The sequence below is a fragment of the Poecilia mexicana genome, unplaced genomic scaffold (assembly GCF_051168715.1).
Source record: "Poecilia mexicana isolate PSO_F unplaced genomic scaffold, ASM5116871v1 scaffold_9, whole genome shotgun sequence".
Taxonomy (NCBI): Eukaryota; Metazoa; Chordata; class Actinopteri; order Cyprinodontiformes; family Poeciliidae; genus Poecilia; species Poecilia mexicana.
Genome location: NW_028263378.1, coordinates 25,914,576 through 25,986,664, shown reverse-complemented (window position 1 = coordinate 25,986,664; position 72,089 = coordinate 25,914,576). Strand labels below are relative to the sequence as shown.

The 72,089-nt window shown below is 39.9% G+C and overlaps 1 protein-coding gene across 1 annotated transcript; it reads right to left on the bottom strand.

The window, feature by feature from the left end:
• Nucleotides 1-35,159: 35,159 nt before the first annotated feature.
• htr7c (5-hydroxytryptamine (serotonin) receptor 7c) lies at nucleotides 35,160-71,813 on the bottom strand. Its single transcript, XM_015005987.2, has 2 exons — nucleotides 69,617-71,813; nucleotides 35,160-37,297 (listed from the first exon to the last, which is right to left on the bottom strand). Exons 1-2 carry the CDS (start codon nucleotides 70,090-70,092, stop codon nucleotides 36,559-36,561), a joined length of 1,215 nt encoding a protein of 404 aa, XP_014861473.2. The 5' UTR covers nucleotides 70,093-71,813; the 3' UTR covers nucleotides 35,160-36,558.
• Nucleotides 71,814-72,089: the final 276 nt, after the last annotated feature.

Below are 72,089 nucleotides of genomic sequence, written 5' to 3'. Positions count from 1 at the left end.
CCAGGGGAAGAGCCAATACTTTCCCCCGCTAACAATAATAAATTCCTTCATAAAAGTCAAGAAGTTTTCCAATTTGAAAAACATAAAGGAAAAGTCACTTAATAAAACTTAAAGCTGCTATCATATTTTGCTTGGTGTGTCTGAAAACATGTTTGCATGGATCTAAATGTAAAACAAACAAAAAAAAAATCTCACTTGATGAAACTTCAAGTTGGCTTGAGCTGCTAAATGAATTCATCCTCCTCGTAGATTCACCTTTAAACTAATCTCTTAATTTTACCAAGGTTTACGAAAGACTAAGTTACATTTGTGGTGATGGTGCCACTTCATTTTGTTGAACGTATCGATGCCCTGACAATCTGGGGGTTACCACACAACGCTCCAAACAGTCTGCAAATCCCCCAACAAAGTCAAATAATCACTTTCCACGTTTATAGGAAATTTGGAGAAAAATATTCATCAGTGCAGACAGAGCACCTGCATGTTGGTACGTGAGATTAAATAATGTTATCATGCCACTGTTGCAACATTCACGTAAAACAATTGTGCAACTCCCACTGTAGAGGTTCGTCAGCAAACGCAACCTCTGGAAATGCCTGAAAAGGTTTGAGTTCAGGGTTGCTGTTATTTTTAGCAAGCATGCACTGACTTGCAAACATCTTCACCCTTACAATTTTCAATCTATTCCTTTCTTTCGATATACAATTGATGAAACTCAGAGTGGATGAAAAGCATTAAAATTTTAAATCTTGCAACAGATTGCCACAACCCTGTGCTTTGACTGGGCCATTGTAAACCATTATCTCTTTGACCTAAGCCATCCCGTTGTAGCTTTGGCTGCACGTTTAGGGCGGTTCTCCTGCTAGCTACCTCTGTGCAGTATAAACTGTGTCTCTAAGGTGTTTAAGCCATTGATTTCTTCTTTTTTTTTTTTTGACATGACGAAAATATGTTGAAATGCCGCAACCTTCAATTTGAGATGCTTTAAAAGAGAATGCTGGAACATTAATCACTTAAAGTTGCCATAAGTCACCAAATGGAGCCCAGACAAACAGTGGGGACATTAGCCTGTTTCAAAAAAAAAAAAAATCTGATTTGGTCCCACTTCAAGTAAACGTCAAATAAAATTTTATTTTAGCAACAATAAAATCACTTAAAATAAATCTGTTTTCACCCTCTCCACAAAAGTGGTTTGGTCTCATACCTGTCTCCTCATCTGAGGGCGGTGAAGTCGAAACCGAAGCCTGCATGTAAACAAATGCAAACCGTTATTTCTCCCCATTTCCAATTACAATGTTCTGCAGGCATTTTAATGCCCTTCACTAAGAGCGGCTGCATAAAAGAAGCCGTACGAACCGCACTGTCTGTGTGATGCAAACGATACACAAACCCACCGCCCACATTCATCGCTCGTACTCTCGAAAGAAAAGAAGCTAAGGGCAAAAGCAGCTGGACTTCTGTTATTTCCTTTCATGTTGACGGACCGCTGCAAGATAAAATAGGAGAATAAAGCTCCACAGCTGAAAGTTGGCCATTGTGCAGCTCTTTTGCACACAAGGGGAAAATAAATGGAAGTCTGATTACTGTAGAGGTTGGGCATTCAATAGTGGGGCCCCCAGGAAACAACAGCTGCAAATAATACCGTATGAAAGGGCACAAATAAATGGGGGCATTAGTGTCATAACAGGTTGCTTTTAAATTACCATACAGTCACTGAGCTGCTCTCTGATAAATCAGACCCTTGTCGTTCTCAGAATTGCATGAATAAAGGAAACCTGCATGCTGAGCTGGCAGGAAGACCTTTTGAACAAATTGGCTGCAGCCAGTTTTCTTTGCACAGCCTGCCCTGACAGTAATTACAGCCCTGCGAGTAGTGTGTGATCGTGCTTGTTTGTACAGTAAGTGCGTAGAGAGCGAGGCTGGCTGCTGAGATAAAGTATGAGGCAGAGCCCCCCCCCCTCCGGGTGAGAGTTGTGGGTGCGGGATCATGCCACTGCTGAGATGACCTTTGGAGTAAAAGCCAGCTCCCTGACAAAAGTCTAGGCGAGCACACGGATTCTGGTGCATGGCGATGAGCTCAAACGGCACGACTGCACAGCCGAGATTTGAAACCAGATTTAATGCCACTGGAGGACGACTGAACCCACCGCTGAGGAGAACACGTAGAGACAAACACGTAGGAATGAATAATAGCTCGAAAATATTCCAAGAAGACATTTGAGCTGATCTGTGGGGGTCCGAGGTGTTGCACTAATGTCACAAATAAATTTGCTTAATGGAAATTTCGCAAAAAAAACTCGTTTTCGATTAAAAAAAAAAAGTTTTGCTGAAGCGGTTTCTCAGCTGAATCAAATTTGGTTTATTTTTGCAAAGCTGCAATGGAAAGACTTTTTTTCACATGAAACAAGTCACATGATCAACAGCGAGATGTTGCTCCTGGATCAAACCATGAAAAAGAAGACAACGACAGGAGGATAATAGAGCGGCATGTTTTTTAATGGTTTATCGGGACCTATTGATATTTGTAATGCTAACTCAGCTACAGAGTGCCCTGCAGGCTCCGCCCACATTTTCAGCCCCATGACCTTCATATGTCAGATGTGTCTGCGCTCCAACACACCTGATTCAAATGGTTGCCTTACCTCCTCTGCGTGCCGTCAAGTGCTAATCGCCCAATCATTTCGCAGGTGATCATTACACCTAAACCCTGCTGAACCCTGAGGACTGGGGTTGAGCTCCATTTACTCCCTGTGTGCGTTGATACTTTAACAATTTAACCTAGTGGTCAACTGTGATTATTAATCAGCGTTCAACGTTCTCTGGAGTGCAAAAGTTATCACCCTTGGCTCAAACGTGAAGTGGCCTCGAGTCTGAAATTGATTAGAAACAATTACATTTTGAGAGAATCTACAAAACTGGACATAAATGGCGACACGTGGATTTTAATTGCTGCTGTCAAACAGCTCTAACAAGTTAAAGTTTGATCATCGTTTGTACAGTAAGTGTGCAAACGATGCAGTGTTTTCACCGCTTTGTGAAAACACTGCATCCTCACTCACTAATGGTGTGAAGTGAAATTTGATTCTATATTTTAAAATATTATAAAACTACAGTGAATGAAGGTTGTAGATATTATCTGAACCTTATAAAATTTAATGTTTTTTTTAGTAGCAGTAGGACTTCATTATTGCTCTTCTCTATTAAATAAAAACGATTAGATTTTATATTCGTTTTAAATCTCTGTTAATACCACGATGAAGTGTTTTTATTCAATATTTTCATGTGGTGAGAATCTAACGCTGGCCCCTTTCCCACTCGAGACATCTGTTCTCTCCTTTCTATGGTTTGTTGTCTGGCGTGAAGAAACTGCGAACCGGCAGACATCAGCGGTTCAGAGGAGCCGACCTGGAGCAAATGCACCAAATAAAAGCATTCCTCTTCTTGTTCCATTTGAAGTGTTTGTGCAAAGTTCGACCAATGCGGTCGTTGCAGTGAGGCTTTCTGCGTGATGCCTCGTGCTTACTGAGCAGTAATCATAACGCACAGGTAGGTATTTTATCCAAACCTTCCATAATTCTGTAAAATAAAAATAATAATAATAATAATAAAACTAAAGCATTAATGCATCGTTAATCGTTACACCGTTGTGCAGCCATCATGACAGATTTTATGTGCAGGAACAACACAAGAGGTCATTTCTTTGTAGAAAACCTGACATGATCTGCAACAGAAAACTAGGCAAGAAAACATTTTTCATAGTTTTGGTCAACAAAATACATCACTTAATGCAACATCCAATGGCAGAAAGTCTGCAGTATTTATGCAGAATCTCCATTTACTTCAAGATTTCCCAACTGATGACATTCAACGCTTAAATGTGAACACTTAGGATCATCCCACAGCTATTTTTTCTCTCCACCGCTATTCAGTCAAACACTGAGGTTATTCTTTTTTTTCATGGTCAATGAGAGTTTCTCTAAAAGCCTTTAATTCTCTTCTCAGAATGCTGAGTCACTGCATTCTGCCACTCCTTGGCTTGTTTTTTGATCACGTCACACGTTTTGCCCTGCAACATCTCCAGGTCTGCAGAGCACGACCTCGGTCTGGTTGATGTCGTAAAGTGATGGCAACCGCACAGAGCTGGATGTGAAAAGTTTGTCACTTATGTAGAGAACAGAAGCACAAGATTCTAAAACTGTGAGGTTTCCAAGTTAGTCCATAAATCTGTTGTGTTTTTGTAATCAATTATTTGAGTCAGGATCTTGTTTTTTTTTTTTAAGGTTTTTTTCTGGGTATTGTTGATTGGCTTGTGGTGTTTTACTGATTTTGCACATTTTTCAGTTTTATTATTAAAAGAACCTTTAACATGAACATCTAACATGAACGTTTAAGATGCAGGAGTTTTCATGTATTGCCAGGGGTCAAAGTTCGCCTATTCGCCATGAAACACTAAACTCTTATACCTCCTACAGAAAACCTCAACAGAGCCACCAAACTTCCAGTGATTGATCATCATCGATTGCCCTACAATGCCCAACGGTCAGATGATGACATCACTCAGGCTACGCTCCCTGAGAACAGGACGTGTCATATTTTACTTTCAGTGGTCTCTATCTGACCCCTTTGACCTAATCAACATGAAACTGTGACCAGAGACAGAAGACATGTTGGTGTGATGTGGATTCCAACCCCGACCGGTTTCGGTAGAGCAGGTGGGCGTGGCGAAGTGACCTGTAATGCTGTTGCCATACGTTTGGTTCTGAATTCTGGCGGTCGCCTTGAGGCCGGAGCGGCGCTGAGCTGCGGGGGCCGTTCAAGGCTGCTTGCAGCTTTCATTTTCTTCTTCTTTTTTTATCCCTCGGGCTGTTTCTTTTCTTTATCCGTGGCCTCAAACACATTGTTTTTTACGACTTCTGCTTCAGACGTGTAATAAATGTTTAACCATGAGTTTGTGACACAGACATCACTGAGATAGCTGCACCTGTGATACTGACCCTCTTAGCTTGGAGAGGAGACTTCCTCCAGTTGCTGAAGATTTGAGAGTCAAATTGTAGAGAGGAGAAAATTAGAGTGTGAAAGGAGACCCTATAGTTTGAGATCAACCTTGGAAAAAAAAAAAAAAAAAAAATTCTGAGTAAAACAGATCCACACCAGTTCAGAATGCATACACAAACACACATAAGGCCTACAAAACAGACTCAGCCCCTGTGTATGCTCTATTTTTTAGTACTTTTTTGACAAGAGTTTTATAATGAAGACAGTGTACATACTGCTGTTCCCCACCAGTGGTGTCTGGGACAGTCTCAGGAAATATTTATTTAAAATTTTTCCTAGAATTTTCCATTATGGCAACTCCAGAAATACAATAAAAGCTATTTGGAAGTGGTTCAAAAACAACATCTCATATATTCTGGAAGTGGCCAAATCAAAGCCCAAATCGTAGCTCTACACACAATTTGGAGCTCGACTTGAAAGTATCTGTTTTCACACAGTTCCTAAGCAACATGCCAGAGCTGTTGTTGCTGTATTGTAAGAAAAAAGGTAGAAAAGTACCAACAGTCACAGGTGCATTAACTAAACACTGACCTGAAGGTAGTGATTGTGTACACAGTCCTTTTGTTATTGTTTTCTTTTTGAGGAAAATTTTTGTTTGATTGGTTAGTTTTGCAAATTCAGTCCCAAAATTCCAAATAAGACTCACCATAAATCCATAAAGAAACTTTTAGGGCAACACATTTCATTTGTTTATATTCTGATGAAAACACTCGAGCTAATTATAACCACGTTGGAAGCTGCTCTAACAGAGAACCCGAAATATCTTTTGATTATTTCCAACCTGGAGCAAAGCGCTGAACTGGATAATGTGCGAGCTCATATTCGGTTTTTTCTCTTTCTCTTTCTATTATTATAGACAAAAATAAACATAACAGATGCTTAGAACGTTAACAAAACTGCCAGAAAGAAAGAAAATTACTTTGTATAATTTGGAAAGAACAGTTTTTTTTTTGTGGGGCTTTTTTTTTCCGCCTTTGGTTTGGCAAAGAAGCCACACGCATGAATGTCAAGCAGAACATCGAAATCCTGTCCTGCTTTTCACAGCCTGTTCTTTATTTCAGCTTGGTCCCGTTTGAAAATTACGCTCTACATGCTAAGATTTAACAATTTTTCATAATTAAATGGAAAATGGAAACGCATCAGACCAGGAGGCATCTGTTGACCACAAAAGGACAATTTTAACTGGATCAACGCTGACCCTGTAGCCTCCCGGAAAGAAATTACAATATAAAATCTTATTCACCAAACTCAAGAGTGAGTCGGTCATGCTAACAAGAGCAGTCTTTGGTGTGAGAGTTGTTACTAGGACGGTCAAAGTATTTAAAAATTCAGTCAAAAGAAGGTGTAAGAAGCAACTAAAAGAGATTAATGGAGACATTTGAGCTGCCATACTGAGAATTAAACTTCTTAGACTGCATTTCACTCATTTTACTCTTTTACTGTTTCATACTTTTCCAGTTTGGTTTGTTTCATCCACCAACATTTTCAGGTCTCGATCCTCGGGTCGGTTTTGCTAACCATGCTAACTATGCTAACACAGATGTTAAAGATACTTTTTAATTTGAACTCCAGCTCACTTTCCATTTTATTTCTAATTAGTAAAACCCTATTTTGCACACTGTGTGATTTCATTTTAAATCTTCACATAAATAGCGCTGGCTCAGTAATTATCTCAACAACATAAAACAGAGAAACTGGAATTGTTTCACAAGCTTTACAAAAACCAAGGATTGGAAATCGGTCATGATAACATGACACAAAAACGAATCATTTGTCAAACGTTACTTTGAAATCCATGTCCAAGGGTTCATGAAGAATACACATAAAGTACCCAGAAGCATAAACACAAAAGTTTTTTGTTATTTTTTCTTCCCAGATTTCCACAGGATCTCCAGCTGGTTGAGACGTAACTGTGTAAACACTCAGTCATCATAATGGCCTGTCCAGATTATACTCAGTCCACCGCCCACTGAAATCAGATTATTTTATTTGACTTGAGTGAACATGCAGACCAAAAAAATTGAATTACAATCCAATATGCTGGAAAGAGAATTTAATCACTTGTGTGGCCTTTCTTGTAGTTTCAGCAATCATTCTTTAAATAGCAAAACATTTTGGGGAGAATTTTTTTTTTCTTTTTATAAAATGAACCTGAGCAGCTGAAACATAAAGTATTTAAAACAACATATGTTGGTTAAAAAATATAGGACAGAACTGCTGACTGAGAATCCAGATCGGACAGTAATTTCTTGTTTCAAACGTTTCGGACTTAAAAAGTAACATTTGTGGATTAAGCCACGTTTAATTTTTGCTTTGGGAACTGACACAGTCGGAGAACGGATTTGCAGTTTATTTTATTTTATTTTTTACCTGAAAGATGTTAACGTGATCAAGTGAGGAAAAACTGCAACAAAATCCGTCTGAACTTGAAATAAAGTATATCCTCAGCATAAGATAATGCCTTCTCAACACAAGAATATCGCCATCGCTTTTCACCAAAGCTTTGAAATAAAAAAAAAAGTTTTTTCACCCATTGTAATTACCATTGTAATTACAGTACAGTGGTTAAAAGCCACCTTGCATGACAGTTTTTCCAAAATGACTAAGATGTAAATGCGAATTAACATCAGGATTAAAGATGAAGAGGAAAGTTCCAAAGCAGGTAGTGAACGTCTCCGGGAAAGTGAACTGACATGTTCGTGTCCGATCCGATTTGGCGACTGAGGCTCAGTGAGGCTCCGTCTGAAAGAAAAGGTCTCTCAGCAGCTCGTAAAGATCGCCCGTGTTTTTTTTTCTTCTTTTGTTTTTACTGTTCTGTCAGGAAGCCTGTTTTCAGAGCAGTTTTCATTTCATCACCAAATCAGCGCAGTGTGCAAAAGCATTGCTGGAAATGTGAAGCGTGTCAAGCAGATCGAGGTGGCCACTTGCTCTCAGCAGCAGCCCACAACGAGTGTCTGAATCCCACACTTCTTGTTAACACACTGTCAACAAAACAAAGGGTGGCTTTTGTGTTCCTGGAGAGGAGTAGAATGCCGAGGCTATTAAAGGAAACGGCGCTGGTCATGGAATTGCATTGATGGACCGAGGAATTATGTTCCCTTTTGGTGCTTTTGTGACACAAACACAACCGGATTTAGGTCAAAGTGGACCCTGGGGGCCAGAGCCGGCGTTGGTGCCCGACCCACACAAGTTTCTTTTACGCATGCTAATCACAATAGACTGATAGTTCGGCATTTGACTCTTCTGCAGATTTCTTCTGTTGTGCTAAAAAAAAAAAACCCTGAGGACATGTAAATTTCTGTTTCCATTTTTTTGTTGTTTGTTTTGCTAAAAGAAAAAAAGAAGTGATTTAACCCATGTGTGAAAAATGAAAAAGTTCCCTCAACACAATAAACACCACTGAGGGTTTGACTACTAGTGACTCTTTTGACTTTGCTCTGGAGGAATTGACAGATTGGTTTGTTTGGGAATGTGCTGCATAATCTACTAAATAAAATAAAAATAAACGCAAACTTTGAGAAGGACACCCAAAGATCTTTGTTCTACATTTGTTTTAAGATTCTGACCAGTGATTTCTTCCATGCAGAGATGTGACGAGTCAACGAGTTGTTGATGTATTCTTGGGGCAATTGGAAAAGTTCAACGCGGTTGGTCCATTTGCCTATGAAGGCTGGAGATCCAAACAATTAGAAATGGTTCTGTAAACCTTTCAGTCATAATTCGATGGCTTTATTTTTCCTTTTCTTTCAAATTTCTTTAGACCTGCTTGTTTTTTCAGATCTTTAGCCTGCTTCATGTCGCCAGGCAGGTTCTGCTCACAGCAAGATAGAGCTTCTGTATTTCAATTCATGGTGCAAAATAATGGAACAAGTTAAATAAGGAGTTAAAACAAAGTCAAAATTTAATACAATTTAAAAGGAAATAGAAGGTCATTTTTGACAAGATATAGAAATATGGGTAAGAGTTTATATGTAGATTGAGGCTAACCCATATGAGTGTGTGGGTATGGATGCTTATATTGAGACATATGTAAACCCAGATAAAATGGAAAATTAATAACCTATTTTTTTTCATTTAATAAAATAATGAGGGTCCATCTGAAAATATGGTATGAGTTTATGGGGTTGGAGTTCATAAGTTTCCTACTTCTTCCTTCTCCGTTTTGAGGGTGTTAAGATTATTGTCGTACATAAATATGTTTTTTGCATTCCTTGTTCATGTGTCTCATTTTATACTTCTATCATGTTCGAAATAAATAAAATAAAGAGGCATTTCTTCAGCATATTGGTCAAGCAGCTACCAGATCAGGATGTTATCATTGAAATTGAACCTGCTGTATTTACCAAAATGTACCAAAAACAAACAAAAAAGGAAGCATGGAACACGTTCTTTTAGTCTACTGTTGTTTATTAATTCAATTAATTCTGCATTGTTATTCCGCTGACAAAAACTAAAACCACTCATTGTGATATGCACTTAGCCAGAGTTATTACTGTTTTTTACTTATGAAATACCATGTTTCTAAATCAACCATTTGTTTCAAAAAGTAAATAAATATCTTGGCCCACACTTTGAAGCTCCTCTGAACACAATAAAAAAATATAAATAAATGTCTTCAGAGTAACTAAAAAAACAAAAAACAAAGTGGTTCACAAGCATACAAACAAAAAATAAAATCTTTTGTTCAGTCAGATTTCAACCTTGTGATTTTGGGCTTTTTGTCGCGTTTCACTTCCTAACGTGACATTTTTTATTTTTTAAAACATGTTTACAGTAAAATAAGCTTTTCCTCTAGCTGACCTAATCTATCTGACCAAAAGGCGTCTGCTTGCTGACGACCGGTTTTGCCTGCCACGATCTTTTGTTGCTTCACCTGCTTCCTCACCTGCCCCGGGGCGCCGTCGTCGCCTCTGACACCACGGACTGTCATGACGGACCTGAAAAGGGAGCAACAATTGACGCACATGAGGGGAAGCTAACTGAGAGAATTCTCTTGTTCTTCTTTCCAAAGTGTGAAAACTGAGGGTGTTCGAACAGAGAAGTGTTATTTTTCTTTCATGCAAATGCCTTAGTCATGCTGTTTATTATTTTTTATTTATTTTTTTTTGCAATTTGCTCTACATCAGTGGTCAGTTTGTAGTGACAGATCAGGTTTGTAGCACATTCCTTTGAAGTGACAATTGGAAGTTGTTTTTTTCCCTGCCCCCCAGCGCACTCAGTAAATGTTTGATTTTCTGTCTTGTTTTCCACTTTGTAGGGTTTTTTAAAATTATTTTTAAACTGTACGAACTTGTTCCTACCTGAATGTGGTACATTATTCTGAAGTAGAAAAAAAGTTGAATACTTTCTATCGTCACGTTTTTACCTGAAGGGTTTGTTTGGAGCATCAGGTAGACTGTGACACAGTGACTAGCTTAAAATACAACCATGCACCAAAGTATAGCATAGCTTCACCCTCTGTTTTTATTTAGATGATTAGTGTTGACAAGTTTAGATAATTTCTAAATTCATATTTTGGGTAGTAGCATAATCTGTGTCCAAATTCAGGAGCGACATTCATCTGAAGTCGCATTTTAAGGTTGCGGTGTGACATAGGCTGTCCAAATTCACATGTTTCTTGAACAAAGGTTTTACTTCAGTTTGAAGGACTGCTCTGGTCTTGTGTATCCTTCGCTATTTACTCTTTCCCAAGATGCATTGCAGGCCAAAAGCGAGATCTTTGTCATCGTGACAAAGGCGGAAAAAGCGGAATAGGAATTGAGCTTTAAATGCAAGTATATTAAAATCTGGCAGGACAAAAGTTAAAAACTTAAAGAGGTTGTGTTGTTAGGTTTTTGTCATTTGCACATATGCTTTTTAAATGTATTTATTCAATTAATGAAAAAGTATTAAGTAAATAAAAGAAGCTCAGCAGGATTTTGAGCTCTTTTCTTACTAGCTTGCGTTTAGCATCGTCACGGTTGCTATGTGACATTAATTACTAACTAGCAGTTCCAAGAAGGTCAGAAAAATCTAGAAATACAATACATAATCCTTAAAAATGTTTTGATGATAAGTTAAGCAAATCGTAAATGACACCAGCTAGTTTTCTCACACGTAAAGTAAAAAGATTTGTCTTCAGACTTTCTATGCATCTTTTTTACCAGTATTGAGTCCAACCTAACAGCATTTTTATTGGAGTAAAAACAAAACAAGAAGTAGCATGAAGTGAGTCACTCTATAAAATCCTATTTGACAGCAATGTTAAAGATATTCCAGGCACTGATGGCAACAACAACCCAAAATGACTGAGCGATTCATTTTTAGGTCCACTGCTGCTCAAGTGCTCGGCAACCTGTACCAGTGTTGTCGTTTTGCATTGCATAAGTCGATCACATACCAAAATATCTAAACCTAAACGCTTCCAAAGAGGCTGGTGCTGTTTTGCCATGACGTTACAGTAGGCCACTGCTTTACAGGTCAAGTCAGTGAGCTCAAGCGATTCACATGAAGCCTGACTTACAAAACACACTTAGGCCTTGTGAGGGACCAGACTCAAACAAGGACAAAAAAATGTTCAAAGTAGAAAAAAGGTTTCCATTTAATTATTCAAAAAATCATTAATAAAGCATAAAGATTTAAAGCAAAAATAAATCAAAGGATAAATAACAAATTTGGATCCAAATTAACTGAGGTCAACTGAACTCTAACTAAACACAAACAAACTGACCTCCTAAACAAAGAACAAAGGCTGCTTAAATAGGGGTGGAGTAACCCAAATCTACCACAGGAGGGATGTCTAACCAAACAAAAGAACAAATAAATACAAAATTAACTAAAGCATTCTATAAACAAATAAAGCAAAATAACTTTAACTTAGCACAAACAATAAGTGAATATTTTAAGTGACAAAATTAAATAATCTTGGCATCTCCCCCTTCAGTCTCAGTAGTTTGTGGATGGTTTGCCCCAGGATCCTCCACCAGCTGGTTCCTATCAGCAGCACCTCAAAACAACACAAATATAAATAAACCATTCAGACAGACATTAACTAAAGTGTGCACCCATTAGAATATATGTCTAAATGAAATAACTTAAACTATACTAATAAAGAAATCAATACTAACACTATGTGGTGGTGGTAGGAGCATCCACCACACACTCCCCCTCCTCTGAAGGCTCGCTGGTACAGCGGGACAAGTAGTCAGCAGTGATGTTCTGTCTGCCAGGGATGTGCTGCACCTCAAACTTGTAGGGCTGCATGGCCAGGTACCAGCGGGTTATTCGGCTATTGGTGTCCTTCATCTTCTGTAGCCATTTTAAAGCTTTGTGGTCAGTTTCCAAAATGAATTGTCTCCCCAAGAGATAATAGCGGAGCGAATCCAAAGCCCACTTTATAGCCAGACATTCCTTCTCTATTGTGGAATAACGGGTTTCTCTAGGATACAGCTTACGGCTGATGAAGGCGATTGGATGCCGATCATTTGGAGAACCCTGAAGCAGCACAGCGCCAAGGCCCTTATCTGATGCATCCGTTTGTAAAATAAACTCCTGCTGGAAGTCAGGGCAGTGGAGGACAGGATCTTTACTTAAGGCCTGCTGAATATCTCTGAATGCTTGCTTAGCTTCTTCAGACCACTGTAGAATATTTGGGCCCCGAAGACTGGTCATGTCTGTGAGAAGAGAAGCTCTAGCAGAGTAATTAGGGATAAATTTGTGATACCAACCAGACATACCCAAGAAGGATTTAAGCCGTTTTCTCGTCTGGGGAAGGGGGCAGGACTGGATGGCTTCAATTTTTTTAATTTGTGGCTTCACCAATCCTCCTCCGATGACAAAACCCAGGTACTCCGTTTCCTTCTTTGCTATGGCACACTTGGCTGGGTTCACTGTCAATCCTGCTTTCTGGAGACACCCAAAGACCACTTGTAGATGTTGCATGTGTTCATCCCAGGAGCTGCTGTAAACAATGATGTCATCTACATATGCAGAGGCAAAATGAGAGAGGTCATTGAGTACCTTATCCATTAGGCGTTGAAATGTGGCAGGAGCCCCATGCAGTCCAAACGGCATCACTCTAAAGTGGTAAAGGCCCCATGGTGTTCTGAAGGCCGTCAGCTCTTTGGACCTGGGGGAGAGTGGTACTTGCCAATATCCTTTGGAAAGGTCAATGGTGGTGAGATACTTTGCTTTGCCTAGTTTTCCAATAAGATCGTCGATTCGTGGTGTTGGATAAGAATCAAACTTTGAGACTGAATTTAGATAGCGGAAATCAATGCAAAACCTTATTGTTCCATCTTTCTTAGGGACAAGAACAATTGGATTGCACCACTCGCTCTGTGATGCCTCAATGATCCCAAGGGAAAGCATTAACTCAACTTCTCTTTAATGGTTCAAGAAGTCTCTCAGGTATACGATAACTAAGTCGTCTTGGAACAACATCCGCTTTTAAGATAATGTCATGAGTTATCACCTCAGTATAACCTGGATTCTCCTGGAACACAGTCGACGGACAAACAGTCCTCACTTCCGACTGTTGTTTTTCTGACAGATGAGCCAAACTGGGCTTAGAGGCTGATGGAACAGGCAAATATTGCTCCTCAGATTCTTCATCATCCACGCTCCGGATGTAAAAGGAGGCAGGTTTCTCTTGGCCCCGGGACACCCATTGTTTTAGCAGGTTCACATGGAGAATGCGAGTAGAGCTCCTTTTACCTGGAACAGAGATTTTATATGTTGTTGGTCCCATTTTCTCCAGTACCTCATAAGGTCCTTGCCACTTGGCCAGTAGCTTGCTGTCCTCTGAAGGGAGCATAATCAGCACTTTCTGGCCTGGCTCGAACCCTCTCTCCCATGCTGCAGAGTCATACCAGGTCTTCTGTTTGTGCTGAGAAGTCTTCATGTGCTCCTGAGCCAGGTTGGTCATCTTCTCCAGCTTCTCCCTCATCTGGAGCACATAAGACACAACATTTAAAGGTTCTTTGTTAGTTCGTCCCCCCTCCCACAGCTCCTTTAGAACCGTCAGGGGTCCCCTCACTTCATGGCCAAACAACAGCTCAAAGGGAGAAAACCCAGTGGAGGCCTGGGGAACTTCTCTGTATGCAAACAGAATATATGGAAGCCATTGGTCCCAGTCAGAGCCCGTTTCACTCACAAATTTCCGTAACATTTGTTTAAGTGTTTGATTAAACCGCTCGGTGAGACCATCTGTTTGTGGATGATAAGGTGTTGTTCTCAGACCTTTAATTCCTAGCAACTGGTACACATCTTTGAGCAGCTTGGACATAAAATTGGTGCCCTGGTCAGTCAGTATTTCCTGAGGAAAGCCAACTCTAGAAAAAAATTGCACCAAACAGAATGCAACACTCTTTGCTTTGACAACTTTCAAAGGGAAAACTTCTGGATATTTAGTTGCATAATCCACAAGCACCAGCATAAACCGGTTACCGGCTTTACTCCTTTCAACCGGGCCCACTATGTCCATACCCAATCGTTGGAATGGTGTACTCAGAATTGGAAGAGGTTGGAGAGGAGCTTTATTAGGGAATCTAGCAGATGTCATTTGGCATTCTGGACAGCTCCTGCAAAACTGCATCACGTCTTTATGCAAGCCAGGCCAAAAAAAACAGCGCTTTATGCGGGCTAAGGTCTTATGCTTCCCCAGGTGGCCAGCCCAGGGAATTGAATGGCCCAGTTTCAAAACAGTTTCTCTAACTGCTTTGGGAACCACAAGCTGTTGAATTGGCCCATTTTGCCTGTAAAGAAGGTCATTTTGAATGGCAAAACCATTTTTATTGACTTTGGCTTCTTTAAAGTATCTCACAAGACCTGAATCCTGGTGCTGCAGCTCTAATATATTACCAGGGATTTTGAAATCTTTGAGTACCTCAGGATCTGGTGCATCAGAAGGAACCACCACCGTCCCTTGAAACTTTTCTCTTCTCCGTAGTCTTTTGGACTTCCTGTCCTTAGTTTCCTCTGAAAACCTCCACATTGTGAAATGGTAACGTACTGAGGTCTGAAACAATTTCCTCAGTCTGCTTTGCTTGGGCCCGAGTTAGAGCCACATTACACTGAGGAGACTTCAACAGGTCAATAAGCACTGGCAGGTCATTGCCAAGAATTATTGGAAATGGCAAGTTATCCACAACCCCAGCATTAAGCAGGTAAGTTTGTCCTTTTATAGTCACATAAACATCTGCTGTTGGATACTCCATTTTATCACCATGGACACAGCATATTGGAATGGTCTCCTTGGTGCAAACAAGCTGGGGTGAGACATACCTGCGCTGGACCAAAGTCTGTGTACTCCCTGTATCAATCAGGGCCTTCAGTGCATGACCGTTGAGCTCCACAGAAACCTCCATTAATTGGTTCAGTGTTCCAGCATTTGGAGTCTCTTTCCTAGGCACAAAACACATCTGGGACAACTTCACAGCATTTTGGGGGCACATTGGTTTAGTATGACCCTCTTGTCCACATAACAAATGGGCTTTTTCCCTTGAAATTTTGAACCAAATCTCTCTTTAACAGGTAGCTTACCCACAGCTGAAACTGGTTGGGCTGGAGATTGATGGCGGCCATCCTTTTTCCAGCTTTGAAAAGCCCAAGAGTTCCTCCTCCTTGCAGCCACAAACACGTCAGCCAGTTCAGCAGCCTCCATTGCAGTCTTGGGATTATGTTCTTTTATCCACACCTGAAGTTCTGGTGACAACATTCTTAGATACTGTTCAAGAATAATTATTTCATTGATTTGTCCAACTGTTTTGCCCTTAGGTTGCACCCATTTGACATATAACTCCTTCAGTCTGATGTAGAGCTCTTTGGGAGTTTCTTCTAGCTCCACCTGAAGCGAGCGGAATCTTTGCCTGTAGGTTTCACTGTTAATGTCATACTTCTGCAAAACAGCTAGTTTAACTTGATCATAATTCATTGACAAATCAACATCCATGTGCACAAAGGCACTTCTGGCTTTGCCTGTTAGCAGTGGTATTAAATGAAAAGCCCAGTCAGTCCTTGGCCACCTGCAGGCAGAGGCTATTCTTTCAAAAGTAATGAGAAAATGTTCAATATCATCTTCTTCACTCAATTTTTGCAATTTAGGTGTATAAGAAACAGACGACTGTGCAGGAGGGTCACCTGATTGACTGTGCTGGGGTGAAGCTGCTACTCCAGGGTCTGGTGGTTGTGCAGGCCTCACGGGTGAGGTTGACTGAAGAGCAGAGGGCGTGGTCTGGGACTGGCTCTCCCTTTTAAACAATCTGAACTGTTGTTGTAGCTCCTCAAATTTCTCTTGTTGTTTAAAAGTTTCTCTGGTCCAGTAGTCCTCTTTGGCCTTCTGATGTCCGATATGGGCTCGGAGAAGGTTAGCCAGATCTGCCAGTGTTGGTTCACTCTCCTCCTCATCCAGGTCACACAATCCACCAACCGCTCCATGTTCCTCTGCCGCCTCTCTTTCATCATGTTCAGAACTGGGTTCTCCTCTTGTTCGTCCTTTTCCCCTTCCAGGCATTTTGGAAACCTCTCAGCAACGACGACCCCACTTCTGACACCAACTGTGAGGGACCAGACTCAAACAAGGACAAAAAAATGTTCAAAGTAGAAAAAAGGTTTCCATTTAATTATTCAAAAAATCATTAATAAAGCATAAAGATTTAAAGCAAAAATAAATCAAAGGATAAATAACAAATTTGGATCCAAATTAACTGAGGTCAACTGAACTCTAACTAAACACAAACAAACTGACCTCCTAAACAAAGAACAAAGGCTGCTTAAATAGGGGTGGAGTAACCCAAATCTACCACAGGAGGGATGTCTAACCAAACAAAAGAACAAATAAATACAAAATTAACTAAAGCATTCTATAAACAAATAAAGCAAAATAACTTTAACTTAGCACAAACAATAAGTGAATATTTTAAGTGACAAAATTAAATAATAATCTTGGCATCTCCCCCTTCAGTCTCAGTAGTTTGTGGATGGTTTGCCCCAGGATCCTCCACCAGCTGGTTCCTATCAGCAGCACCTCAAAACAACACAAATATAAATAAACCATTCAGACAGACATTAACTAAAGTGTGCACCCATTAGAATATATGTCTAAATGAAATAACTTAAACTATACTAATAAAGAAATCAATACTAACACTATGTGGTGGTGGTAGGAGCATCCACCACAGGCCTGAAGCATCTCTTCATGATGTAATCCAAACATGTCCAAACATTTTAGCTCAGCCGTTGTCGATCTTCTCGGAGCCGGTGACCCCCTCGCTGAGCTGCTACTGGTGTATTGTTGCTGCTCTCAGAGAAGAGGTGGAAAGCAGCAAGCAAAATGTCCTGAATGCACAGAAATCGACGGTCTGTTTGAGACGGAGAGCCATCAAGCTTGTTTCTCTGAGACCGCTGCCATTTGCCCAGCCATTCGCCCCACTGTATGGATTTATAGAAGACGAGGCGGACAGAGAAGGAGACGGACATCTGCTGAAGCCTTTCAGACGTTTTTCACTGCTAAAGGAAAAGGGGAAACGACAAAAATGGACTGAAAACCACTTAAATCTCTGAAAGTCGCAGTGGCCTATATGTAAACTTTATTTTAGAAACCTTTAAACTTTTGTCACGTTTGTGTAGGTCAGTTTTTTTCGTTTGTTTTTTTTACAAACAAGATGATGATAAAATAATGGTAGGAAGCATTGCACCACTAGAGATCTGCCTCTGGGAAACTGCTGAGAACCAAACACTTAGGGTATTTCTGCTCAGATTAACCATCTGATACGAAAAGTAAAGCAGAACAAATATATTAATTTAAATGAACGTATTGTAGTTCACTGTACACTAGCTTTCAAGATTTAAAACCCTTTATATATTGTTCCTTTCTCAACATGTGTTTCACGCAGGGCGATCATTTGTGGCGCTCTGTTTCCTATAACCTGCATTTCTGATAAGACAGAAATTTTTTACAGGTAATGTAATAACAGCTGGTAAACTCTTAAAACAGCTACATAATAAGAAAAACATGTACCATTACTTTAATATCTGAATATGACACTGAGTTAATGTTGATTCTTTTTCATAAAGCATTGATCTTAGTTCATTCATCCTGTCGCAACTAAAAAAAAAAAAAAAACACCGTAAAGCAGCTTCATGAATGTTCTGAGCAGGAGAACTTGGCTCAGACTCAGGATTTAAATGTCTTCCCACATGTTTGGCTGAGCCAGTCGTCCATGTGGGTTAGTGTTAGCACAAACATGTGAAGACAGCCTCAGAAATTCACACATTCTTTGAAGCACTCTCCACATCTAATTTCTTGCTGCTTCTGCACTCAGGGCTTATTATCCTTTTTGGAAATAGGCTGACAAACATATTCAGTGTACATACCAGGTATTTGCTGTTTGTGCTATTTAAGTAATAAAGTAATGCATTTAAAGAAATCTGTGGGCACTTTGTATGTAAAAATATATATATTTAAGATGATGGCTGTATATCATTTTTGTTCAGTGGGTTCAGTGAATATTGTGTTTGATATTTTTCCCCAAAACATCAAAACACTTTTCAGTCAACTTACTTATATAAAATATTTCTAATAAAGTTTGTTCCTTTTTTTTTTTAGTTGTATAAACTCAGAGGAGGAAAAAAAGCAATCCCCGAGCCATCAGTGACTGATCTCAGTTTCTAAAACTCCTCTACTCCTGCCAGCAGGGTCACAAATGGAAATGACTCCATCCTAAATAAATCCAGATGGATATCGCTCAGTTTTGTTCAAACCTTTAACCTTGACCCCATCTGACTCAGTCAGGTGCAGCTTTCACTCTGGATATCATACGAAACGGATGGGGAAAATCCCATCACACACCTATTTTACCTATTCTGCAAGTTATAATAACAATAGAATAGAAATGAAAATGTCAATTTAGCTCAGAATTAGTATATTTACAAAATGCTAGCGGTCACTGTTTAGCTTTATGGCTGTGGGGATGAAGGACTTCCTGAATGAAATGTGAAGGAGGGAATACAAAGCAGATTTAATACTTTTGTAATATTTTATGTCACAAAAGTATAAAATGTTTTAGCTTTTTTTGAAGAATAACAAAATAAGGGAGACACAGAATGGTACATAATTATAATATCTAGCAAGAGAGAGGTTTTCCCTGCATGTTTGTTAAATAGGGAGCGCTCTATTAGCCTTCATGGTGCAGCTGTGCAATGTTGCCCTCAAAATGGTTAGATTCTGAAATTGTGTCTCTTTATTTATTCTAAAAAGCAAAAAAAGAAAAAACACACACAAAAAAAACCATTAGCAGTGTAATCAGCATGCACTGAACAAACTCTGTTTTGCAGATGACCTAATTAAGGTTATTCAGTCTGAGGCAAAGACTTAATTATGCTTACCAGTGAGTTCTACAGTAAATTAAAAAATATGTTACAGAAGACTGATTATTTTTCTTCTCTTCATCTCTCACTTTTTTTTTTAGCTTTCATCCACAAATTCATTTTTTATAAGTTGGAATAAAAAGTACATATTTTAAAGACAGCATAGAATAATATCTGTAGCAACTGGCATTTCTAAAAACTGTTACCAATATATTGGTCCAGAGGCTGGAAAAAATGAAATAAGTTCTTTTAATTTTTTTTCTCTCTCATACTAAAATGTTTCAGATCTCTGGAAAAAAAAAAATTAAATATGAGATAAAGTTAATGTAAGAATGGCCCTGAGTCTTTGATAAAGCTTGAGGCTTCAGGCAGAGATAAGGTCCAGTGGTTATTTATTTACCAGCATCAAAACAGGGACACAAACAGAACCATGTTCAGCAGGTCACCAAAGGTTTTAGCAGCAATAGTTTTAACAGGCAGGCTTTTATAGCCTGCTACATCCTACAATTAACAGAGCCATCTTGAAACACGTTGAACAAAACATAAACATTAACAAACATCTAGAAAATGGCTGAAATGTATTCAACAACCATTACCTACTGCTTGATGCATATCTAAAAACATGTTTTCAATCCCAGATTTAAATGTGCAACATTTAAATCTGACCATTTATGGATTCACAATCCATAAACGGTCTATTGTAATTGAAAGAATTTCTCTTACGTCCAACAAAAAAGTACATTTGGTGGCCTAAATATATTCAAGAACTCACTATAAGGGGGACATTGTGAATCATAGATCAATTTTTTTTTTCTCCCATTTTTCACATTTACTCGACTCAAACGTTAACAGCTATTGGCTTCATCTTAGGTCAGTATGCAGTTGAGCGATGGGGGATTAAAAGTTATAAAAAATGTTGAATCTTTGAGAAAACTTGGCACTCGAAACACTGCAACGTTCACATGCACAGGCCAAATTGCACCAAGCTCTATATGACTCATCCATGTTGGATGCCCAATGATGCTGTGTAGTTATATGCTGACATCATTAAAACTCTCAAAACAGGAAGAAGTCACTTTTTTGTTGGGAAACTCCATCTCTGACCCTATGTACTTAATCAACATACTACTGTGTCAGAAAGAGATAACTGGCTTTAAAGCACAAAAACTTTTCACCGGAGGCTGTGGCTGTGGCTGCAGGGCGAAGACAGACATTGCTCCGTTTTCAGACGTTTTGCTTCAAATTCCATATATTTCAGTCAATCTGCAGTGAATTTGCTACATCATCTATTTCATATTAATGCGGATGCTCAGTTGTCAGTTGTGATTGCCTGCTTGTATTTGTGTAGTTGTGTGATTTGGCAAAACAGACAACATAAAATGTGGAAGTAGGACTCAAAAACCAAACAGGACAAAGAAGAAGTGCCTCCTATCCATTGTAAGGAGAAAATAATAAACCCTATTGAAAAAGTGACCTAATAGCTCAGGTATAAATGTCACTATTTGATATATTGTACAATAGCATAAGCTAATTTGCATCTGAAGTCACTTGACAGGTTACAAATATACAAAACAACAATGAGACTAATAAAAGTGTTTGTTTGTCATGTTAGGAACTCTCTCAAGGCCTAAAGTGCTACTTTCAGTCTTTGGATTCTTTGTGAAGACGGGCACTGATCTTTTTTTTCTGGTTCATCTCCTCTATAAATGGTTTTGAAGAGTGGACAGGCAGGTGACAGATCAGTGGGAAGCTGCTAACTGAGCCGTTTGTCCCACAAGGGCAGCAAGGAAATTCAAGGGGAATGTTATTAGAGCAAGAAGCTATGGCAGGAAAATGAATGAATGAGTGGGAATGAACTGCTGAAGACCAGGAATTGTGCATCGGTGTGAGGATGATTGATTTTCAGTCAGAGAAAACGACAACACCAGGTAACCGTCTGAACACAGGCAGATATAAAGACAAACAAGGAGCAAGAGGAGTCTGATTATCGCTCATGTGAGCGAAACGATCTGGCGTCTGCCTCGGGGAAAAGCGACGATCTTTAAGCTCCTCCACAGGAGCCTCGATGAGTTCCAGCAACGCCGACCTCACCTGTCACACACACCCTGCAAAGGAGAGAGAGAGAGAGGAAAAACATCCACACAGCCCCACAGATATGACCCAGGCTGATAACATTAAAATGGAAACATAAATAAAAAGAAAGAAAGGTCATTTTCTGTTTGGAAAACCCATTTGTAAATTAAGCCGCAGAGGTGAGTATGAAGGTTGGACCCATAAAAACCTGCCAAAGTTTCACATGCGCTGCAAAGAGAAACACTCATCTGGACTATTTTTTTTTTATCACTATTTTTATTTAACCTTTATTTTACCAGGATAAAACACTATTGAGATTACAAACCTCTTTTCCAAGGGAGTCCTGACCAAGAGACAGCAACAATACAACTAACGTAGTAATGTAGCCGTTTATTATACACTAAAGCTCAGTGACGAGGTAAACACAGGCGATCGTTCGTTCCTCTATAACTTGCGAAAATCACCTCTTGATTACTTCTGTATTTGCAACTCATTCGCCATCGGTCGCCAGAGTTTCTAGGCATTCGGCTAACTGGGTTACATCTATAAAACGTGTCACACATCAGATTAGAATTAGGTCTAATCAAAAATAAGTTAGAGAAATCATTTCAGATGTCTTTATTTTGGGATTTAATCCTTTAGAATAGCCAAAGACTTGTTGGTGAGTTTTTAACATCATGAAAATGCCCGACTGTAAAACCGTTGAACTGCATGTGTTTCCTTTTAACCTAATAACATCTCACACTCCATCATTTAAAAAAGAAATAAAAAATAAATAAATAAAACAGGAAAATGCCGTGTTATTTTGGAAATGAAGCCCCTGTTGTTTGGTGAGGTTTTATCGACTGGCTTTTGAGTGAAAAGCGGATGTTGTCGCTGCGCCGCGACGCTCAGGCTCAGTTTAACCTTTTGATTTCACCAAAACTCAGAGTCCACCTTCCACATGACACCTTAATGAAACAAAAACTGTGTGTAAGTAAAGCGCTTCATGCAAAGCAGAAAATGGAACTTGCGAGTCTTATGAATTCTGATATGAGCCTTAAGTGCACAGACATTTACGTGCGTCTCCCGACTTACTTTAGTGGATTTTTATTATAAATTATGCTCTTTTTTTTCCTTTTAAAGAACCGCGGGGATAAAAGCCTTCATGGTGAGAACAGAAACCGGCTCACCCTGTATTACTGATAATAAGCTGCCGTTCTATTGATTTTGAGAAAGACAAGACTCCCTGCACCTGTCACCTCGCAGATTGCGTGATGCACTTAAACGAGGAGGTGGTGGGTTATTTTTGTCAGCTTATGTGAGTCAACAGGCTTGTGCGAGATCTTACAAAAGATGAACAATATTGCTACTGATGTGTTTTGGAGGCATATATGGACTTTTAATTTTCCATCAGCGGGCGTAGTGTGTTCTGGAAAATTCCAGCTCGTTTTTCCTGATCGTATCCGCTCCTTCGTGCTTTCGGATCAATACGAAGCGCAGACCAGCTGAGCTCCAGTGTCTGGGAGCACCGGAACCTCACGAAGGGAGCGGTAACCAGCGCGAAGGTGACGCGGGTCGCACGCATCAGCCTCTGCAGAACGCCGCTGCCCACGAAAAGGTCATGAACGCTTTAGAAACGTCACAAAGACGGCGTTTCATCACTCGGTAGCAAAGCTGGGAGCAGGACTACGTGGTGAAATGTCAACGCAGAGAAAGGAATGTGTTAAGCAGCACATCTGATCAGGCACAGGGAATAGTAGAGTAGCGCTCTGTAATATTTTGTTGCGTTGACATGCGGTAACTAGCTTCCAGCTTCATGGTGATGACGCCACCTGTTTAGCCTTCTGTTTGTCGTTGAAGACAAATCAGGCTAATAATAAGACTGATGACGTTCTCTGAATTTACCGCACGGGAGCCAAACGCTAATTTGATAAACAGAAGGTTCTTTTCAAGACAGTGGTCTCCAGCCACCGGGCCCCACACACAGCCTGCTCCGGCCCCTAATGTCAGGGACTCCAGTTCGAAAGTGTAAATCTCATCAAGAGCAAGAAAACCTAAAAATGTTGACATTATGAAATGGCCTTTCCATTGATTTTCAATGCCGATGAAACAAAAATAAAAGAACATGTTTTTTTGTTTTGTTTTTGTTTTGTTAAGTGTCATCTGGGACTCCGCAAATGTCTGTTGTTGGTATGTTGGTAACAGAAAATAAATTGTTTTCCTACAAAATACAGGTACATGCTGAATGGATTTATGATGGCATATATATGTATATATATATATATATATATAGCAGGTTGAGTTCTTATAAGGACTTCTCGTTTGCTAAAATATTTCTCTGTTTTGTTTCAGGATTTATCAGAACAGATATTTTTTGAAATCATATAGTTTGAGGGGTAAGAAAATGTTTGGTTTTGCCAAACAACATATCATGGATTATTTCTTGTACTACTTCAAACCCTTGAACTACGTCTATAAACACAATAAATAACAGCACCACTTATTTGTTTTTTCTCAGTGTCTGAGCCAAATGAAGGACTGCATTTAACAGCATCTGGAATATAATGGCATGACAATATTTTGATTTCTTCCATCTTCTATGCCGTCATCTTCTTAAATTAATGGCCTATAAGTAATTTTTTTGCAAATAGTAACAACAAAAAAAGTCACCACCTCTTTCTTTACAAAAGATGTTTAGGCAAAAAATAATAATAATAATTTTTGGCTAAAAATGACTTAGGCCATTAAGGTGGCAAGACGTAACATTAACTTGAAGTGACTTTTAGCAGTCAAACATATTTTGAGAAAACTAACAGCAGGGAGAGTTTTTGAATTTGAATGAGATTTCATTAGTACTATTAAACCTTGAAGCAATTTGTTTCAAAAGTGAGACAAAAACTCGCTCCGAGACTTGCTCATGTAAAGAAGAATATTCTAATTACACAGTTGATGGGAGAAAATATGCTAATGCACACCCATGTGGATCAAAGCTTCCTTGTCAGAACAGGAGCAGAATTGACAAAGTTTGCTTAAACGCTGCCGTAATTTTAGTTTAGTTTTTTTTTTTTTTTTTGGCAATTTTTGTCACAAGCATTCATGCACCGCTGGAGTAAAAGTCCAGTCTCACAGGAAGAAGGCCTCTTGGCTCTGTAACCCGTTCCTCAAATCGTTACGTAAATTTTCACTCTTTGAACTCAAACTGAATATTGACATTTTCCATTTCATTTTTGGATTCTTGCGCCTTTTGCCCGTTTTCTTTCTTTCACTTTCTCCTTTTGTAGTTGACATGAAAAAGAAGTTAGCTCTCACAAGCCACAGTGGTAAAAATGATCAAACATGTCTTCCTGTTTGTGTGGTCTTATTCCTGCTACCCACCATTGACAGCGAATCTGAGCAAGTCGTCCGCTGCGAAAACCCGCATTGTTGAGCGGAGCGGCGATTTAAGACAAGGACAAGGTGTCGACAAGGAGAAATCCTTGCGTTGGCTCGACCTCGCAGCTCAGCGGCAATGTGTGGTGACAAGAGGCAGGTGGTTGACGCCTGCTGTAACCGGTTCGGACAGCGCAGGAACACCTGAGTGTGCTTGAATTTCCGTGCTCTCAGACCAACTGCTGTCAGTCTTCATTTGGCATCTCGCTGCACCGCCAGAGTCCTAACAAACTGACAAAGGCAAGCTGTGCAGTTTAGTTACCACCTCACCCACACTTCATGACTTCACTCAGCTCTCGCGCTTCTGCCGCACGCCCTCACACAAGGCGACTTTTATCCCACTTAGTGACTGAATAAAGATTAATCGAAATCCTCATACCAATTGAGAGGTTTGCCGTCACCATATTTCATTAGAGTTGGTTTCTTTGCATTTGCTTTTATACAAATGCCATGTTTAATCATCATTAAAAAAAATATACAGTTGAAATCTAATGTTTAAGGAAACCGCATAACCCTGTTTTTGTCACTCTGACATAGGTCAGAATGTGCTAAAAAAACAAAAAAAAAACACTGATTTTGTTTTCCTTAAGCCCTAACTTGCACCAGACTGCACAAGCAGTCTCCAAAAATTAAGATCTTTGTCCCTGAGAGTACAATGAAACCAAAATCTGTTTTTATATTGCTTTTGGAGTGATGGCTTATTGCTCTTTAAGTGGCTTTTTGGTTCATGTCAGTCGGGGACTCATTTCTATGTGAATAATGACACTCTCTCACCAGCTTTATCCAGCAGCTACACAAGGTCTTTTGCTTTTATTTTCGTTCATGGGTGTTTATACTTGCACACAATTGCTTCAACGGATGAACGTGGCACTTTAAGACTTTTGGAAATTGCATTCAAGGCTCATAAAGACTCGTGGAGGCCCACAGATCTCTTCCTAATTTGTTTGAAATTTGCATTTCACACAAGAAAACAGCATGGCTGAGGCGTTACTTTGACAGTTTAAATTAACATTACGGAAGCTTGCTAAGGCCAGACATCAACATTTGTTGTTTTCTTTAGGTAGTGTATGCAAATGGTTTTAACTAAGCATATGCAGGAACCAGAGCGTAAAATAATGCACACTGATTAAACAAATCTGCTAAGAAATGTGCATTTGAGAAAAGTCTTCATCAAGTTCACAATGCAAAAAAAGTAGGTAAAGATGTAAGATCTTAGTCATGTGACATATTGTCAAACAGGAATCTAATTTAAGGACATTTCAATCTCACTACTATTATTCAATAACTTGCCACAAAAATAACTTAACATCCTACAGATTTTAACAAGAAATTATTTTTGCTGAAACCCAGCTAAAAGTTACTGAAAACAATTAGACTAAATGATCTTCTGCTTAGTTGCCACAGCTGGACTTTAAGGCCGTCCTTTTGCTCAGACGTGTATTTTTCTGTTTCTCAGGCACAATCTTTGTTTTAGAAATAGCTTCCACAATGAAATTCATCTAGTTGTTTACAAGCAAAGAAAAAAGAGAAAATCAAGATTCAGGATATGATTCTAAATGTTCTTTTATTTTTAATGTGGCAATTGAGAAAATCATTACAAAAAGGAGAGGTTGTTTCTTTCCAGGGTGCTGCATTTTAGATTTTATCTTACAATTAAAAACGTCGAAGAATTTATATTTTTAATTACTTGATCAAAATTTAAAAAAAAAAAAGATTTTATTGACAATTATGGCTTTGAGATGGTTTGAAAGTCTTCATAGATTTGTTTTATGTTCTTTATTTTTTCTATTCCTGCACAGTTCACTTTAAGACGAGATGTAGGAGCTCCAGTCAAATTGCCAAATGACTGCTATTATTCTCTATTGTCACATTACACCCATGGAGTCAAAATACTTTTGGTACTGTGAGAACGGTACACTAAATGATCACGTCAGACGACCACTAAGGCTGCTATGTTTTATTTTACACAACTTTAGAGCAGAATAGATGCACATATTCCTTTGTTCCTTTATTTTACCACTGTGGCTTGTGATGGCTTTAACAAAACGAGTGCTTTGGGCTTTATCTTGCATAAAATGTCTACTTCAACAAGACAATCGCATCACATAAAAGACGATCTGTGGCACACAATTACTGGCAAAGAATTAATGTTATTTTTGTTCTTTTTTATAGGTCAAGCTGTTTACGTGTCATTTCAGATCATGCGGCATATCACAACAGCTGGGGGCAGAGGGCAGCCTATTATCCACAATCTCAGCCGACTGCTGTTTTCTTTCACTCCTCTCAAAAGGCAGAGAGAATGCAATCAAGGCAGTTGTGCAGATAACAAGCAGCTGACTGGCCCTGATGACTGTGTACAAGAAAAATTATGAATAACTAATGGCTGCTGAGCAGGTTTGACGCAGGCTGGGGAAGAAAAAAATAAATCAAAAATCAGCACACGTTATCGGTTTGTTAGTAGTTAAACGGATTTACTTTGTGCCGCTTTCTGATGTTTGTCTAAACTGAATTGACTGCTTTTTTCGCTTTTTACGACTTGCAGATGTTTTTAAAATTCAGGGGTTTCGTGTAAAGTTCCCGTGTAAAGCATATGTTCAGAACCAGCTTCATTTGTCAAGTTTGTGCACACAAACAAGGGATTTGAGTTTGGTTTGGCTTTGCTTTCAGTAAAGACATTTAAATGTAAATATACAGAAAAGGTAAAAAAAAATAATACATTTTGTTTTCATGTAAATATGTACAAGCAATCAGATTACCCTGCATCCAGTAACTTCCATTGAGCTACTGAGGGACTTTATGGTCCAACTGAGCAATGATGGAGTTCCCATGAGGGGTGTTATTGGGATGAATAGCCCACCAAATGTGAACAAGTGGTGTTTTGTTGGTGGACCTCAGTGCTAAGCATGGTCTATCCATACACCATGTTCATATTCATATTTATGAATCATGTTCAGGTGATTCATAAATATTTGGTAGAAGGTCAACTTGGGTCAAAGTTGCCCTGGTAGATGACAGATTCTGGAGTCTTAATATCAGGCCTGCAGCTACATGTCTTGGACTCTCATGGGAAGAGACTTCTGGCATCAGTAGAGCTGTCAACTTATCACAATCTGGTTCTGAGTAAGATCCGGTGAGGGATGTAGTCTGTTGGACATACTGGAAATATGCCAGTTCCCCCACTCAGAAGTTCCTTTAATGTTCTGTGTTAGTTTGGAGACGTCCAATCAGATTGGACGATTTTCACAGCCTCCACTGCAGATGGAGGAAGTTTTGTCACTGGTTCCTAGAGGAAGCAACCAGTGGCCTGATTGGTGGATGACAGCACCGGAAGCTGCTATGCTGAATAAAAAACACCATTGAAGCTTGGTTGTCTATGATGATTTCTTAAACGTTGGAGAGATACCAGGTTTCCAGAAGGACTGCCGTTTACCCAAGCATGGCAATAGTTCTGAAAGGCTCAAAGAAGATGTGGAAACCACAACAGGAAAGGAAGACCAATGAGTTTGTTTTGGGAGCTTTTGGTTGGGGAAGGCTGCTGACTCAAACAGGATGTTGACTGGCTGGAGGATCTCCATCTACGTCAATTAAAGGGCTACATAATGCATTCTGAACTGGCAATCAACTAAATCCTAACATGGCAGACTGGCTTCAGTTATAGCCTTCCTTAGAATATAATGAAAAGCACTGTTTTGGGGTTGTTGTTTTTTTGAGGGAAAGGGAGCAAAAATAAGTTAACTTGATTTTACCACCTGAAAAAACTTGAGCAGAGGCCGTCACGACGACACTGAATTCAAACATTAAAAATGACAGCTAAGATGTGATGCTGTCTCTCAAAACCCTGCACATTCCAAGCAAAGTGTCACAGTGTGATGACACGGAAGTGACACCACGATTGTGGATGTGTATGACAGCATTTCCATCCATACACACACACACACACACACACACACGGGCGCGCACACAGGGAAACACTGATAAAATGCCAAATAACGGACAGATTCAGTTGATAAACGCTGCGTAGGAGGACTTCTTGGCAGCCTACATTCTGAACATGTGTGCAAAAGAGGACGAGGAGCCAACACTCGGAGACTTCAGAGCCTCCAGTAGCTAATACACAAAATACGTGACAGCAAAATCCACACAGAGCATGCGGAGAGAAGGCTTTGAAGTGCACAGGGGTGGGTGCCCTCTATTCCTCTGATGCTGGAAATCCTAAAAAGCATTTTTTTTCCTTCTTCTTCTTCTTCCAGCGACACGACAACGTGATTACTTAACACTGCCTCTAGATAATACGAGGAGAAATGAACTATTTTGGCTGTCGCTTTTGACACAGAGCGGATAAGTTCCTTGCGCGTTCTCCTCTCTTCGGGGCCCATTCCCACAGGAAATGGTGCAGACTTCCAGCAGACTGGAGTCGCCGTGATTGGCCGATGGTGGTGACCGTGGGAGGAAGTTGATTTTTCAGGACACCCAACATAAATCGGATTATCATATAATTGACATGTTTACTGGTGTATTTATAGCTTCCACTTGGCTTGAAAGTGGGGAGCATGGCTACAGTCACAGCACAATTACATTTGAGGATAAGACTGCTGGGTACACATGCCCACACCAGCACACAAATCTGATTTAAGTCACTACTGGCCTCAACAAATTCAGCATGGTTGCAAATTGTTGCCATTTAGTGAATGAGCCCTTTTTATTGTAAATGCAGAGGCTCGATTTGAGTGTTATCCTTAAATAAAAGTCCTAATATTCCACAGTGAAGCTACGTAAGTGGATCTTTTGTTGAAGTGCACCTAAGATATTGAATGGTGCGAGATGAAAACGGCTTGGTGGACTTGTAATTACCATGAGATCATGAGTTCTGCTACGCTGCTGAAACATAAAACTGTTTTTGTTTAGTTTGAGTTGATAGACAGTCACTGCTTGAGAGTGTCTCCATTCATTCCAGAATAAACATCAGATTATTTTTAATGACGACACAAATAAAATAACATAACTTCTCGGAGAAAACAGCAATGTCTGAGTTTTCCCGTTAGCTTTTTGCACTTTCAAAGTGTTTGGAGCAATCTCACTTCCATCATCTGCATAGAAGTGGAAGAAAACTGGTGTTGATCCGATAATATCGCCAATACCAGTACTGATACAATACTTTTGTTTTTTAATAAAAAATTTGATGTTTCAACTTCGTTTAGTTGATTTTGACTGTGATGAAATAAAAGACAAAGATTTTAGGCAAATAAAAAATTTTTTATCAACTACATACAATATAAAAGAATGTAGCATTATAGAAATAAAATAATAAAATATTTCTCAAATTGCCTTTTCCAACACACAATCATTTTCCAGGATAACTGAGTCTGTAACTTGGATAGGAAAAATATTTTTCCATTCAATAGTTAACACAAGGGTTTTTATATTAACCATATTTAAATTTCACATCTGAGATATATAGCTATACACAAGTATAGACTTTTGAGTTCCTATAAAAAAGACGTTTTTGTTGTCTGAATAAAAAATATTAGGTTAATCGGTCTGCTCAAATTGCATATCTGTTCACAGATTACACTGTAAAATCATTTCTTTATGATGGAGATTGCTTCAATATTCCATTTTTTTTTTTTTGGATAATGAAGTTTGTGGATTAAACGTCATTATTGCTAAGGTAAATTGTATGAAATATATATTAAACAGAATGGCTGAATGTCATGTTGCATATTTTCTAAGTTTATGTAAGAAAAGCAATAAAACTGTGTTATATTCTAAATCAGAATGCAAAATTATATAAATATCACATATTAATAATTTTGTACATATTAAAAAATCTGCTAATTAAAATATAGTTTTTCTGTTTTATTTTTATTACATTACATCTTTAATAAAAAAAAAAGTAAAATAAAAAAAAAGCATAGATGACTGGTGTGGACGACTCCGGCTTTGTAAAACCTATCAGTTCTGTGCATGAAGATGCTCTGCGTTATCAGCTATAATTAGCTGGTCATCAGAGTGTAATTGCCAAATCCGCTTCCTCACAAAGGCTGTTCGTAATCTCTGAGTGTTTGGGGTGTGAGGGACACAAAATTGCAGTTCTTGGTTCTGTTTGCCCATGCCTAATCAAAGCATCCCCACTTAATTACTGGGCTAGATCAAAAATAGCAAGGCAAAAGTGTCCATTACCTCGTCATCCCCCGCAGCCTGTCAGAACTGGCGACGGAGCCCGTGGGCAGCTAATGTGAAAGACTCATCTGCTACTACCCTCTTCGTTCCCTTTGATGAATTATAGCTGCTTCCTCACACGTAAACATTTTGCCCTCTTATCCTATTCACTGATACTGATGAGACACATCAGGCAGAGAGTCACACTCGCTGAGAGAGAGTGCCGTCTGCTTCCAGGCACACTGGTTCTCATCCCCAAGAGTAACACCTGCTGAGACATACAACATGTTTGGGCAATTCACAAGCTTCACTTGGACTGCTTACTATGTTTTTTATTTTTTATTTTATTTTTTGTGTGTTTGTGTGTGAACACAGAAATGTCAGCAAGCTAGTTTGGGTCATGTTCCCAACTGTTTACAGTAGGGATTACCAAAGATTTTTATGTAAGTATTCCCCAAATTAACACACATATGACGCTTCCAGGCTCAAAATGAGAAGAATCTGAGAGTTAATTGAGTATTTATTTGTGTAACGCACTTTATTTGAGTGCTTTGGATTTTGGGAGCTATCCCACAAAATTTTCTATGGCAAAGAAAAGACATAATGATTAAGCTAATGATGCACTTTTTTACTGTGTAAATATTACAACAAGTTTTAAAAGGGAGAGGCTGGTAAAGATATGACACAGAAACGAGAGCGATCTGAAATAATGTGTTTGGAACCACAAGCGCCATGTTTCATCAAACGTGTTCCGTCCCGTAAAATACCTGAGAGTCGCTGTAAAACGTTTGCTAAACCAAGACAATTGCGACATCTTTTTTTTTTTTCTTATATTTGACACTTCTTTCATGATTTATCATGAATATCTGCTTCGCTTCTGCTTCCTCTTTGCTATGTTCACAGTAACAGAAAGGTGGGGTAGTACATGGCAGCATCGTGAAGTTTGTCGTCCATTACAGACAAAAGAAGAAATGGTGAAAACGATAGTTTTATGTGAAATTTGATGCTTTTTACTTAAATCAACATATGTTTGTGTTTCATAGAAAAGTCATAGATATACCCTACTGTGTTGTATTAACATTATTTGAATATTTTGTGCAGTTCCTCCATGTGTGAACCCTGCGCTCCTGTGTTCGTTCTTGTTTTGTTTTTTTTTTACCTTCAAATATTTTACAGGTTTGGTGTTATTCTTGATTTTAACATGACTTCAGAGAGAGCTACTCAAATAAATCAGATGACACTATGTATCTGCAGTGAATTCCACTTCCCCCCCTTTTTGAAAGTTAAAAGTTAGTGGAAAAATACGAGAATTTTGCTTACTTTGCAGATATAAAATATATTCTGACATCCTAGCATTATCAATAAAATACCCATCTCGACTTTGTGAAAAACCCAGTGTAGCAAGTCTGTTTCAAATGTTGCTCTCCGGGCCAGACCCCCTGCCGCTGTTCGTACTGACAAGCCTCAGAAATGTATTCATCTTAGACTGCGGTCAAACAAGGGCGGCCGACTGCTGCACAAGATGGAAAGGCATAAAAAGACGTTCCGGTCGGTCAAAAGTTGCAACTCAGAGTTTTACAAGTGCAAATGTTATAACTAATACATCCAAAGTATCATCATATGTGAAAAATTGGAAGATTTCCTGTCATTCTGAAACTAAAGCCCAACTAAGTGTCATGATTTCATCCCTTCAGCTCCACCTTCTGTGTGCTGATTACTCATTACCCTCACCTGCTCTGTGCTGCTGCCTATTTAAACAGCTGCTTGTCACCAGCTCAGTGCGAGATCGTCTGTTGCCACTGTCACAGCTTTCAAGCCTAGTCCATGTTCCAAGTAGTCTTCTGGTTTCCTGACCCTGCCTCCTGATTGCCGTCTATTGGATTACTTTGCCTGAGAAACCCCTGTGCATGACCCTGGACTGTGTAAACGACTGGCCTCTGGTTTGTGGATTTTGTCCCTGTCATCTAGTTCCTCCCTGAGTCCCCGTGGCCCCCCTCTGCCCTTTCACCCTACCCTCTCCAAGCTGGCTTCCCGACCCCTCTGGTCCTCCACCTCCTCACTCACCAGTGTGACCACTCCCCTGTGGAACCCCCTTTTTTTCCCTTTATTTAGTAAATAAACCTTTTGATCTGATTTCTGGTCTTGGCTGCGTTTTGGGTTCTGGCTGATCTTCGCATACACGTTACACTAAGTTAGATTTTTAGGCATAGGAAATGTTGCAGAGCAAAAGAGAAAAAGCTCCAAAAAACAAGTTAAAAGATTATTGCGCTGCTCAACTCAGATAGCAATAATCTTCAAAATCTTTCTGCACATTCCAGTCTGTGATTTACCAGCGTCCATTGTTCCTTACCACAGCACAAACCATGTCAGATGTCAGACACCAACTCATCTCAGAGTCTCCCAACAGTTTGAGTCATGACAGCGAACAGACCGCTGTCAACCCAGACTGAATAAAAGATCTCGCTCCAAGCAAACAGAGAATAAAAGCCAGGGTTTTTTTTTTTTTTTTTTTTGGGTCACTGTCCCTTAACACATCTCCAGAGTCTTTGTGAGTGGCACAATAAACACGGAAAACATTTTTTTTTTTTAATCTTCTGGCCTGCCTCAGAGTTTGGATTTATTTCAGAAGGAGGACGAATCAAAGCTGGAAGGGAGGATAATAAATTTTAAATGATGATCTGCACGCATGAGGCATTTGATTGGAAAGTGTTGTGTGAGGACAGAATATTTAAAGATTAGTGAAACATCCTCAGATCAAAAAGTAAATCTCAATCTGAGGAAGCAAAACTGGGAGGGTATGGAGCTGTGGAAAAGTATTTACCCCCTTAGCGCTTTCTTCTGTTTTGTTTTTTTGTCATACTTATATGTTAAGTAAGTAAAACAAAACATGGTTTTCAAATTATGATTTCAGGTATGAATGGGGGAAAATATACAGCAACCAATCTGGTGATAATGTGGATTAGATGTGAGTAGTCAAATCTCACTAGTCAAGTTAGCCTGAATAGAGCTAACAAGCTATTTTTAAGTCTTTGGGTCTCCAGTGAACCAAAGCGAAATCCTCGTCCACAACTGAAGAAAACATAGAAGAGAGATAAATCTTCCCAGCCCACCAAATTTACTCTAAACACATCAAGGATGTCCCAAACAAATCCAAAGCAACAACTGAAGCCCTGCAGGAATAAATTGCCTGTAGGCTCAGTGTAAAATGAGCATCCTTTTGAAGAGTTCAAAGGTCAAAACCATTACTGACCAAAAGCCCTGCTGCAGATTTGACAAATAATGTCTTGATGAATCCCAAAACTTTAGTGGACAACTTTTTGCAACTGAAGGAACCATGAATCCTGCTCTGTGCTAGAAAACAAAGAAGACAAATGTCTGACCATCAGTTTTTGATTTTAAACTCAATGGCTTGGGTTAGGTCAAGCCCGCCGCTGATGGGTTTAAAAAAAAAATGTCAAGGTTTTAGAGTGACCTATTCAAAATCCAAACTATCAACTGAGATGCTGCTTGTGCTCAAAACTCAATAATGTAATTATTGTAAGCTCAAAACTGATTTCCAGTTCCTGAAACTGAACAGCCATCAGTTCAGTTCCAGGAACTGATGGCCGTTCCTGGAACGATTCGGCAGTTTTTCTGTTCTTCTAGATAATGACTGTCAGTTTGACTCAAGATCACACACATCTCTTTGTAACTCATTCTATGCCAATTACTCATCTACTACTATCTTTCTTTAGTTAATGGCATGATGGGTTGCTTTTTTTTAAAGTCTTTAGGCCTATTCCATGTTGTAAGACAGGTTTTCTTTGTTTCCTTCATTTGTCAGGCTAATCCCTAATCTGATCAACCCTCTGCTGAAATTAGGTTTGATTAGTTTCATCAAGATTTTAACTTGGGTCCAGACTGGTTTGGAGAGCTTCTTCTTTCAGAAAATGAAATTAGGAACTGAAAATTGCAGTCTATATTTACTGAGTTTATCTTCGTCTAAACTTTAAATAAAATAAAAAAAACGTATAGTGATCTGAATCTAGTAAGTGAGACAAAGAGGGGAAACATGTAAATGCGGGGGAGGAAGTCTTCTCAGAGCTGTACATGTGATGTTACCCATTAGGACACAGTTACATTTGAAGTGCTTCTTTATTTACAAAGTGGTGAAATACACTGTCGCTTTCTAGGAGGTTTTCTAAAACTAACGACAAAGCAATCACACTGAGCACTCATACGCGGTTTTCGACAGAATAATTTACATAATAAAAAATAGCCGTCAAAAAATTAACACAGCAGTACATCTATGTTTGGAAAAAAAAAAAAAACTAATAAATGTACAGTATTTCCCAAAGAATTGAGGTAGAGAAAGCACACACTGTTCGATGATGACATTTGACAAGGATTTTGTACAGGTCACAGCGGAGTTTAAAACAGGAGCGCAGTCAGGAGGGAAGTGACCGCATCCTGATTTCCACGTGGGGAGTGGAAACATTTGTTGGCAACCGACCGGTGGAAAAACAAAGAGTCTCAGGAACAGACCAATTGTTCGAGTGGAAAACGTCAGGAGCTGCTGTGGAATGAGACCGACCAAGGCGGGATGGCAAGAGTGAGAAAAACCCACAATATTAAGGTTCAGGACACAAACGGTAAATGAATGAGGTCACGTTCAGTTCAAGCGTGTGCCGCAGTGTTTGACCAAAACCATGAAAACACTTCTTCACGCTTGCTTTTTTTTTTTTTTTTTCCTCCCCCTCAAGTCCATGTTTTGGTTGATGTGCACGGTGACACGTGAGACAAATGTTTCATGCAGACACTCAACAGACCAGTCTGCTTCTTTTACAATAAAGAGCAATGCCATCATTAGACAGGACGCTTTATAACACCACTCCTCTCTCGTCTCCTTGGTCTCAGCGACTGTTTTCGGTTCCTGCACCTTTTATGGAACTCCATGAGCGGTCCGATGTAAACGCTGCCACGGGAAACAAAAGGGGTGTGAATATTACTTACTGCAATCTTTGCTGAAGGTGTTCACTCATGTGCTAACGGAGAAATTGAGGAGGCCTCAAAGACAAAAACAAAATACTCGTCTCTACAAAACATCACTTCGGTTCATGTACAGAAATCTGTTTGGATGATTCTTGTTTTTGTTGTAGCTGAAAGCCCTAGAGTAATTGTTTTTGTTTACATGTCATTTCTTTCTCTTGCTCCAACATCACATCATAAATCAGGAGCTAGGATGTAATTGTAGGCATATGCACAAAAGCTGCTTCAGTTTAAGTGGCTCATCAAGGATCCACTATGTTTTTTTTTCTCCTAAAATAGAAAGACTGAGTCATCTGCAAACTGAAGTAATCCTGCTGTCTCCATGGCTTTGCGGAGGGGCTTAAGAGCGACCAGCAGTTACTTTCTCTTTCTACCAGTCTGTGTCTTATCTACAGGCCTGCTGTGTGCACTATGCCCTTTATAGGCAACAAGTGCAGTTTACAAAAAAAAAAAAAAATGGACCGCAAAGTTAACCGTCCAGGCTTTTCACACCTTCAGAGCCTCATGAACCCCCACGGCAGACAGCCGCCGGTTGATGTTGCGATAACGGCAGCGGAGAAGGTCACGGTAGGTGGAGCGCAGGTCTCGGTTGAAGAAGGCGTAGATGAAGGGGTTCATCAGCGAGTTGGCGTAGCCCAGCCACAGCAGCGTGCGCTCCAGCCAGATGGGCACGCAGCTGCACTCCACCCCGCAGATGAACGGCCTGGCGGTGGTCAGGATGAAGAACGGCAGCCAGCACACGGCAAAAACGCCCACGATCACCCCGAGCGTGGTGGCCGCTTTCTGCTCCCGCTTGAAGATGGAGATGTTCTTGCGCTCGCGGTTCAGCAGGCGGGACAAGGTGGCGCACTCCTCGGCCACGCCGGGCGGCTTCAGGCCCTGCATGCGGAGCGCCTCGTTGGCCACTGTCTCCAGGCGCTCCCGCCGGGACAGGTCCGTGAAGCGGTGCTTGGCGCCACTCTTGCGAGCCGCCCGAAAAATCTTGTAGTACATGAAGAGCATGACCAGCATAGGGATGTAAAAGGCTACTGCTGTGGAGTAGATGGTGTAGCCAAAGTCTTGGCTAATGAGGCACACACCGGCCGTGTGGACGTTTTTGGCCCAGCCACAGAAAGGTGGCAGGGTGATGGATGCCGACACCAGCCACACTCCCAGGATCATTTTAGCCATCAGCTGGCCGTTCTGCCGAGCTGGGTAGGTGAGAGGCCGAGTGATCCCGAGATACCTGTATGAAAGGAAGCAGAAAGACATCAGGATTAATCTCAACAGGGGGATTTCAGCAACAGCCAAGACATTAATGACTTTTTCTTCTAAACTCTATGACCATGATGCAGGTTTATCATTCTAGTTGCAATGCAAAAGATTTACCATTTGATATATTTTTACTATAATGGGACTAATGGCAAGATCTGTAATGAAAGGCATTTTATTTGAAAACCATATATCCATTAATAGCATCATGAAGACCAACCAAAGATGGCAGACAGGTCAAGGATGAAGTGGAGAGGTCTAAAGTAGCCACTCAGGGAACTCTGGACATATATATGGAAGAAGCTGGTTTTTGACCAACATTGAAGTTTTGACCCTTACATTGTAACGTAATTAGCTAAAAGGCTCAAAGTCCAAGCAAGCATCCAATGGGAAAGTTTCTGTTCGCAGACACTTTCCGTTCACGCTGAGCTGTGTTGCTAAGCGAAAGGCCCCAAAGTCTGTCAGACAAACACTGAAGTTTGTGGTTGAAACGCAACAAAATGTTAAAAAGTGGAAAGGCTTTTATCACTGACAGGGCACCCAGACACACACAAGGTCTTTCTGTATATGGTGATATTAAATGCATTTCTTTGAGAGGTCATAACCGTTGTCATAGCCTCGAGACTTATCCCCGCTTTACTCCGGCTCCTAGAGCTTAGCAGCAGCAAAAAGGAGCCATCAATCAAACAGGCAGCACAGTGGATTCAAATAGCAGCTGAGGGGTGTCAGAGGAATAAAAATAGGTGTGAAAAGCGCGGATATGTGAAGAACAGAGAAAATAGCCACTATTCTCACAAAACGGGAAGAAAAAAAAATGTGTGTCTACTTCACACCATATTTTGGCTCAATGTCCGCATTCATCTAAAGCAGCGAAAGTGTCATTGATGAAAAGTTGTACATTTCAGGCTTTAAGCGCTTTCTTTGGTTTCTACTCTATTGTTAATCAAAAGATAAAGAAAGGCTTTAGAGAGCAAGAGGCAATTCCCCAAACCGCCCTCCACCTTCGTAGTACAGCGGCAGTGCTATCGCCAGAGAGAAAATCAAACTCGGCTCAGTCAGCTTAGGGAAGGATTTGTGCTCGCGGGGAGAAGCTTTCAGACGTCGAGTTTTGCTCTTCCTTTGTACACGTTCATTTCGCTTTGGTGCTTGTCACTCACGCCAGGCAGCAAAAATTCGCAGGACAAACACCTCTTGGCTGATGGGCGCCGGTCCAAACACTGTATTTATTTCAACTTTAAGTGACGCATGCAGGCATCTCTGCCTGTGAACACGTGGCAGCTCGATCAACACATGGCTGCAGGATCATTTAGCGTGGGCAATATGGCTGCCATGCACCACAGGTGAAAACATTTGCTTTTAAACACAGAAGCAAACACAGCCCGGCCCCCAGACATGAGAACACTTGATGCTGGTCAGGCTGTTTTTTTAATTTTCTTTTTTTATCAGCTTTACTCTTTCACTTCCTCTCATTGATCACATGCATGTATAATTAGAAGGTCACCCAAAGCATGTGGCCTGCATGCCTTTCATATCAGAATACATCAGCATTGTCATGACAACAGGTGAGACATCCATCTTTTTTTTTTTTTTTTTTTGTATGATACTTTAGCATTGCAGTTGCCTCTTTGCATTGATGTAGCTTGGATGCAACGTGCTTTAGAAATATAGGGAAAATCTTGTGCCATAAGACGACATACTGACTCAGATTTCCATTTAATCTCACATTAGTCACGCGCACATCCTAAAGATCCCTTGGCGCAGGTTAGCTGAGCAAAATGGGTATTATCTAACAGACTTAGCTTACACTGTGCTTAACCACATGTCTGAACAGTTTACTACACTCAATTAAAATGCACTTAAGCCACGAAGAGGGGGGATAAAAATAGTCAGATGGACATTATCAAACAGATAGGAGACAAACGTGGGGATTGGCTCTCGTCAAGCTAAGGGGATTCTTAGATATGCATAATGGATTGCCAGAAAGCCTCTCTGGCTGCATTATTGAATGATGAGAGAGCTGTCTGTGGGGGTAATTTTGTGTCTGGGGCTGTGGAGGGCAGTTTTCCACAACTATGACTCATTTTCAAATTTGATTTGAGACAGTTTTTTTATTATTTATTTAATCTCCCTAGGAAAAAGAAAAAGAAAAAGAACACAAATTTAATTGACAGCACTGGCTTTACAAAAAGGACCTCCACCAATCTGGCGTAACATTACAAACGCCTGGTGCAGAGCATGTTGGTGACACCTTTTGCTAAAAAAATAAATAAATACTGATTGTGTTCAGCCTTATCATATCAGGCTTATTTTTTTGTTTTTTTTCCCAGCACATCAAATAGATACCAGACTGAAAGGAAATCTGGGATTTTTGTGGAGCTCAAATTGATTGTTTCCTAAATCTATTCCTGAATTACTGCTGCTTTCTGTTCAGCATCCATCCACAGGCATCAGAGAGTACTGTTTCTGTGAAGTGGTGTGTTCGGTCTGCGACAATGCCTACGTTTGTGCTAGGTGTGAAAGTAAAGCCCACATAGACGGCAGGACCCAGGATTTCCCAGATAAGAGCTGCAGGCACACCTGGTCCTCCACATGAAGCAAATGAAAGTGTGATTCATCAAACCAGGGCAACATGTTCTAGTGTTTCATTCTGATACTCGCAGTGGACCGGGGTCAGCATGTGCATGTGCTGGTGTAAACATTATGCCAGTGTTGATGCTCTTCAGAAGCAGCATATAGGCCTGTCGCGATAATAAATTTTGCCAGACAATAAATTGTCCCAGACCTTATTGTGATAAACAATAATATTGTTGTTTTGATATGTTATAATTCAAGTAATATAATAGTACCAATGGAAGAATAACGCAACAACACTTTCTCAAAGATCAAAAAACTTGAAATTCTGATGAACATGTAAACAGTGGAAGTGGAGGACATTTTAAATATCCAAAATAAATAAACAAAACAACAGAAACAACAAATAAAATGAATTCTGAAGTCTCTGTAGGCGAAATAGTGGGATAGTTCAAACCAAAGCACCAGACTGAAGGCCAGTTTTGGTAGAAAGAGAGAAAAGAGAAAAAAATTAAGCAAATGGAAATTATTGAGTTTGTTTCAGTTCATCAAGTGATTAGATGATTCATTGTTTATTGTGACTGGCCTACTTTGAACCTTGTCCTTTACCTTTCAGTGGTCATAATATCATAATGTTTTTTGCTCCTTCTTTTTGCCATTTATCTGGCATCCCATCATAATGTTGTTTGGTCATCAAAAACATACCCAAAGTGTTGGTTTGATTCTTTTTTTCCTCACTCAGCTCCTCTAGACTAGCAGCAGAAACACTTAGCAAACACCTGGTGCAGCTGTTCATTATATGAACTACCATTCAGTGGGAACCTCCTAAGAATGTTTGCAAATGGCTTAATGGAGAAAAATTGTGATGACGTGCTGAAGGCAGGCGTCAAAAAGAGCAGGAGCTTCTTAAAGAGACAGAGTCCCAATTTCATGAAATTGCGAGATTCAATTTCTTTTAAGTTATGTTTGATATACACAGCATTTTTATAGGAACTGAAGATAACATAGTTACTCGATAGTGTTATATGTGCCTGGAAAGTAAACAATATTGCCTCTTCAAGGACATTAGAATAATTTCTCGTACATCCATTTCATTAATGTTGCTTCGTCACACTGTTTTTGCTATCACTTCAAAATGTGCTGGAATTTTTTTTTTTTTTTTTCTCCATACCATATTTCTGCTGTGACAGGACACCTCACAGCAGAAGCTCATAATCAAGTCAAAAACCAGTGGCGTCCGATTATAATCACCTCCCATTAAGCAGCATGAGCGGAACCAGAGAGCGTGGCGAACACACGGGGGAGTTTAGAGGCTTGTTTTCAGATCTCCAGAGGATTTGGGGCATATCCGGCGCCACAGCAGCCCTGAGGGATTACCCAGCCACTGACAAAAAGCCTGGCCAAGCTAATGGAGAATTCCATTACTTCCGCCAGGCTGCCAGCCACAGCGCGGTAAAGTGAACTATTTTCTGCACTTAAAGACAGTAAGAGGCCGTGGTGTGCAGCGGCCGTCTGTCATCACCAGCGGCACCTCGCGAACCTTTCATAGCCAAGAGAGCACACATATTGAAATATTCAAATGCAGGAGTTGGTCTGGAGGGCGAAGTGAAAGATTTAGAAACAGGTTTACCAGAAAAAATAAATACATAACAGGTTGGAGCAACAGTTCCCGTGGAAAAACGGCGCTCATTTGTCTCGCTCGGAAACTTCCGCCAGTGGACCGGAGGATAATTCAAAGCAATTCATTCAGAAAGTCTTGTCAAGTGCTGCCAGGTTTCCTGTCTCTGCCGATCGCGTGTGAGTGAAATGGTCACAGAGATCCACACGATGACGGGAACTGCACCATTTTTGCAAAACGACCATCTCCGAAAATTCTGAAAAGCGCAGCTTGGCTGCTTTTTTATCCATCACTCAGCTGCGGCTATTCACTGCATTCATGTGTAATTTGTGTTATATAAAGTTACTGAGAGTATTAGGGGGGGTGGGGTGGGGGGAAGAGGAAATGTGAAAACGCAAGTTTTTTTGCTCACTTTATGGTCCGATGGAAAAGGAAGAATCTTAAAATATACTTTTTTTTCTTTTAAATTGAGGAACATTTTTTTATTTAGTATTTATTGGAATGAGTAAAGACTTAAAAGGATCATTTCCTCTTTAGATTACCAATGAGTAGTCTGAATCTGAATCAGTAGTTGAGAACCAAGCTCTCAATTTGGAGATGTAGAGAAAGAATGAGAGACAGCACAATCCCTCCACGGCTCAACAAAAGAGACACTTTTTTTATTTGCCCCACTATCATCATCTTTGCATCAGCCAGTTGCACAGTCTGGGGTTGTTTTCCTGCAATGTACTTGCAATGGCATTGTTACCGATATCAGTGTATAAGAAGGTCTTAAACAGCAACCAAACCATGTTTTTGTCATATTGTTCCAGTGGTTCATAGTGATATAAATGAGATGTCAGATATAGTGTCAGAGAGATCACCGTTTTCGTTCACAGAGTTATAACGTGCTTCCCCTGGACACTGACTGGGGAAAACAAGGACTCCAACAGGTTTAGCTTGGTTAGTTTTTAGTCAAAGTATTTTTTCTCACAAAAAACATAAAGCATCATGGTAAGGAAACCAAATGAGCACAATCGCTCTTATGAAGTCAGCCATGTTTTAAGTCCGCAAGCTTAAGGTCTGTTAACCAACCGTCTGCAGGTCTTGTGTTACTCTATAAAGAGAGAGGCCAGCAAATAAACAAAAAAAGAATCATATTCTGAGCAATTAAGAACATTTACAAGATAATTACCAAAGTCTGATTTTCCAAAAGTACAGAAGCAAGGCACCGACAGGCTCATGATGCTTTATTTTGTTAAAAAAAAAAAAAAAAAAAAAACTTACAAGTTCTGAGGATTTCCTGATGAATTTACTGTATGATCAGAGTTTGTTTTTATTAATATTCACCAGTTTCTGAAATTTACCCAAAGGCAAACACTGATGTTAACATACCAGCACTTTTTGTAAATATTACTAAAAGAAATAAAGGGCCCAGTTTCAGGATTGAGAACATTTGCAAGACACAACTTTCATATTGTTTGGTATGTTAGCGTTAAAGCTAAAGGAGAATATTTTTGAAGAAAGCAAAGTCACAGCACCAAAACAGCCAAACACCTGACAAATATGGAAATGAATAAAAATGTATACTACTAAATGAAGCTAAATAGTGATCATGCAGTCAGAGGCCTATTCCAATTCGCTGCAAGACTGACTGCTACTGGAGATTCTCCTGGGCTTCAACAATACCATTGACTCTTTGAAGACACTTGGATGATATGAGTTACAATAACATCTCATTTGAATTGAATTGATTCAAAACAATAAACTCTCCACCCTTTAGGTGACATGTAGTCAGAATATTGTAGTACCTTTTGTTAACCTCGCTAATCAAGAATTATAATTGCATATTGAGCCTCTTCTGCAGAAACTCCAGCTGAAAAAAAAGACTCATTATCTACAAAAATACATACTGCAGCACCCTAAATGTCACACGTGGGAAAGCAAAGGGGAACTACCTCTAAATACTGATATAAACCACATTATGCAAATGAAACAGTTTTTAGTTTAATGAACTTACAACTTATTCGGTTTTGAAGTGTGGGTGAGACACTAATGTAATTCTACTTCAGGATTTTTTCTGCAATAAACCAGAATGCATAACAAATTTACGACTGGCGCTAATGACTTAGTTTCTCATCCTCTTTTGGATTTCTTAAGAAATGGACATGATGCGATGCGTTGATCGTACATGTCTGTCAAATAAATTAGTCATTTTACAAGGATTTTGTTTTTCCTCAAAAGCACAGGTTGGCTTGGATATCTTGTTCCTTTAAAGTATAAGTTCTCACTTTAAGGGTGCATTTTGTTTTTGCTTATCTGAAATATTTAAGTGACAAAAAGCAGAAGAAACAACATGTCATTCCAGTGATCTGAACATGATTCAAAATCAATAGGGACATAACTTTGAAACAAGCTCATGTCACACTTAAAAGATTCTCAAACAGCAACATTAAAATCAGAACACAAACAATTGCAAACGCTGCATAATAACTGAAGTTTGCAATATAAAAATTATAAGAATTTAAAGTATCTATTTTCCCAAACTTTATTAACCTTGAAGTCCTCTAACCTGCTTCCAGGAGTTACTTTTTGTAATCACTTCACTTGATTTAAAACCTCTGACCAGATGCTTGTTTCCTTCATATTCCTACATTTTCATTCTTCACAGGTGGCATCTCCAAATATTACAATTTGCAGCGTCCTCTCGATAGAGTTGCATATTTATACTTTCTAACGTGACAGCGAGCGTTTTACAGTGTCAGAGACACACCTAGATTCACAAAGCGGCTGCCCTGTCTCTGCATTGTAAAGGTGTTTATGGCGTCTCTTTTACCCTCCTGTTAATTGTTGAAAAGCACCGGAGTGGGTATTTTATGGCCTTTCCGGCATAACTCACCACCTGGCAGTTTGGGGAGAGGCTGCTGGCTCGCACCGCATTAGAGATGATAGGCAGCTATTAGTGCCACAGTGATAAATTGATTTCCCCTCCCAACAGTGGGCATGTCCATCCCTGTCAGAGCTGCCCGTCCTTGGAAAACAAAGCACTTATCCTACAGCCTCGACACAAGACGGAGAGAACAGGGTAAAAGAATGGAAGATGACAACTGAGCATTACGCTTAAAGACAACAACTCAAGATGATTCCTCTATCTTTGAGGCGCAGATGAAACTTTCTGAGAAACAAACAGCAGCTTGACTCAAGGGTGGCTCTGAAGGAGCGTGACGTTCTATCACTTCTCTGGGAACAAAAGCTTTTATTCTGACTGGCCTTTTTCAGCCTCAGCTTGTGAAGCCTGCCATTACTGTTCAATGCCGGCTGAGACACATCATTTCAACTGGAATGATAGTGCACGCTTTGGGATAATCACTCGTGGGAGGCCTTCTGTGTTGCATCATTCCCAAATCCAGCATTAGAAGGATAATCAAAAATCCATTTAATTTATTTTTAGTATGTGCCTAAATAGCCTTTTGGGGGCTGTGAGGGAGGGGAGTCAAAAATGGACTTCATTCCTCCATTCCTCCATCCAATAATACGCCCTTTTGACAGTCTGCTTTAGGGAAGTAGTTGCTGTCAGGATGATTCCTGTTTTAAATTGCTGATGTTTTTTTATGTGTCGCTGCAGAGTCTCGATTCGGTTTCTGTTGGGTTCTAATCTTTTAGTCCTCCGATGCATTGTAATGCTAATTTTAATCAGTTATGTGTTCTGCATTCAAAGCAGACGAAAGACTAATTATTTCCCGCTGTACATATTTCATATAGGGCTGGACGATTAAACCATAACGACATTTGTCACGACAGTCGGGTGAGTACTATCACTAGAAGAGACTGCAGACAGAATTTTTATAATTTCACCGAACTACGATTCAGAACCCCACGGCATTCTGGGGGATATAAGCAGAGGAAAGGCTTTAGTTGCTCAACCTCTCATGGCTAGCTAAGCTAAGCTAGTGGCATCAACTAGCTCGCTCACTATTTGATAAGTTAGCTAAGCTGTTGAGTAACTTGGGCAGCAGCAGCTTCACGTTGCCCCCAACATACTCTGCTGTTCTTAACTTCTCTGAGGTCCATGCAGACTCAATGCAGACTCAAAGCGGGGACGTACATACAAAGGTAAATTTCTCGCTTAGCTTTTAGCTTGACGACTGCTTTGAACTGACAGTTTTCCGTAGGGGAGAATAAATCAGGCTAGACACCCAACTAGCTCATCAAACTTGCTAGTGCCTATTCAGATTGTGGGAAATGAAGAAATACAATGCAGGTAATCGTTACGTGTGACTATGAAATCTCAACCATCCACAGACGGTGCGAGATATGCAGAATACACACAGTACTCCTGAGTATTTGGGGGTATTTTCATGTTTCGCCACCGTGCCCCAAAACTGCTTAAAAATACATAGAGGATAAAAGAGTAAAAGGTCCCGTCACTTTTGATAGTATTTTGGATATTTAAAGCAAAACACTAATAAATAATTCATGATATCAACCAATAGGAAATGCTTATATCATGATACATTTTTCAGCTATTGCTGATAATAATGTTAAGCACTCTCTCCTCCTCTTTTTAGGCCTGAGTCTGTCCTCCATTATCACCAGACATTGACAACATATTAGCTGTGACCTTTTCTGGTGTTTTGACCTTTCTCTGTCTCTCACGGTGATAACCTGCTAGAGCTTGTTAGCTCATTTGGTCCTAACAAAACACTTTGAAAGCTCTCACGTCATTACACACTTTATCAAACGGTTGACATCACGGCCACATATAAATTCATGAATTTCCTTTAGATGTTTTGGGAGATGGGGGCCTGAGAATCTAATTTGAGCTAAACTGTAACATGTGCTTTATCACGTCTATCGTGTAAGCATTTAATTACAGATCCATGTACTTTTAAAGCATTCCAGGTAATGATTTTATCATTTGTGGTAATAAGCCACCACAAATCAGTGCATAATGGTCAAGTGGAAGACAAGGATATGTAGTTTTCAAGGCTTTTTACAAACAGCAATCTGAAAAGAGAGGTGTGGATCTGTATTTAACCTCCATTTACTCTTAAAACCCAAAATAAAATCCACCAGGAGTCACCATAATTACAAAAGAGGTCCAACTGTGTAATTTAATCCAAATATAAATCCTTCTCTTCTGTGTAGGGCTCAAAATTAGTGAACAAAAAGCATCATAAAGATTACAAAAGACTGTTCAGATATCAAAATATGGAGTAAAGTAAAACAGAAGAAGATTATAAAACAATATCCCAAGCGTTGAGCATCTCACAAAACCCTAAGCAGAACTACAGGTTCATAGTTCAATTAGTTTTCTTGTCACTATGGGAAGTCCTGGCTAAAGCACCCACAAGGCACATTGACAAAACAGGCAACAAACGACACATAAAAATGTCCAAAACCATATACATTCTTCCTTTCACTGTAAACCTTTGTGTTGCATTGTGTTGAGCTATCCTGTAAAAGCCCAACTTCCTTGAATCCTGTGGTTACAGCATAGCACGCTGTGAAAAACTTCTAATGTACCGTCTCAACTCATTACCAAAACCTACTGCAAGCTTTACAAAAAGATGAGAAGAATGTAAAAATCCCACCAAACAGGAAAAACAGCTTAACTTAATTAATCGAACAGAACTTGTACAGTCATTACCCGAGTTGCTCTCTAATGTGTCTTGACTCACATAGTGTCACTTAGGCTGTGTTCACTTTAAAAGTCTGAAATGAATAATTTCAGATTTTTCCCACAGATGCGCCCTTATCTTGGGGATGTGCGGGCGCAGAAAGCTAATTGACAATTTAAAATATTAAATCCAATTTGTATCTAGTTTGTGGCTCAATAAAACATTTATTTGACACAGGGCTATTAATCTTGTATTTTTTTCACATGCACGAGCAGATTGTTTTTTTTTTTGTTTTTGTTTTTCATTAACCAAATGGCACAGCATTAGCATAGCTACTTACATATTAGAGGAAAGTCATTTAGTTTCTGCTCTCCGTCACAATTTGCTCCTACATGAACAAATGTTTGTCATCTTCTGGAGCTCAGCGTCAGTCACAGATGCAATAGGTTTCATTTTGCATTTCTGCATGGCCGACATTAATTTCCAGAGTAGTTTCTGTTGTTTGAGCACAAAGACGACACATTGACTACATGTCTGTTGGAAGGAGCCATTCATAGTAATGGTATTGGAAACTGGTTTCTTTTTATAAATCCAGATTTTATGCTTCAGCTGGTTGTGAAAAAGCATTTTAAATTAGCATTTTAAAGGCCTAACAAACCCTCACCAGTCACTGTGCTCTTTTGTCTTACAAATTGATTTAATTCTTAAAGAGCGCCACCTATCTCTCTTTAAAGGGACAGCTTAAAGCATGGTTGGTTAGTAATCAACACTAATCACTGAACCTTAGGTACCTGTGACAAATGTTGTGTTTTATTATTTTTGCGACAAACATGATTTTGTAAACATTTAAAAGAAACAAAAACTAAAAAAAAAGTTTACCAACTATATAGTTTAGATTTGTATGCATGTTTGTATATTGTGCTTGTTTAATAGGACTAGATGGACATTAGCATTTTGCTAAATATAGTATATTTACGACAACATTGTCCATTAATAAGCACTGTCCCGTTTAATAAAATCAATCAATCAATCAATCAATCAACAATGAGTCAGAGACATTCTGCTGAGATCCTGGCCAGTATTAGCATGATAGCATCTACCATTCTCACCAATTGGGGGGCTGTTGTTCAAGACAACAGTTTGAGATGATTTGGGCTTTTTTATATTTTTATCCTGTTGAAAGTAACCATGAGAAGATGGGCACACTGTTATAGAAGGATGCACATGTTCAGTAGGATCAATAAGATGGGCCAAGGTGTTTCAATGAGTTACGATTACAAGGCCCAAAATGTGTCAAAAATGTATCCCTCACACAACGAATTACCACAAGGCAACATGAATTTGTTTGTGCCAAGTTCTGACCCAACCGTCCGAATACTGCAGGGGAACCTGAGATTCATCTGACCTGGCAGTATTTTTCCAAAGTGTTACGGTCCCGTTTGGTGAGGCTGTGTAAACTTTAAACTTTAGCGCCCTTGGAGTGGCGTTCTGCTGCTGCAGCCCTGCTGCTGCAGCCCTGCTGCTTCGAGGTTTGACGTGTTGTGCATTCAGAGACGGTATTCTGCGAACCGTCTCTGAATGCAACAAGCAGTTACTCACGGAGCTGCTGCCGTTCCATCATCTCAAACCAGTCAGCCCATTCTTCTCCGATCTCTGACATCAAGAAAGGCATTTTTGTCCATACTAATGCCGCTCAGCAGACACTTCTTCATTCTCTGCCGATTCTCTGTTAACCTGAGAGATGGTTTCGCGTGAAACTCCCAAGTAGATCGGCCGTTTCTAAAATAGACACCAGCAACCATGCCATGTTCGAAGTCCTTTAAATCTCCTTTTTATTCCTACTCCGATGCCCTGTTTGAGCTATGGCAGGTCTTCTTCACTGGACATTTCTGCCCAACGCTCCAAGTTGTTCACATTTGACTCGCTATGGCTAAACTAAAGCAGTCTGAACCCAGCCTGTTTAATAATTATCAATTTTCTCTTTAGCAATCTTAGTTTGCATCTTTGTTAGCAACAGCTATTTTTCCGTTGTGTCTCAGGTCTTTCGTTTGACGTACAATAGCAATGCATCCAGTGCATCTTGAATTGAAGTCAGTGTTTTCCTGTAAGCAACGAGAATCCATTAGTGAATCCAAGCACCTCTTCACACCGTCTACTTTGAATGGATTTTTGCCTGCAGGTTATGCATTTCCTGTTCTGTGTCAATTGTTAAAAGGTGTTTCTCTATGGTGGCAGCCATGGCGACCATATTTGTGTTAAAGGCACAGGGCGTCTGCATGCCTCTTTCTCTTTAAAGAAAATTAGATTTCTATAAGCGCATGCCGGCAGCTGTTTTGTCTTCATTTTATGGTGACGGGCTAGCCCCGAAAATGATGTTTTCACTTTCTTTTTGTGAACTGGAACTCTGCAAAGCCATTTAGTGAGACGCCAAAGCATGCTATGAAATATTAATAAATTTGCTCAGTTCCTCTTCAGTGTTATCCAGCGACTACATGTCTGAAAATGGGGGGCTGGGGGTGAGAAAGTATGTGGTTGGAAGTCTGTCTTCTTCTCTTTTTCCTGTCATGATGATGAGTGAGCGTGAGGGCGAAGAACACACACCCTCCCTCCCCCACTTTATCCGTCACCTTCCCAGAAACGAGGGACAGAGAAAGAAAGAGAGAGAGAGAGAGAGAGAGAGATATTCTCAAAGGACACCTCGGATGCCAAATAACCTCAGAGGAAGTCGCCGGTGTGAGAAGGGAAGTTTTTTTCGGCACTTCTTATTTCACTTCTGACCTTTTAGTGGGGGTAAAAAAAAAGTATGTATATATATTTGAACAGTTTTTGTTACCAAGGATACCACAGGCAGCTCCGCTTTTTTAGCCCGCTCACTTTGCTTCAATTTGGCATCTAGACTGTGGCTAGTACAGCTGAAGTAGCTATACAGCCCATTATGTGTCATCATTTCATAGCTTGGCAAATGAAAAGGGACAGCGAGGAGGATCCATAGCCAACTTCATCCACAGCTGAAACTAATGTGCAACATAAAGGCAACTGTTTGGGGCGGGATGTGCTTTATTTTTTCTCTTGTTTTTTGATTTTTGTGTTTTTTTTCCGACATCCCTCCCTTAAAGTGACCTTTTGCTTTTGGGGACATGTAAATATCAGATCTGCAAAAACCCAGTTGAGCATGAGAGGATGCTGCTAATAATGCCACTGATGTTCAAAAAGAAGAAAGAAACCAAACACTGTGAGAAAAGCCTTAACGTCCATGTTCAGGTCATCTGTGATGTCTGGGGAAAACAAACGCAAATTATTTTGGATTACTTCGACAGAAGCCATTGATTCATAGTAACCTTCGCGATAGTAAATATAAGTATGCAGCACTCTTGATTTCTCATTTTCAGAAAAACTACAGGACCTCGCAAACAACGTCGTATGCCATCAACTTTTTCTTGTTTTGTTACATAGTGTATTTCATTGTTACTTTATGTAAAAGGCCAACACAAAGTATGGCAGAAGTGTTAAGTGGGATGGAAAAATGTTGCTTTAAAAAAAGCTTCAAGAAATAAAAATCTCAAAAAAGTGTGGCATACATTTGTACTTGTCCCCTTTTCCTCTGATACCCCTAAATAAAAGTCAGTGTTCAGAATGACGTCTACCTGAGTGCAATCTCATCTCAGTATGAAGCTGCGCTGTGACAACCGAGGAACACAACAAGACGGGTCAGGGAGAAAGATATGAATATGTTTAAGACACGGTTAGGTTATTAAAAAAAAGACCTCGCAGAGCGTCGTTCAATCCATTATTCAATATGGCGCAGCTGTGAACCTAAAAACACACGGCAATCCACCTAAGCTGGGAAGCCGAGTGAGGAAGGAATTAATCAGAGAAGCAGCCAAGAAGCCAATGGTAAATCAGGAGGTCCTGCAGAGATCAATAGCTCGAGTGGTAGAAGCTGTTGACAGCACGACTGTTCTGTTCGTCAAGCATGGTGCAGATCAGGACTTTATGGAAAAGTGGCAGGAAGAAAGCCACAGCTATTCTAGTTTGGAGTTTGCTGGAGGCCACGCAGGGGATTCAGCAAACGCGTAGAAGGCGCTCTGGTAAAACATCGAGAAGACGGGGGAATTGACGGCGCTCCCCGCCTCTCTCCCAACGATCCCTGGAGACGGGCACCAGCCCCTCTGTGACCCTGCGAGGATAAGCAGCCGATACAAGATGGATACTTAGAAAACATATTCTACTTAGCAATCCTGAGCCATTTTGTATTGGTTTATTATATTCATTCTCATTAAAACACATTCAAGTTTATAGCTGAAAGGTGATAGAATGTGGAAATATTAAATTGTATTTTGTTTTACACCTGAATGATAATCGATTAAAAATATTTCACTGGCTCTTGTAAAGAGTTTCCTTTCCCAAACAGGATAATAAAAGCACTCTGACATCCACTATACTTTGCTAGCTGGCGTTAATTGCCATGTTTTTCATAGACGTTATAAAACGATGACATTGACGGAAATATTTGTGCATTTTTTACTATGACGAGCGGTGCCAAACATGTGGCCGTGCATGCTAATAATAATAACAATCTGCCAGTGTTGGTCATTTATCCCGTTCCTCATCGTGTCTTTACCAGCAACGCACCGGAGATCTGGGGAAGATTGTGATCTGCTAAATGATTAATTGGATCTAAAGTATGCCTTCCACATCCTGTCCAGTTTGTCACTTTAATGGAAAATGTGCACTGAGGTATAAATCAGTCAGTATCCTGCAAAGGCACATTCTGATAAAAAAAAAAAAAAAAAAAAAAAAAAAAAACACACAAATGAGAAAGTACGTGCAGCTAAGACCCGAAGCTTCCAACACACTATGAGCGGATGGAGCAGCGTTCCCACATCTATCGGCCAGCGAGAGATTTCAGTTTTCTAGGTCAAGAAGAAGAAAGTTTATCTAACGTGTATATTTTCCCAGATGTCAAGCGTCTAAAGGAGATATACGTGGGTGGAATCGATGTTCAGCATCTGAACAGTGTATAATAGCCGCACTAAAAAGATATGAGTAACGGACAGAAAATCCACTATGGCTGTTTATCTTGTCTGTCGTCAGAGAGGGAGAGAAAATATTCCTTTGATGTGAAGCAACTTTGTGATGACGGAAGCATATGCAAATGCATGGCATCACCAGTCTTCTTCAGGACATTTCCAGAACATATCTCTGCCAAGGTACACACACGCAAAAAAAAAGAAAAAATGCCATTAAAGCTGTGTAAACACAGCTGTGACGACAAAGTAATAACCGTGATAATCAGATCGCACGACACTCTAAAGTACACAGGAGCCATCAGAAACGTCACTATCGCATCAGATAACGTCAGACAGAAAGGAATTATTCTGACATGTACTGCTTATGTACAGTTTGAAATGTATTTACTCATATTGTGTAAAAAAAATACATCTTTCCTCATTGTCTGACACGACATCAGACTAAACACAAAATATGACCAATGTGCAGTATTTCAATTGCAACTGGATTATTTCAAGATGAAATATTAACGACTGTTTATTTATTCATACAATGAAGTTTAGTGTATTTCTTAAATGCGTGTTGTTTATCTTCATATGTGGCCAATTTATCCTATGTTTATTCTTTATTTTTGTTTTCAATTTTTACTATCCTTGAGTTAAAGAAATGCACAAAATTTCCATATGCCTGTCCCATCATGTGTCTGCGGAAATGGTAATGAATTATATTGTATTTGAAACATTTCCAGTTTTAGGCCAGCTAAGTTCAAATGCTAGAAAATAAGGAAAATTTTTATAATTTTTTTTTATTTTCTGCACATTTAGAGGTCACATACATTGCTTCATTATTTGTTATAATCTCCTTTTAAACTCTCTAACTTTGGGTTGCATCAGCTCAAAGGAGAAGTCTTCAAAAATGAAGGCATTTGTCCTTGATTGGATTTGCAAACTAATATATTTGTTCCGATGTTGCTTTGGCCTGACTGCACCAGAAACAAACTTTGGATCGTAAAATGATCCGTCTTTATTGTGACATGTAGTGAATAATAAAACAAGAAACTCTAACAAAACCCCAAACAGAAAAAGTTGGTAAGGAAAAATTAAACAAAACTGTTGCCTTTTCAAAGGCTACTGTAGCTGCCCTCGGTTGTATAATGCAAATACACCTCAATCTGAGAATCTTTGCATTTCATTTTGTTTGAATAATATTCAAATTACCCATTTACACTGGGCTGGACATTATGCTTCATCAGTTAAACCACATTCAGGTGGTTTACAGTCTCATGACCAAACAAAAGAGACAAAAAAAAAAAACTTGGTTGTATGTAAGAGGTATCTAAAATTTTCACTGACCCACCCACTGACCTACAGAGGAACAATAAATGCAAAACACACATCTCTTTTTCTCACAGGAGCCCTACCTTTGTGTACCTTTCAAAGATACACCCACGCAATCCACCAACACATGCAAAAAAAAAAAAAACTGAGCTCTTACAAAGTAATGAGTCATTTAGCAGCCAAGGTGTATTTTGTGTCCTCTTCTGATTATTATATTTTGGAGCTTTAATAAAACATCACATCTATTAGGAAAATGAATGATATGATATTAGACATTGCTTGACATGTTTCCAACCTGATATGGATGGTGTTGCATTTCAGTAAATAAAGAATGACCAACACTATTTTTAAAGTAAAGCTTACATCTGCATCTCAATGAATGAGAACATCACCCAAAAGCTGGTTCATTTCAGAAAGTTGATTCAAAAAGGGAAACACATATTATATAGGATCAGCACACACAATTATTTCACAAACGCAGGAAGAAGTTTCTAATGAAATCAGCTCAGTACTTCTTTGAAACAAACCACACCATTAGTGACCAGTGACTCTGGGAGGCCAGGTTGCCTCAATAGAGGCCTTCAGATCCGGCTAACTTTTGGCTCTGGTGTCTCTTTTAGGCATGGAAATCAAGAACCAGTTCTCTACAAGTGCAATTCCTGCCCATCTAACAATCCCACTTGTCTAATAACCTGAGACGCCCTGCGACAGACTGGCAACCTGTCCAGGGTGAATCCCGCCTCTCCCCCGGAACGTTAGCTGGAGATGGGCACCAGCAACCCTCCTGACCCCACTGGGGACAAGGGTGTACAGAAAATGGATGGATGGATGGATGGATGGATGGATGGATGGATGGATGGATGATAACCCAAGACATATTTGCGTGATGTCATATTGTACACGCTCCGTATTTTGGCGTAGTTCCTTTACAAATGTGTGCAAATCTTCATCAAAAAAGATTAATTTTGCAATTGTCATGTTTCTATTAACTAAGAAATTGAATTAAAATCACACACGGATAAGCTTGTGTACACAGTGTAGCAATGGATGGAAACCATTACATGAGATATATTCATAAGGAGACGTTGGCATCTTATTCAGGTGTCGGAGCCACAAACCCCTCATACTTAGGAGCGGCTACGTATCCTGCGTTTTGGGGAAATGGTAGCCAGCAATTTTACAGGAGAGCTGTGGATTCAACACATCCGAATGACACACAGATTTTAATTACCTGTGTGATGCTGTGAGAAGTCTGGTGGAGCCAGCAGTCCAAAAAAAAAAAAACATCATCATCCTCTTTGTCATTTTCGCCAGTAGTAACATCCAACAGTTAATCATGTGACGCAGTGTAAGTGTTTCCGTTGCAATTTTGCAAAATATGGAAATTTCGATACAGCTGAAAAACCACCTCATCCTATTGCAAAAACACAAGTTTTCAAAATTGCAGATTTTCCATTAAGCAAATTTATTTTCAAAATTTCATCTGTGGTCACTGGAAACGCAGCCGTTGGCTGATTTTGAACGCACCCAAAATGGCATCACAGCAAAGTTGCTCCAAAAGCATGGACACCGTTTCACTTGAAAAGGATGAAATACCTCCAACACTGTCAAACAGTCGACCACACAGCATGCAAAGGATCTGCTCAAATATAAAGAATTTGATACGTTGCGTAGCGACAGTGTAGAGCTTCGAGCACAGCATCTCAAATGCCACAAATGTCCTGGGTAACATTAAACTCCTTAACATTAGCGCCATAGTGTGTGAACAATCTCTATCTCACATAGACATCTACAGTCGCGTTCAGTAAATAAGAAAACGGTGAGGCTCATTTGTCGGATTAAAAGCACCTTTTAAAAGTACCTCATTGTCTTCTTCCTGACAGCAGATTATCTGGTTTATTTCAGGCAGTTTGTTCGCTAATCAAGCACAGTGACAGCCTGGTCATTAAAGCAGGCGTTGGTACCTTTTTCACTGCCACTTCTGACATTGTCTGTGGTTCAGAGATTGCTCACCACAAGAAATGCAACTCTTGTAGCTCATGTCCTGGGTGCGTTTGTTTGTGGTGTCTGCAGAGATCTCTGTACTTTCCACTGTTGTGGTTGAATTCAGCGCTCCGTGAACAGCCAGCCTTTTTAGCAACAGCCCTGTGTGGCTTACCCTCATTCTGCAGGGCGTCAACGGGGTTTCATTTGCTGCTGTAAGCAAATGTAGCTGTACGTATTAAGTATTAAAGGCTCCATCCGCGCAATAACTCAAAGACTTCTCAAATCACAGTTGAAGGAGCTGTCTGTTTGCCGATTAGGATAAAATCATCTGCATGGATCTTATGCTTAATAATGAACAGATTTTTTTTTTTTTATGTTTCATCCTTCTTTGTGGAACTGTTATTAAAACTAGAGCTGTTACCAAGCAACACACTTTAAGAAATTCATTACTTTATATAAACCTACTGGTGTCACATCTTAATATGCATCCCAGTGCTGTTTCCTAAAAAAAAAAAAAAAAAAAAAAAAAAAAGTCTGTCATGTCAATCTTAGTAGGCTGCCACAAGTGACGAATGTTTTCCTCTGCAGCAGCGAACGACTCTGAACCAAATGCAAGAACAGATGCTGCTCTAACTGATGGTTCAATTTAGTTTATGACTTGATTTTCACAAAACAAATGGCAGAGATGTTCAGGTTTTCCTAGATCTCCTCGCCATTGTACAGCAAGCGGGCCGCCATGAATTTTGTATGTTCAGCATGGTGTCTGGCTTGATCCGCAGTGACAAGCTCTGATCTCTGAATGAAGGCAAAAGCTGGATATGAACACAAAGCACGGCAGAGAAGCTGTGGAGGAGGTGCATAACAGGTGAAGCGAGAGTTTAGCCCCCCCGGATTTGACAAACATGGCTAATACCGCGAACACCTACAGTTTTTAATCCTAAAGTAATATTTTAAGCTGATCCCATTCACATGAAATATTTGTTAGTAAAATCACAGCATGCTTTGGAGGCTGACTGATAATGGCATAAGAACTTTTCTGCTGGGTAAATTCTGGTGAACACTTCAGCATACCATTATGTTTAACATCATGCATGCAGTCTTAAATTTTTGCAGATTAGTCCAAACAGGACCATAAAGCATAGTAATATCAATTAATAGCTCAGCTTTTATAGCTTAATAGTGTATGAGTTGTGTTTTTTTTTTAGATTTGAAAAGTATCCAAAAGATAACAGTTGCAAAATCCCTCTATCTCTCTAATGACTGGTTTTATTATAGTGTGCTGTGCAGCTGTACTCACCCCTGTGACTGTGAGTCAGTACTCTGCAGAACCATGTTCTGTACAGAACAGCTCAGGTTCAGTAAGATGGATGGTTGTGCCTGTTAGCATCAATTTTCAAGTTTTGCCACAGATTCTCTCTTGGATTTGAGGTCTGGACTTCAACTAGGCCAAGCGAACCCTTGAATGTGCTTTGATCGAGATTGTCCCATTTTGGGGTTGCTGTCCTGCCACAGTCTCAGGTCTTTTGTGACCTTTGACATGTTTTCATCCATGCCGACCTCGTATTTAACGCAGCGACCACCATGTTTTATCGAAGCGATGGTGTGTTCACGTTTACATTAAGGAAATAGACTTCTTAAAGCTTTTTTTTTTTTTTTGCAGCAGGCTGTCAGTTTAAGTGGATGGATTGCAATATGGAGGACCATGCCTTGGTAGGTTTACAGTGGCGCCAAAATCTCTCTACTGTCAGACAGTGGATTGAACAGTGCTCTGTGAAAGGTTAAAAAGTTGAGACATTTGTTTATAACTTAACTCTGTTTTAAATTTTTGAGAACTGTAACTGTAACCTGCCTGTCATGTTCTCAGTGGACCTCTGAGACTTTCACAATGCAGCTGTATTCTCTTAGAGGAAATTAAATACAAGGGAAATCTGTCTGCTGACTTGGGTAATTGGTGGCACTGGATTTTGTTTACGGGTGTCAGAGTAAAGGGGGCTGAAAACAAATCAAAGCTGTGCTTTGCAGATTCAAAATTTATGAAGAATGGTTAAAAACTATGTGTCACTTTCCTCCCACTTCACAATTACGCGCTGCTTTGTATGGATCTGTCGCACATCCCAATAAAATACACTGAAGTCAAAACGTAAGAAAAAGTTAATCAGGTGTGAATATTTTTGAAGGCATCGTTTTTGGATTCAATGGGAGAAGGATGTCCCTTTTATTTTTTTCAAGGAGCACAGCTATTCATAAGTTGTCCTGACCCAGTTAGAAGTCCGCTCTGGGGGTGTCTGTCTTGCTCAAGGGTAGTTTGGCAGTGATGGGTATACTGAAACTTAATAATAAGACATTGCCCCTCTGGATACTCCACTATATTTTCAGCACCTACCTGGTCTGAGCACAGGGATAAAGAAAAAAAAAACATCTGGAAAGTCACATTGAACCACAATCAATAATTCATTTCCATTATACTGTATAGTCTTGGGCATTGCATGGAGAACTAATTGACAATTACAATAGAGTGATCCACATCAGTGAGCGTATATGAGGGGATACAGAGCAGCTAATTAAAATATGCCTCTCTAAACAGGGTGCTTTTAGTCCCTGTTATCCTCTCTGGCTTTGCGATCTTTTCGCCAATACAGACAAATTCTTCATCCACGCGTACGTTAGTCAAAAAGCATTCAAATCTACACCAATGACCTGTAATTTTTTTGTGATTTGTTTTTTTTTTTTTTTTTTCAAAGCACTTCTTTTAACAATCCTCCTAAATATTCAGTTCGTGTGCAGATAAACTGGATGCCAGAGCTTACGTTGTATACTTCATCTACTACGGCATCAAATTGCTAAATGTTTAGTATATATTATCTGTGGCCCACAGCTTAATGTGTGTTTGCGCATGTCTGATTGTAGTCTATCAGCTCTGTCAACAGGAAACCCATTATCCTACTGCTTAGTAAATGCCTTTTGCTGCTTTGTTTAATCTTAATGAGTAATGGACCCTTCCCTTTGTCGTACCAAAAACAAAGCATGATTTATACTGCACTAAAGTCACCAAGTACTTTGCCCTTTTCTGCTTCCTGTCTCCTGAGATCGCCAGGTAAACAATGTCACGGACCAGGAATAGGAAAGCCAAACTGTGTCGAAATGCACATAAAATTACAGCACACCAGGTCGACTTCTGACGTCTTATTGTTTTCTTGCCCCGGTTCACAAAACTCCATCTGTAGATTATTACAGTAGCTTTAAAATTGAATCTTCAAACTCAGAGAACATATTATTACGTTAAAATGCTATTATTCCAGCCTTTGAGTCAGTTTATTTCAGCTGCGGTTCAATATAATGCAGGGCTTGGTTTGGCTGGAAAGATCCCAACTTAATGTTAAATATTATTCATGCAAGTCATGGCAATCCTAGGTGTTTAAACAAAAAAAATAACCTGACTTTTCTTTCTTGGGCCTTGCAGGAATTCCCCCTCTCGTATAGGCTTTGATACTGAAGAATAACTTTGCACATGTTCACTTCAGCTACTTGTGCTGTAAGGAAGTTTTGTGTTTATTTTTGGCTCCATACGATCGGATGGTGGAGGTTTTTCTCCTTGTTGTCAGTAGCGACACGGATAGTCTTTGATGACATGTGGTATGTAGCTTTTTGTCAAGCAACCCCCGTTGGCCAAGTTGGCAGAATGAGCACTCGCCAAATGGGGCCTGTTTGAATATGGAAGTAAGGTAACAAACATGTTAGCGGAAAATGGGGAAAGCGTTGGTGCTTTCTCCACTGACTATCTTCCTTCGGATAAGATGATGGGTAATTTACAGAAGCAGGCACACGTCCAGCAAAGACATCCAGCAAAGACAGTTTTTTTTTGTTGGACGGTCCCCATAGCAACATCTCTGAATCAACTGAATTATCTGGACATCCTAGTGGACTGAAAGCTCACGTCTGTTCATTCAGAAGTCAATGGAGTGGGACTACTCTAAGATGCCTGGTTTAAAATTCCATGAAGTAGTAACATCATGGAGACTACCGCCACTCATTAGCTAGTACAATTGGTTACCATGGAAACTGAATGCAAACTGGTGGATGGGTGTGACTGCAGACCAACGAGTTACACTGATTTGTTATTAGACAACTGCTCCTGCTTCTTGGGCATCAAAAGATGTAACGGGTGCCACTATCCTACCGACAACTGTCTAATCTTCTACAAGATAAACAAGACTGAGCCGTGGTTTACAGGGCACAGAATATGGCAGATGTTAAAGATGTGCCTAAACAATGATGGAAACTTCAAGGAAGGAACTAACAAAATGCAAAAAACTGACATCCTATCAACAACCATCCTTTCTGGAGCCAGAGGTCAATGGGTCAGAGGTGGGTTACACCACGTTCTGCTCACCAGATTGTTACAGAAACACAGGAAAGGCAGTCACTTGAACAATCACACCCAAGGACATTATGTGTTTAGACATTTAAACAGTAAGGGCTGTGATTCAAATCTGAATATCCCAACATAAGCTTTTTATTTTCCTTTTCCTGGAGGTCTCTGGTGTCCCTAAATTCTTGAGCTTCTCTGGCTACTGACAAAAATGCCAGGATGAGAAAATTTGTGATTGATCGTTAGATGTGCCCCACATTGTCGCTGATTAAGGAGAACTTCCATAAAGAAAGAGTGTCTGCCTGGTAATCAGACAGTCCTGGGCCTGAATCCCAGCAGCGTCTAAGCTTGGTAATTTTCTGATAAAAATGTGAATCCCTACTGCTACTTCGAAAGGTTTTAAAAGAATGAAATGTTTGCCTTACAGTTGAAAGTCCAGGGACTCTACACAATCTTTAGTCTATTGACATTTTGAGACCTGGAATAATCCATTTTTATGTTCCATAACGCCTAAAGTGTACTTACTTTTTTTAAGGGAATCAATGCCAGGGCCATAGTTAATAGTGGCTTGCTCCAAAATAAACTGCTTCAAATTGCAGTCACCTAAAAATAGCAACTGCCAAAGGACAATCACTGTCACAACACTAACAACATACCACTGCTATCATTTCATTTTCCTCCCATTGATTGTCTGCTCAGACATCTTAATAGGCTTCAGATCCATTTCCACATAAACCATAGAATCTAATCACACGATTCCTGAGCAGAATGTCTCACATTTTATGTGCTTCTGTAGTAAAAGTCTAATAGGTTTCATGGTTTCTAGCACAAGCAGTACACATCAGTGATTGACTTGTAAAATACTTACTCTGATCATATGAATTTTGATGGAATCGTGCACTGAAATATCTTATTTAAACTGAAAGTCGCCTTTTCCTATATGATGTTTAACATATTCTGTGGTTATTAATCGCCCATTTCCCTGGCATTCAATCCCTGTCCTGATTAAACATTACTTTACAAGGGTGAACTGCCTTTGGTCTGATCTCGCTGGCGTTCCAGGAGATGTCCGGTACCTCCGCATGTCAGCGAGACGGCCGACAAGTAGGAAGGGAACAGTCCCTGAGAAAGTGGAGCTTAGGTGTCACATCATATCACCACAGGATGCGTCTCCTCACTCGGGTCATCTGTGTCCGCTGCTGCGGGTGGATGTTTCCCAGCTGCACTAAGCCAGGGATGGCTCTCCTGGGACAAATGCACACAATAGCCTCACAAAAATATTCTCTGACACGGAGGAGCAGGTCGTTGCGGAAGCCGTGTGTGTGAAATCGGCTCATCAGTGACAGAGCCGCTGACGGAAACGATGTGAAGGCAGCTAATCCCACTGCCGTCTACGCTAAGAGCCCAGGCTTGTAACGTTTCTTCCTCCACCCCTCCCAAACCTCACCTGCGGTTTCCTGAAAGAGATTACAGGTGATTACGCCTCCACCGCACTTTGTTCAGTGTGGAAAAGTTTACTTTAAACCAAGTTGTTTGGGATTTTTCACTTGGCCTACATCTCATCCACCTGCTCCCACCTCACAAAATGATTTTTGCTTAACAGGGTCGCCCATTCCACATCGAGCACCTCCGATCCGTCTTCAATACCCGTTCTCAGACCTCCAACGAACTGCGGGGAAGGAACTCCCATCACTTCCCTCTGTTGTGAATGAATCATTCATATTAGGCTTTGCATTATTCAACATACAACATATTACTCTCAGCAAAGGTTAAAACTGACTTGAGCCAAAAAAGATGCAAGGGAATGGGAACTAAAACCACTAGGCTTTTGTTGAAAGTGCATGTGGGGATAAAGTGTCTAGTGAAAAACCGAATGTACATTAATCCAGAGAGGATGCCTTAGAAATGTAAGCGTCCTCTCTTTTATTCATTCTGCCTCACTTCGACTGGGCTTTTCTGCTGTGACTGGGTCAATGTTCTGGAGCGTTAACTTCAATCTCCAGCCTTAAGTAACCACTCAAAGAAGCCAGAGGTGAACAGGACATACATAAGCATGACTTTAAACGGATGAATTTCACAATTTCACTAGAAATAAGGTAATTTAGAACGGCGAGGGGCTAAAAATAGCAAACTTTTTTAAAACTGATACTAAATTTTTCCTTTGTCTGCAATAAATTACAGTTTCCAAAGTACACACGCAAAACTGCTGGGTAATAACCCAAATGCTAGATTTGTGATGTTGCTACAGGCTCAACCAAACATTGGCTCAACAACTGTAACTCAGTTTGTTGGGTAAGTAGCAAAGAAGCCACATCATTTTTCACTGACCACCATTTTGAATTAAACAATGACCTGATCAGGCTTCACTAAATCTCTTAGAAGTAGGATACAATTATAAGTGTTACAATCGTAAGATGATGCAGTATGCTAATGCTAACACTTTGACAAAGTAAGTAAGCTCAATGTTATACAGTGTACGTTTTGCTCCCCCAATCAAATGTATCACTTGCATGCCAAATTAACCTGACAATAATACTAGATATTTGTCATTTCAGTCCAATTCTAGGTGTAGGTAAGCGGGGATATAGTAAGGGGAAAATATAGTTGTTTTTAACCCAGCAGTTTTTAGATTGTAAAATATATGGTTTTTCAATTGAGGTTATTCAAGCAAGCTGTAAAACAAATGCAGTACTTTGACTTTCTTCTATTGATAAAAAATCCTGTTTTGTTCTGAGGTTGAAAGGTTCATCTTGTATCGTATTACAGTCTGTGTTTATGCATGTAAATGGCCTCCAAAGGCTCTCAACTGAATTGCTTCATCCTAAAACTATATTTAGTTACAGAAATGTCCTTTGCCTGATGCTGTAAAACATACTAATCTCTCAGAATGTCTCACTCTTGGTATTTTAACTTTTGTTTATGGTGCGACTTAAAAATGTAAAACCAGATCTAAAGTAAAAATGAAACTGCAATGTGCCTTTCCTGTTTATTCAGACTGAAATGAGTGTTCTGCTGCTGTGTTCAGAGGTCAAGAGTTTACAAGCTGTTTATAACTGTACTACATTTGTTTTAATAGCTGACGTCTAATTACATAAAAGAGTGAGACTTTTCTTGTTGGCTGAAGCTGAACTAACAAGGAAAACAAACTCTATGCGGAAGGTTTTTATACATCTAATTATTAAATTTCCCTCTAACTAGATAAAAAAAACAACTAATTCCTAATTCACAGTTTTAGACATTAAAGAAACCATTTGGTGTTTTAAAATATTTGCTTTGATCCACAAGTGAAATCTGGGTATCTTTAGCCTTAAAAGTTTGAAAGAAAGAGAAGTCTCTGAAGGATTGGAAGGATGTGGCCATTTATCAGGCTGTGAAGTTCCAACAAAGCTTTAGTGGCAGCCTGGAAACTGTAGCTTTCAGCGTTTACAGAGGCTTGACCTGTAATTAAGGAGGCCAGGAAAGCTTACCTTCAACTTTAAACCTACACACTACATGAAAAAGAAAAAGTATGAAGTAAAACAGGCAGACTGTCAAAAAGGACTGAACGTACACAAATACAATGGAGGCTGTCTCTGTTTTTCCTCCAGCAAATACAAAATAGGTTAATGCTGGACTAACACAACATGTGCAGCTGTGTCCGCGGCCGGTTTACTGTTGAAGTAAACACATACGACCTTCAGGTACCGCCACATCTAATCAGACTTTGTCCCGCTATCTGTCTCTTTGAGCTCTTCAAATTCATTTGGCAAATGGTGCCCAATTTTTGTAATCCAAGATGACAATAACAGACCTTTAATTACACATAATCACATGTCTAATTGCAAATTGCAATTTTAATGAATTATCCCTACTATTCCCATTGCAAATCACATGCCAAACACACTTTGGATTGTTTAATTAAGACGACTCTGTTTCCATGGAGATCAGAAAAAAAAATAGAAGAAGAAACGGTTTGCAGAACTGTCCGTTCCGCTTGGTGCGGAGATGAAAATAATCTCAAACTGACACTGCGTTATTACAGCATCACTGCGACCTATGTGTGGCCTCTAATCCTCAGCCTTTGTCTCGTTCTCTTTCGTTCTATCCGAGCGGCACAAAACACTTTCATACTCCAGTCAGCTTTAACACAGCTGACTGGAGCAAACTCCCTTTCCACAGCATGATAGTTGTGATCCAGTTCTTGCAGTAACATCATTAGCCCCTCAGGCGAGCCTCGGTCCCTCGCGCTCAGCTCGTCCAAACGTGCCCGATTCTGGGTAAGCCGAGATAATACCTGATAGGCAAGTGGATGGATGTAATCTGATCGTCAATACCACAATTAGCGTTTGTCTTCATTGTTGTCAGTGAGGCAGAACAGCTGAAACAGCCACCTGATGATGTTTGTGTCCTTCCGGAGCAGATGTGTTATGTTTCACAAGGGCTTCGGCCTTACTCCTGATTTCATAAGAAATGCAGATCCCTTGCAAAAGAATTCACACCCCTCGAGATTTCCACATTTTGCAGTGTTACGACCATAAATGTACTTTGTTTGGGTTTTTATGCGACAGCGCTGTACAGACCCGCCACAAAGGGAAATGAGCGAGTGGCTTTCAAAAACTACAAAGAGAAATGTCGGGATTCAGTCAGGTACTTTGATACCCCTAAATAAATAATGATAAAAATTCACTTGACAAATCTTTCTGTGCAAGAAGAAATCCATTGTCAAAAGACAACCATAAGAAGTACCGTTTTCTGTTTGCCGCAAGCCATGCACGGGGTAGAGCAAACAAGTAGAAAAACCCTCTAGTGGGATGAGACCAAAAATAAACGGCACTGCATGAAAAATGCCATGTTTGGTGCCAAAGCTAACAGTGAAACTCAACCCGTACACATCGCTCCCGTGGTAAAACACGACGGCTGCAGAATCGTGCCGTGGGCATGCTCTTCTTCAGTGACAAGTAACCTCTGCACGATCAAATGGTTAAGTTCAAAGCACATTAATTTGTAAGAATCCCCCAGTATAAAGTCCCACAGATAATTTGAGGAAAAGAACTGCACAGATCTGAAAGAGTTTGAGCTATTTTATGAATAATGGACAAATATTTCAGATTCTGGATGTTCAGAACTGATGGAATATTCTAGAAAACATGCACCTGTAACCACAGCAAATGGTGGTTCAACAGGACTCAAGGAGGGTTGAGTACAAATATATGTTGCATTTTTTTTAAGTCGACATTCTTGTCCTTTCATTCCAGATAAACAAAAACAGAAGTGGATTTACATTTGTGGCTAAATGATGAGAAAATGTGAAGTAACTCGGGGGTGCGAATACTTTTGCAAGGCACTTTAAATCTAAATAGGTGTTAACGATGTCGAGTCAGGCCCCCAGTGGGTCGGATTCAGGCTTCCTGTCACTATTTTTTCACTTATAGGGGCTTAGCTTCATGAATAATTGTGGAGCGGAGTGTTGATGCGAAACGTCAGTGTGATGAATCTCATATTTATGTATGTTGTGCTGAACAGAAAAACAGGGCAATTTTCTGAAGTGAACTTCTCTCGCTGCACTTTTTCGTGTAAATCCCAGCAGCGTTTGCTCGGCTCCTACTTGTAGAAGGGTGTAAAAATAGAAAGCAAGAACAAACTGTGCAAATAACAGACATGTGGGATGACGGTAAATCATCTGTAAGAGCCAGAATAGCTGTGAGGTCAGTGGGTCAATGGTCATAGCTATAGCTATAGCAAATTAATTTAGTCTGTTATACATTATTGACAGGTAGCGTATTCATTTTCTGGTCCAATGGCTTCTATGGATAATTAAAAGATGCTAGATCTGCGGTTTGGGCTTTGAATGTCAATCTTTCTCACACATAAACACCCAGTGGTGTGATGTTATTCCTGCCTTACAGTTCATTGCCTCAAAAGGTATTTGATCTTTCAGTGAACTGAAGTGGTTTGGGGCTATTCAATAAATGCGACACACACACGCGCGCGCACGCACGCACACACATGTCCGTATGGCTATCTTTGTGGGGACTTTCCATTGACTTCCATGCATGCATTTCTACAGCCTAAACCTCACCCTTATACTAACCCTAACTCTTACCAAAACTTAATTCACACCTTAGTCCTAAATCTAACCCCTGACCCAAAAACAGCGTTTCCCCTTGTGGGGACCAGACTTTGGTCCCTACAAGAGGCAGTGGGTCCCCACAACATAGTATGTGTGAGGAAAATGGTCCCCACAAGGGACACATCTCTGTGTTTTCTGAATGCGTGGCATGGGTCATGCACGTCCTTACTGAGGCAGCACCCCGAGTCCAAGGTTTTAGGGAACCCAAGATATTTGTTTTTCCATTTCTGTTCTTTTTTTGTTGTTGTTTGCTTAGATGTGTTTCTTTATTGAGTTTAATATTAAGTGTGGTGTTTTATGCAGATATCCAGTAAACAAATGATCATGTCACACTCCTGCCTCTCCAAGCTAACCCTATTGCTCAAGTACATCAGCAAGTTTTAAGAGCATGCATTCCTCCTTCTGCTTTGTTTTGGCTTCACATACAGTTCAGAAATAGCTGGCATAAACATGTCAAGAAGGCCTAAAAACCCTAAACTTACCTAATTATTAATCTACCAATTAATTCCAAATAGTTGGAATGGTCAAGATATAGAATTTAATTCTATATTGTATATTATTGAGAATGATTCCACACTTATTCAGAAGGTTCCAGTGTTTATTTCTGGGGGCGGGGGGTTATTTATTGTGATCACTTAATCGGAGAAGTTGGCCTACTGAAAAGTGTGATCATGTGCAGTGAATGCTCTCAGTCCTTGGTCCGGCCTCCTTTAGGATAGATTACTGCTTCATGGAAGCACTCACTCTCTGCTAAGGTTTTAAAGACCCCAGGTTGCTCCTAGTGTCTCTTATATTCCTCTGGACAATATCTCACAGATTCTCTATGGGGTTCATGTCATGCTGGTTTGCTGGTTGGTCAACCTCAGTAGCACCATGGTAATTGAAGCAGGTATTGGTACTTTTAGCAGGCTGCATAGTGGCGCAGTTGCTAACACTATCCTGGGGATGAGTCTCAGCTTGGGGTCTTTCTGTATGACATTTGCATGTTCTCCCTGTGGATGTGTGGATTCTCTCCAGGTGCTCTGGCTTCCTCCCACAGTCCAAAACGTTTAACTGTTTACTCGTCTTTCCAAACTGTCCTTAGGTAGGAGTGTGTGTGTATGGCTATGTGTCCAAGGTGTACCCCACCTCTCACCCAGTGATTGGTGGAAACAGACATTATTCCATCCCTCATAGTAGAATCCTGCAAGGACAAGCAGGTACAGACAATGGATAGATGGCTGGTACTTTTAGACATGTGGGTAGCTTTCAGCATGAAGTGATCTAAAATCTCCTGGTCGACGGCTGCACAGAATTACAGAATTATGGACCAACACCAGCAATGGCAGTGTGGAAACTTCACACTGTTCCTCAAACAACATGAATTATGTGTCTCTCTGGACTCTGTGAACTGGATTTCTATAAATGACTCCACATCCAAAATGTACTTAATCTGAAACAATGACTTCACACCAAACCAATTGTCCCCATAACTCAAGTGAGACATTATCTGTGGTTCAAGAGTGATTTAATGTCTTGTAGCTCTTTGGGGTGGTTGTTGAAACTTTGACGCCACAACTACATTCATTATGAATCTCCTTCAAATGGTATTTAGCCCCCAATTGTTGGCAAAGGTGAGATGGTCAGAACACACAGCTGCAGCAGACACTGTTGGAACCTTTTTTATTCAACCTAAAAAAGGATCTAGTTGAGCTAATGGATTGATAAAAGGCATTTACAACTGAATCCATATATATTTGGACACTGATACAAGTAGTTGTTTTTTTTTTACCTGTTTACTGAAATATATTCCAATTATAATAATATAATAGACATTGACATAATGTGCAGACTCTTAGTTTAGGTCAAAGTAGCTCTCCATGCAGGTGAAATAAGTCATCATTAAGCGGTGAAAATATAAAACAAAATCTATCCCAAAAAAAAAAAAAAAAAAAGTACAACATTAGGAGAGGCAAAATCTAGTTTGGCACATCCTGAAAAGAAAAAACGAAACAAAGAACCGGGTGAACTGAGCAACACAAAAACACCTGGATGTCCACAGAAGATAAGAGTGGTGGGTGAACGCAGAATCGTTTCCATGGTGAAGAAAAACCCCTTCACAACAGCCAAACGAGTGAACAACACTCTCCAGGGGGTAGGCTTGTATCGCAGGCTAACATGAAGAGAAGTCCGCATGAAAATACAAAGGGTTCACTGCAAGGTGCAAGCCACTCATAAGCCTCAAAAATAGAAAGGCTTGATAAAAAAAAAAAAGCCAGCATAGTTCAGGTAGAACATTCTTTGGATAGATTAAACCGAGATCAATCTCTACTAAATTGCAAAAAAAAAAAAAAAAAAGGATGGAACAACTCATGATCCAAAGTACATCACTCTGGAACAATTGTGTTTATTCATGATGTGACACAAGACAGAAGCAGACAAATTAATTCTGATTTGTTCAGAGACAAACTGTCTGTTCAAGTCCAGCTAAATGCAGCTTGAGTCAAAACATTTATCTATAGATTATGGTGTCAAATATATTCAAGATAGGCAAAAAAGTGAAAAAGTTTTATCTTAAGTGGGTGATCTTTTCCAGTCTTTCAGTTTTTCCAGTGGTGGATTTTTTGTTTTGTTTTGTTTTTTTTCTTAAAAATTTGCTTTGGTTTTTACAAACCAAAGTGAATTAAAAGTCACTTAGGTTTGTAAAAACACCAGAAACCATCTAATAAAGTTATTTAGTTCAATTGTAATTTCAGAGAAATGTTAGAAAAGTTCATACTTAGCCTCAGACACTCTGCAGACTCTAATCGTCAGATGTTTTGAAGAGAAAACCTAAAATGGAACTCATGTGAAATAATTCTTTATCCACAGTATATTAAAGCATCTGATTTTGGCGCATCAGTACAGAAAATACATTTTTGACTCACTTGATCAACACCTATGGGAGATCCATCAGAATAAGGAACAAAACTACCCTGAGGGTTGTTCTTTATATTTTCTGATTTTTTTTTAATTTTTTTTTTATTTATTTGTTGTTTTTTTTTTACTTTAAATTCAGAGTATTGGCCAAGGGCACCAGTCACAACACATTGTCACTATTATTTATTGTTGCTTTTTTGTTGTTGTTTGTCTATTTTTATAGATTAAATTACTGTAATGAAACATTTTAATAATTTTACAACTAACTAACATGCAAGAACACTTATTAGGGCCGTTGCATATAGAAAAAAGGAGGAGGAGTAAATCATTGCCAAAAAGTGATGTTCTAGGAAGACTTTTGTCTGAGCTCCAAAAGTTGAAAAATTCCACTCTCAAACTTTGAGAATAATCTCAAATTCGAGATTCAGCTCAGAAAATGTTTAGAAAAAACTTGGAAATTTCTATGTTTCAAAGGTGGAAAATTTTTGACTTTTGAAAAACAGAAAATTTCCAAATTTTCTTCCAGAGCATTTCTGAGGTTGATCTCAAAATTGCTCATTTCAAAGTCTACGATGGTCCTAATATGTCATCATATACTGTAATTGTCAAGTTTAAAAGAAATATTTACGGGCTGGACACCAAAACCGGCTCTTGCCCAGGGCCCCCTACCACCACCTTCTCAATCCGGCCGTGCATTCAGCGCACCACATGCCTAAAATCTGATGATGATGATGCTACTGCTGAAAGTGACCAAACCTCTCCGACTCAGATCAGCCTAAACTTTGCAAAACTTACCTGTCCACGCTGATCACGCACAGGGTCATGATAGAGGCGGTGCAGCACATCACATCCATGCCGATGAAGATGTTGCAGAACAAGTCTCCAAATAGCCACTTGCCGCCAGTCAGATCTGTCACAATGACGAACGGCATCACCACTATGGCCACTGATAGGTCCGCCACTGCGAGGGACACCAGAAGGTAGTTCGAAGGTTGCCGAAGTTTCTTCACCACGCACACGGCGATCACCACCAGCGTGTTCCCCATCACGGTGACCGCCGTGATCATCGCCAGCATGACCCCGATAATGATCTTCTCCGGGCGCCCGAAATCCAGCAGCTGCTCCCCGCACGACTCGTTCCACTTGGCCGTGGGGCTGCTGCCGACCGTGGTGACGGACACGTTGCTGACCAGAAGCAGAGTGCCATTGATAACTTCGGCAATATCCTCTTTCTTTGCAAAAGTGGGCTCAATTACCGAGGTATTGAACATCACGACAATGACGTTTCCCGGACAGGAGAGCAAGGGACGCCTCGCCAGTGCGCTCCAATTACGCGCATATTTGGGTTTGTGTAACCGGCTCCTGGACACTGCCCGTCGGTGTTAGGTCGAACGCTTCTTCAGCCGCACCACATCACCCTGTGGTGGTGGTCAAGTGATCCGTCCCTAGAGGTTCTGTAGCTTTCAAGGATACAAAGACCATCAGTCGAGGAGGAGGAGGGGGGGAAGCCCCTAAAATTATGGAGCTGCACACGAAAAAAAAAAAAAAAAAAAAAAAAAAAAAAGTTGAACCGTCTAAATCTGCCTGCTTCCAGAAAGGTTTTTAAGCTTCTCAGCGCGTCACTTCTGCAAACATGGACAGTGTGGAGAGTTGCGCTGAGCAAACCGCACCTATCCGCATGACGCATCAGTTGGAGCGCACAGACAGCCTGTCACAGCGGCGCTTTCGGTGTGATCCTCAGAGCTCAGAGTCTGCAAAAAATTACGGAACAGTTTCACAGCGCGTTTCAGCACAAGGCTCTATCTGCGCGGGGAAATGGAGAATACTGTTTCCACGAGGGTCCCAGAAGGGCAAAATTAAACCATGAGCGGTGGAATCATGAAAAAGTATTAAGCAATACGTTGAGGAAGTTTCTTCTTCAGTGTATGAGGAAGAAACTTGGATTAAGGATGTTTTTCAGTGTATGTTTCTTTTTGATAAAAAAAAAAACAAGATGCATTTTTTATTATAAAAAAAAACAGCTGTGATTTAAAAAAAAAAATAAAATAAAATAAATCACACACTTGCCAAGCTGTTAATGGCTCCAAAGACAGATTTCTGTTATTTTCGCTTTTTCGCTCTCAACTGTTTCAAATCATCACATTTAAATACCAGAGAACGACACCGTGAGTTAACAACGCGTAAATATTTTAATCATTTATAAAGGGAGTATGCCATCCAAACCAAGTTGGCACAGTGTGGCTGGGTTTTGTTTTTCAGTCCAGGAACATTGGAGGATTTTTGATGACCATGTACAGATTTTTTTTTTTTTTTTTTTTAAGATGATGCCGCAGCATTTTAATCGGATTTAAGTCCGGACTTGTCTAGGTCACTCTAAATACTTTATTTATTTATTCATTCATTTTTGAGCAAATCAGAGGAGGACTTGCTGATGTGCTTTGGATCATTGTCCAGCTGTATAAACCGACTGTGGTTGCTGAGCTTAATGGTAGGAACTGATGAGACAGCATCGTGTGTCACTATTCTTTTTTTCTGAAATGCTGTGTTTGCTTTTGGACAGCATCAATATGTTTTTGGGGTAACATGTTAAATGAGCTCTTGTGCTCTTTTAGGGGTTTGAAGCTCTGCCTTTTAATGCCATTTTCTTACTGTTGAATCATAAACTCTGATCTTAACTGAGCTCTGCTGAGCTTTAGATGCTCTGGGTTCTTTTGTGACCTCCTAAATGAGTCGCAGATTTTGTTCTTGGAATGATTTCAGGAGGCTACAGTCATTCCTGGGAAGATTTATTACTATTCCTTGTCTTCTCCTGTGGATAAATGTATCTCACTGCGTTTCACTGAAGTTTCAAAGCTTTAGAAATCGATTTGTAACCCATCAGAGAGCCGCAGATTTCATTTACTTTGTTTTACTTCTTTTAGATCCCTTAGCCTACTTCATGTTGCCAGACGGGTCCTACTTGTGTGATTTCTTGAGTCTACAGATTTCTTTAGTCGCAGTTAACCAATGGCTCAATAAGGGGGGAATTACTTTTTACACAAAGGTTGTTTTTGGAGTATTATTCTCTTTTTGAATTAAATCCTCATTTGAAGTTGCAGTTTTTATTTTAGTACCCTAAAATAAAAAATAAAATAAAACTGTAGTTTTATTGAATAATTTGGTGATCTGAAATCTGTAAGTGGGAAAATACATTTCCACACCAACTTGTCATTGTCCTACCACTTTAGAACAATGCTCTACTTTGTAGTGGTCAACCACAAAACTCTTA

Coding starts and splice junctions, on each gene's coding strand:
- htr7c (XM_015005987.2), bottom strand. CDS start 70,092: ATGTTCAATACCTCGGTAATTGAGCCCACTTTTGCAAAGAAAGAGGAT. Junction 37,298..69,616: donor TGCGTGATCAGCGTGGACAG/GTAAGTTTTGCA, acceptor CCTTTCATACAG/GTATCTCGGGATCACTCGGC.